Below are 68654 nucleotides of genomic sequence, written 5' to 3' on the forward strand. Positions count from 1 at the left end.
ATATAAGACTCTGTAGAGTCTGAAACATAAAGAAAAAACATAAATAGGCTGTCAAACATAAAATATGTTATATATGGTAATTTTATATTAACTTATAAGCCGGTCTATGTTACCCCGTCAGGGCTGACATTAGGTGGTCTAAGTTACCCCATTTGGGGGCGGCGCCCCCCATTTGCAAACTATGACACATTCCTAAAATTTGTCATTTGCATATGTAACTAGAAGAGTTCTACTACAACGTATCAAAACCTGGAGTTATTTAACCAAAAAATAAAAAAATTGGAGGGGGTACTCTGACAGGCTTTAAATAATATCTTTTTTTCATGGGTCACATTTCTAATTTTTTAACCTATTAGATATGCAAACTTTTCAAATCTTTCTATTGTGTTATGTAGCCTCAGTATTAGGCCTTTAATGCCCATTGACAAAATTTTTCTATGTCAAATAGTTTTTGAGTTGTGGGGGTTTTTGTTCAAAAAACGAAAAGTGGTCTAAGTTACCCCGCCGGTCTAAGTTACCCCATTTTACAGTACCGCGTTTACCCTAGTCATGTGAAAAAATGAAAGAAACTAATTTTTCTATATTAAAAATTTATCAGTAACTGACATTTAACAAGAATCAGAATGGTTTAATAACCTTTGTAAATATTATACATGCATGCAGAATCAATTGTGTGCAACAGTGGCGGGAATCTAATGATCGTTTGTTCTCATTACTCAATCGGTGAGGTAACTACACAACATTACTGCAGATAAAGCTCCCAAACTTCAAGACAATAATTGAGTGAAAACTTTACGTGATATATTGTGAGCCTTCTAAAGTTTTAATAATGAAATCACAAGGTTCACAGAATCTAAAGGTTTGAATGCTAAATTTTTGACTTTCGAGTACTCTATTGACTATCGAGTCTATTCTAGTAGGTCAACTGTGAAGTGTCATGTTGTTTGTTCTGCATTGCCTTTTCTTCGAAAAGTTTCTCCTCAATTCGAAAGCTGAGGTAACAAATAGGTGCCATAAATGTTTTTTTTACATTTAATGTGAAACTATTATGTTGGGAGTAAATAGTATTTCCTTCTGTAGATCCATTCCTCTTGCTCATCTGTGAGTGACGCGCGCAATTAACAATCTTGCATGGGACCTTCTCTGTGTTGCCCGACTTGATGTTCATACGATCATAGCTACCGTAACCAAAGCCAATTTCTGACGGCCTGCAAACCTGTTTCTAGTTGCCTGGAATGTTTTTTTCAAGGCAGAATGCTTTTTTTATGTGAACCACGAATTTTAGAATTCCAGCCTGCCCACAAGTTCAATTTTGAGTACTATAAGTAGACCAGGGGCCATATTAGCAAAACTTCGTAAGTACGCAAATTGACTTACAAGTGGCATTGCTATGAAAACGTAATACTAGCGATGGTATTATAAAAACATTTGCGCGGCAAAAAAATTTAGGCTTTTAGGTAAGACTTGCGTACGAAAATTTTGATAATGCCAAAATTAGGGTGTAAACTAAATATAGTGGCGTAAACGTCAACATTTTTCCTATCTATGTAGTATAATGGAAGTCAAAAAATACTACATTTACTAGCTTTGAAAAATTCCTGAAAAAATGGTAAAATACGCTATTTTGAAAAGTTACTTCTGCTAAGGTCTGTAGTAAAAGAATATTCCAGGTGTCGGCTTGAAAACTTTATTTGCAGAATTTACATACCTCAATCGAAAAAAATAGCAGCCATTTCCGCACGGCGGGGCTAATTGGGACACCACCCCGAGGCTATTTGGGACACCCCCAAAAACGCATTTACATTAGAACCTCAGTAAGCAAAGGCTCCAGTTAAGAAAAAAAATTGATTGAAAACAAAGAATATTGATTACATTTACCTCACTCAGTGAAAAAATTTCACTTATCAAAAAATTAGTGCATCATTGGTCATCACAAAATTGTGCATAGAATGTCATATATAGAATTGTGCACCAGGCATCATAGAATGAAAAGTAATTGACCTAAACTATGATTTATTTCTGCAAAACATATGGTTGTCACTAAAACATTCCTTTCTGTTTCAGCTATGTTTTTCATGATCTTTTTTTTTAGTAAGTTCACTTAACCCAATTAAAATGGTGTGAAATTACAAGCCTACTGTAAGCTTAAAGATACAGAAAAAATGCTATAAGGCTGCTGATATGAAGCTTGCAGTGGACAAGGTTGTTGTAAATGCTCAATGGCATGTTCATGGACACGGTAATATTGCATCAATAATACGGTAATATCGCATCAATAATACGGTAATCAATGTAATTTTACCTCTACATCATCTACAATGAAAGAGGAGGACTTCAGAGTACTGTTAGTAATAGATGAGTACACTCTGCATGCTTCAAATATTTTAAAATGAAGTTTTATTCCAAGTGTCCCAAGTAGCCCCATTTGACGGGGCTACTCAGGACACTTTTTTTCTTCTGGGACCTCACAAATAGCATATGGAATTCTTTTGAAGATGCCATTCGATAGCCCTCGCAAAGAGCTATAAAATGAGCCTAAACTTGTTTATGAAATGTTTCATGGTGAGAAGTTATAAACGACAAACTCTCAAAACCGTCCCGAGTAGCCCCGGTTGACGGTACTTAAAGAAGAAAGTTTATTTTCCTCAAGATTAGCATAACATACCATTTAATAAATAAATATAAAAAATATTTTTAAAAACCATGTTTTTCTGGTATTTACAAAACTAAAAATAGTGAAATAAAACAAATAAATAAACTTTAAAAAAACATTTTCTTAATGGACAAAAAAGAAAAACATTTTACTCTTGCATAACATTTATGTTATGTAAAATGTTATGTAATGTTAACATTTACTCTTACATAACATTTAAGTTAGGTAAAATGTTATGTAAGAGTAAATGTTTTTCTTTTTTTGTCTGTTAAGAAAACGTGTTTTTTCAAAGTTTTTTTTATTTGTTTTATTTCACTATTTTTAGTTTTGTAAAAACCAGAAAAACGTTGTTTTTAAAAATATTTTTATATATATTTATTTTTTACTTTTTAGTTAGCAATTTTAACAATTCAAATCAATTTCCAAGGTTGGCAAGTGTGGATGTTTGAGAATAAACTTGATTACAAACTGTGAATTTTTAGTGTTTTTTTCTTTTTATTTTTTTTCAAAAAAAAATTTTTAATTATTATTTCTGATGACCAAATCTTGAATTGTTAGGCAGCATAAACATGCATGCCAAATTTCAACTTACTAAGATGTTTAGAAGTACTTACTCTAAATTAGGGTTTGAATTTTTGATGTTATTTTTATGTGGGGCAAGGTATTTATTACGGGTCATACTTATATGTGCACACCTGAAATGTCGGAGTTACTATTCTATTACTAACAATAGCGGCTGCTTTTATGGGCTACGTTCTACGTGTGAATCAAATAAAGAAAAACTTGTAAAAATACTTATGTTTTGAAAACAATATCAGGAAGATGGTGTCCATTAGCTGCATCACACTGTTGGAGTCCTTTTCGGAAGTTTCCCACAGCACGTTCACACAAAAATCATCAGTCATCTAGATTATGAGGCTCCCTTTTATGCTTGTGCTGCTCAAACACAGCTCTCAAAACTGAACATCATTCAAAACAACTGCCTTAGGACTGCGTTGGGGTGCAGAAAAACCACTCCAATTCGATTTCTTGAAGTTGAAGCTAACATCCCTCCCCTCACAATTCATTGTAAAGAGCTTCTGTGTAAATACGACTCACAACACTACCAATGTGTTCCATAATTCATGATCTCTTCTGTGCCGAGCAACAGGACAGACACTCTCCTATATCTGTCTCACTTTTACCATCCTGTACCCAGGGTTGGTAATGATTAAATCAAAATGATTGAATCATGTGATTAAATCACTTGATTTTTTTTTATAAAAAATCATGATTTTTTGTATTTTTTCAATTTTTTTTATTTTTCCAGTTTTTTCAAATATTTAAATATATTGAGTGGCAGTCTTTAATTTATATTGAGGTATTGTTATTCATGGTTTAGTATAAATGTACTATGAATGACAAATTGGTACGTATATAAACTTGTTGCCTTTAGTGTGTATTAGGTTCCAATGAATTGAATGTTTTTGGTACAGAGGCATTGAGTGTGCAATACATTGTTTGTAGCTAGCAGCTTAGCTAATTCTTATAAGGCTATAAGTAGTCTTTAACTATTTGAATATTTGTTGTGTATTGATTACAATATACAATTTAAATGTGTTGGCTAGCTTATACAGGGTGGGGCAGAACTGATTGAACAGTTTTGAGGCAAAATAAGAGTAATAGAGGTACCGTCAACCGGGGCTACTCGGGACTGGCAGGGTAACTTGGGACAGTCCTTTGACACAGCGTAAAACTGTTTTAGTAGCAAAACTAATTGGAATATTGCAAAACTAAATATAGTGGCGTAAACTTCAACATTTTTCCTATCTATGTAGTATAATGGAAGTCAAAAAATACTACATTTACTAGCTTTGAAAAATTCCTGAAAAATGGTGAAATACGCTATTTTGAAAAGTTACTTCTGCTAAGGTCTGTAGTAAAAAAAAATATTCCAGGTGTCGGCTTGAAAACTTCATTTGCAGAATTTACATACCTCAATCGAAAAAAAAATGGCAGCCATTTCCGCATGGCGGGGCTACTTGGGACACCCCCCCGGGGCTATTTGGGACACCCCCAAAAACGCATTTACAGTAGAACCTCAGTAAGCAAAGGCTCCAGTTAAGAAAAAAAATTGATTAAAACACTTTGGGAACCACTGAGCTAGAGTATAGACCTGTATTTTGCATGTTTCAATTCAAGTTTAATTTAGCTAGTAAAAAAATGGCATCATTCATAAAAAAAAAGTGGTCTAAGTTACCCCATTTTACGGTATAATAAATTTGAAAATTGTTAATTTGTACCGGTAGTGACTGCTTTATCTAGAATTTTCATCTACAACTTTCTCATATATCATGCAACATTTTGAATAAAACCATTTTAGTAAATTTATCTTATAATTGTCTGTACTCTCTTGAAGTGTCTTCAGAAAGTTTAATTTCTGCATACGTCATTATTCACGGGTCACCGCGTATATAAGCTCTGTGAGCCGACTGTCAGTGAGTCTTAGGCAGTCATCGTAGAGCAGTACTTCTCAAACTTTTTCAGTCTGGTTCCCCCTTTGGCTCCTTAGTGAATTTCTAGCGCCCCCCACAGACACACCTCTTTCTTGAAATTTAGTATGCTGCAATTTTAAAAGATAAGGTTAAACACAAATGTGTATCTCACAAATAGAACCCCATTTAGTGAACCAATATGTTTTTTTTTTAACGGTTTCAGCACTAGAAACCTAGGACATCTTGAGCAAATTTACGGCCAGACTCATGGCCGGTCTCACGACCAATCTCCAAATTCAATTATCAAGTAATATCTCCCAAACTAATGAAAGCAGCTCTATGAAAATTGGAACACGTATTTATCAGAACCTAACGGTGATGTTTAGCTCCTAAATTTTTTTCAAATTCCCACCATTTGTGAGTTACGCATATGTTGTGAAACGCCGAAATTCGCAGTGATTAAAGAATTTCTTCCAAACTATTGAACAGATTAAGCAAAATTTTGAATATGCATTCCTAACTACCAAACGGTGATTTTTTTAGCTTATAAATTTTTTATTTTACCTTCGTTTGCAAGTTTTTTTTTCATTTCACAGTCATTCTTGATTTCACACTTCCTTATATTTGGTCCTTATTGCCCGGTAATTTGTCACTTAAATTCGCGGCAATCAAGAAATGTATTCTAAAGTACAGAATAGATTTCAACGAAACTTTGTATACCGTCAACCGGGGTAACTCGGGACTGGCGGGGTAATTCGGGACAGTCCTCCGACACGGCGTAAAACTGTTATAGTAGCAAAACTAATTGGAATATTGCAAAACTAAAAATAGTGAGTAATATATATCTCCAAAATTACTGCACAATTACGTAATATCTCCAAAATTACTGCACATACTGTGCATTGATCCTGTAACTTCTATCTAGTGTATCCCGTGAACCTATCTTCAATACTTACGCTTAGATACACGTCTGATAATAACACGTCTGTTATTATCCTTTCCTGGCCAATGAATATTTAATATGTTATTCGGACAATTTATTAATGAACCAAAACCCCTCGGGTTCTTCTTTAATCGATTACCAGATCCTCTAGATCTGACAGAGACAGAACCAGAGCTCTGACAGAGTTATTGCAACTTTGACAGTGGTATTTCTATGCCCACCCACAAAAGGGTTAAGGAGGCCCATTTGGTGCAGGAAAATTGCCCAAAATCCTAGCTCTTTGTGAGTGGTGCAGTGTCTGAAGTGTGCATTGATGCCATGTTTTTTTCAAACTTGAATGTTATTTTAATAAAAAAAATTTTCTCTTTGAAAAAAAAAACTATATAACACACAAGATGCGCTTGTGCACAGATATTACACTCTCTTGAAGTTCCTTACAGACAGTTAAAAAATTGTTTCTATGAGCACCTGCTCCTCAGCCCCATACTTGACGTGATGAGGAAGCTACCCACTAAGAAAAATAATTTTGGCATTTTTCTACTGAAAGCTGGTATTGTGGCTGAATTCTCTGCTTTTATTGGATGTTTTTATGTATATTATCGAATGAACACAAACCAAGGTAGGTAAAACTAACATGACCTAGGTATATAAAAATGTTTACTGTTAAGTGTAAATAGCCAATTTTTTCCTTCTAATTTGGATTTGCTCAAGTTCATTTGAATTTATTCGTTCCTTTTTTTCCTGTTGTGTGATAACAGTAGAAATATTTACCAATTTCCTTCTAATTTGGATTTGCTCAAGTTCATTTGAATTTATTCGTTCCTTTTTTTCCTGTTGTGTGATACTATTGTAAAAGAATCTTGTTCTTTCTTTTGCATACGGTACATTGATTATTTTATTTACCTTCATATATTGTAGCTTCAACTATCCTGATTTTTTCAAGCAGATTTAGCTTTGGTTCATTTGTGGTGTCAGTGACGATATGGTTGTTAAATCTCCACATATTCTATTCAAGCTGTAATATAAACTTATTTTTTTGGGCAATTTTTTCAGAGTTCCGGTATTACATGCACAAGAACTTCAACTCTGGTTTAGAAGGTGGGCAGCATCATGCTAAATATTTACAGCATTTTAAGATCATGCATTTTCTCAACTCATGATGATTGTACTGGTTTCATACTCAACTGATCCTGAATAAGTAGACATTTCTAATAATTTCTTGTTGTTAGCTTTGGTGTTGACTCTTGTAAGGATTTTACTCAAGCTATGATACTTGTTTGTACTAAAAAAGCTGTTCTTATTGCAGCGTATTATAAAGTTGGAGATTTTTTTGATTCAACCAACACCACACGTCAGCAAGACTTGACTGCTTTTGCTGCTTTGGAAGCTTCTTCAACATCTGAGCCTCAAAATTAAGTCAGGTTTGTCTTAAAAATGTATTAAGTGTAGTGCCAATATGGTGATACGAGTCAATGTAATATTCAATAATTGAAATAAATTCTATTATGGAACCTGAAGATATTTGTCTCTATACATATTTTAAAGTCACTGTATCCATAGATAAATGTAAAAAAGAAAACTCAGTACTCACTGCAGTGAGTGATGGAGAGCACATTTTCTCATCATTGAAAATGTGAAATGATGGACAGACAGACTATAGACATGACGATCACAATAGTGCCTTTTTTCCATAAATGAGAAAATGCGCTAAAAAATTTATTATTGCATTTGCATATGGTACTTTCATTATTATCATTAATTACAACAACTTTGTTCTTGTATTTAACGATTTATGCAAAATGACGAGATATTTGGTAAGGAATGAACATTTATGTTTTTACTAAATTGATGAATCAGCATGCCAAATTTGATAATTTTTCTTGATTTCCCTCAAGGGGACAAGTGAAGATATTGAACAACATGGCCATCCCAATCCAGTACAGAAAAGCCATTGTCCGCACTGGCGTCATTGGCTTTGGCACTTACCTGCTCTACAAGTTGATCATGCCTTCTGATGAGTATCTCAAGGTACTCTACTTATATAGTGTTTTTAATTATATAATTCATTTAAACCTCAATCCCTAGCCATGTATATACACAACAAGATGTATCTACTGCATTTGAATAACATTAAATAGTTACGTAATTCATTTATTACAGAAAATTAACAAATTACATTAATTTCTCTCAAGTTCATATAATTGATTTTGCACAATTCTGTAATAATAGCATCACAAATTGTGATGTCTTGCAGACGAATTTTTAGCAGCCATGTCCAGGCTGTGCTTGGGCCAGGTGTTATTGATGCGTTTTGCATGAATTACTGCTAGGAAGTCACAGTCATTGGCCTACATCACTCAGAAAAATCCATAGTAGTTCAAGACAAAATCTTAATTCTAACTATTGTATCATCCTCCCATTAATGGATGTTATTTGATTGACTCCATTAGTACCATAAAATAGATCTTTTAGACTAGGACCTTTTTGTGAGACAAAGTCATACAGTGAAGATATAAATATATATTGTATTCGTGTATTTAAGGCAAGAACTTGTAGAGTATAGGGTTTTCTTTTCTTAAATGTCAAAATGGTTCAAGTCACCCTATTTTAAGGTAGTTTGAAGCAATTGTAGCATGTATTTTTTTGTTTTATTTAAAAGTTAAGATGTTTTGCGCTTGAAGGAACACATTTAAATTATTTTGAACTGCAAATTTCTTATGTGATCTATTACTTAAAAAGCACTTATTTATAATATCCCTTCAATCTTAGTTTGCTTACAACAATAAAGATACAATAATTAATATTGACAGAATACTATTGACAAACTGGCATTGTTTTCAGAAATTCCACCAGGATGCAGATGAAAAGAATATCGGTTCTGGCCCCACCAGGTTAGGCCGCGTGGTGCAGCTCTCGCAGCAAGGTTATTCCTACGAAGCTATCACTAAAATTATCTCCGCGGAGCAGAAGGAGCGATATAAGGCGCTCTATGCCAAGGAAGCTGAAGAGAGAAAAAGAGCCTTGGAGAGAGAGAAGGTCAGTTCCTGTTGCCCTCCAGGCCTAGCCTTGTGGCCTTTGGCCAAATTTGTGAATAAATCTTCCTCACAAATCGATAAAATTCATTTTAATTTGTTCGCAATGTTTTCATCATTCTAAGTCGTACGTTTCATAGCANTTTGTTCGCAATGTTTTCATCATTCCAAGTCGTATGTTTCAAAGCAATTGTGAGAGGAGTTCCTATAAATTCTCTTCAATTTATATTCCAAAGAGTCTCATTGGAAAATCAATAGGTACTGAGCTTAACTTTCTGAATTTTTTTTTAACCCTCTACCGCCTGACTCGAGTAACCTGAGCAATATTGTCACAAGCCTACTTCCCAAAAAGGAAAGGTTCTAGTGAGCGCAAAATGACTTGCACTGATGGTTGCCGCCACGTACGACAACTTAAAAATGTTCTCTGTTGCGTACAAACGTCCTCAGGTTGCATTTTTTATATGTTACATTCTGGTTGTGCCATGCTCTCCGGCCTCATCTTGTGAGGGCACAAGCTTGGGTCGGGTGTTTGTCATTTACATATCGATATTTTGTCAATCATGCTTGTAAAATTTATCTTGCCCAAAAATTACATCAGTTCAAAATTTGTATTTGCTCTGAACTTTTTTGTAGAGATAATCAATTTCAATATAAGCAATCTTATTTACCCTCCTCAGCTATCGGTGGCGGCGGAGGCTAAGTCCTTACAAGGCGTTGTGCGCTCTACCGTGGACACCATCACACGCAGCGGCAGCTCTCCCACAAATTAAATTCTGACATTTCATTCTCTGAACCTTCGCTCATACTATGGATGGTTGTTAAGTTAGTAACTAAACTAACTCAACAACCATCCATTTAAAGAAAGTAGCCGTGCGCTTCTTTATAGCAAATCGCACGAGGCAGCAGTGTAAGAATTCAGTGTATTGCCGTGAGGCGGCGCTTGCAACTAGAGGGCTCACAGCTATCTCGGGTTATTACTGAGAACCATTTTTGATATTAAGAAAACAATTGACAGGCTCAGTCTGAAATCTGTGTGTGGCAATCACTTTAATAGGTTCTTCAATGACTTCAAAACTAAAGAATAATATTCACTTACTCACAGCTCAACAGCTGAAGAAAATTTCTACCCCTTGGTTTCTATTTCATATTAATTTTGCCATTGTTCCATTCGTTGTACTGTGGTTATTATTCTTTTTTTTTTTTGTTGAGATAGCTTCAACTAGATCTTCGATTTAAGCAGGTAGGTAGTCGACGACTGGTTTAGTCATGGTGTTGGGTAACGGGCATTGCTTGATTATTGTATTTTAGCGCATTTTCTCATTTATGGAAGAAGGCGCTTCTGTGCTCGTCATGTCCGTCCGTCCGTCTGTCTGTCCGACCGTGACTTCACGGACGGACGGACGAGAAAATGCGCTCTCTGTCACTCACTGCAGCGAGTACTGAGTTATATCATTTTTAATTCTCTGATGCATAAAAATCTGCCCCTCTGTTGACATGTTAATGACTCTAAGTTATCGGTCATGGATCTCGTTTTGTTGTTGGTACCGCCGACAAGCGAGGATCATTAGCGCGTTACGTGAGAGCTGCCTTAATTTTCTACTAGCTGCAGACCTTGTGCTATGGCGATGCACTACTTATTTTAAACGAAGATTTCATTTTTGAAAGCCTTCAGCTTCCTAATTGAGTGTGAAGAATTCCGCTAGAGCCATAAATAATATTCATACTCTGTTGCCGAAATATAAGTGTTGATCTTGGCTATGAAAACATTTTCATTGTAGAAATATATTTCCATGAGGATGTCTTTGAGTGATGAGCCGGTAACCTTCACGAAGGGAACTATGGGGAAGTCAAGACTCGCTCGTAGCCGCAAATCATAATGTTGCGAACACCTGAAATTTTATTAGGACCCATAACATACTAACGACTTTTCGAGAACCCTACGTAGCCTTATAACTCTGACTTGCGGACATGTGTTATAACCTGTTATTTAATTATAGTAGAAGTAAAGTGCACTGTTCTCGCTACCATTTTGTTGCGATGCAAATAAATTAGTGCAGCTGCGAACTTCCAGCAGATCTTCATTGTGTAAATAAACTACCTGTACTTCGCTCCCTCTCAAGATTGTAAAATAGAACTTCGTTCTTACGTAAAAGTTTTGTGATTTGTTCTATACCCGATGTTGCCCATGTTGATTATTCTCATTCAAAAGTACTGTGTTCGAACCATTTGACTACTAAACTTGAACGATCGTACGAATGAAAACAAATTTGCATGAAACGGCCATATTTATTTGATGTAGAATCTCAGTACAGGGAGTTTTGTTCACAAGGCTGTGAACAAAATCTGCGTTTCAGGAACTTCAAAGGTTACTAATGTTAGGAAATTTAGGTCCAGTGAAAAAAGAAAACTGGTTTACTGAGCAAAAACTGTATCTTAACGTATCATCATGGCTTACGTCTTACATGGTTCGTATGAAGACACACTGAAAAAAGATTCAAGTAGAAGTTTTAATGAATTAAAAAAGATCGGGATTATTTCGAAATACACGGTCCCACTACTCGGGTTCGTGAAGGAATGCAATTATAAATAGCTGCTAAATGCAGTAATGAAACGCCGCTAAGACAGATAATGCAGTTATGAGACGGAACTCAAAGCCAGGGCAGACCGAGTACTTACTGCAGGAACGAAGGAAATCCACCAATGTAGCCACAGCCGAGTTTGAAAACCACGAAACAAAGCTGCAAGTAGGTTTGGAAAATCATACCTAATTAAGAGTACTGCAGCAAAAGTATGTTCGTAAGCTGAAAATAGCGATGTATTCTTAAATTTGGCAGAATGAACTACAGAATATCAACAATATAAATCGTACAAGAGTTCAATCGTTTCTTATCATTCCAAGACGAACATCAAAACCCAAATTCATAATACGGCATGTAAATGAAGTTGAGAAATAAGTGCCTGGGGCAAGATAGAAGTAACGCTATTTTACCGTCATATCTTTACCAAAACAAATTCCTTCAACAGTTTGGAGGCAGTATTATGTTCGTGGCAATTTTAATGTACATTTCAAATCACATTATATTGATTAGATTTATGCTTACGTCGTCATATACGTTTTCATTGTTCAACAGTAATAAATTACAAAAATTAGTAATTTGAATTTCAACGTTAAACCTAATAAAGTCGAGAAAGCGCGATTTTAATCTATCTGTCATGACAGAATTTATTGAAGTGTCAGAAAGTTCACCTCATTGTATGTAATTTCGTTAAATTTTATTATATTTTAACAAACCCATAATTGGGTAGAAGTATTAAAAAAAATGTTTTCTCTAACACATTTCACGTACACCAACATCAATAATAATAACATTCAAACTATCCATATAATAAAGTTCCGACAGAATTGATGAACACCTTATCCAAACATACACGTGATATATAAATTTATTCAAATATCAGTGACGCATTTCCATTTATTTTTTTCTAGCGCATTTTTTGAACCATAGTAGAATTGTTGCTAAATCATCAAATTCAAATATTTCCGGTCGTTTCTGTACAATTGTTTTCAGTTCGATGAGTTGTTAACTTCATAAATAAAATTTTCATTATTTTGAGTCCATCATGTATAGTACTTATATCTCTTCAATACATAACAAACTAAGTCAACATTCTTATAAGTTATAATGAAATCATTTGGCCACCTTATACGTATTAAAATGTATACTATCAAACAACTTTTCGTTACAAACTTCAGAAACAAGACATTTGTCAATTTACAAAAGATGATGCGTATGTAATAATTTATATTTGTAAACAATCAAACACTAGTTTGCTGGAAGTCGTGTTATTTTCTCAATTCACTTGCACTTTGTTGAGGAAGAACAATCGAAATTATGGAGACCAAGATTTACTTTCTGGAGCGTGAACCGCACGTCGGAAACCTGAGTACATTCTCTTCACGAGTGCGGAACCTGTCATGTACTCAAAAAGTCAATTAAATTATTCAGTGTTTAGGGGATGTATAAATTCACATAGAAAAATACTGTCAAAATCTATACTCGCGTCAAAACTCCATACCTAGGTTCGGGCTACACTACATCAATCGTTCACTGCCTAGTGTATTGCAATATTTGGGCCGACCAAGTATTACAAATTTGTGAAAAAAAAATATTTCTTCACATTTCAAAGGTTAATGAATTCTTCGCTCCTACTACCAAGAAAATTCCTCGTAAAATCCACTCTTCTATCTGAAGACTACACGCTACCCTGACCACCACTCATCACTAAGCAAAGTGCACAGCCAGCATCCACCAAAAAATAATAAGTTTCTCAACTTTATCCGACAATATTCATGGATTAAAATTATTAAGGATTTTCTTTTATTCCAATAACTAATTTAAAAGAAAGTGACTTCCTCAAAATAGGTTGCTATAAGCGCATATCAGTTATTTCCAAGACACTTTACTATGGTGACTTGTACAATTTGAGTCAGTAAAATCAATACCAATTTCCGCTAAGATAAAAATATTTCAACGAATGAAAAGTTGAACACTCTAGCTCAGGTGCACTCAAATTCAATTTCATAACAATCCAGTTATTACAAAACTGTTAGGAACTGAACAATGTCTGCTCACCCAAATTTTTATACGTTTGTACCCTTCCACATTTGAAATTCTCGCAAGATTGTGGATGAAAACATTCAGTTGAGTGAGAATATTACAAGTATTCCTGCTTCAAACTATAAGTGAATTTGATGGAAAAAATACAGGCCTGGCCGAGTTGCAAGACCTAAACACAAGCGCATCACTAATCAATTCTTGCAACATTGCATGACTGAAAATATAAATTTACACGAATCTATCAACGTCTCCCTGAAAGTAATCTCATTATTTTTGCCACGCTTGAATTATGTCAGCCATGACTAGACAAAAGCACGTTGAACTCAAGGCCCATGCAAAAAACTATGTACATGAACATATTTTAAATTTATATCTAAACTATTGCAACTTGGTCGTGTTTATCAATAAGGAAAGCGCAAGCAGTCCACTATAGTTTTATTATAGGTACTTATCAGTCACGTCAATAGCATGAGAATAGCTTATATTGATATCTAATGTTTTCAAATAAGCTTTATTTGCATGAAATGCAGATGCCGGCGTAGTGTTGCTTCATATATAACCATGATCTCAATGGATAGTACCGCATTGAAATCAGGAATAAATGGTTATATATAACAAATTATAGTAGGCGTTTAAAAATTACTTTTTAAAGACAACACTTCAAAAGAGGCAGTGCCTCTGATGTTACACATGTATAATGAACTTTTTATTTTAATTTTAAGTATTTTGAAAAATTATTTAAATATCTTTTATATATGAAAAAATACATTTTAAAAATTATTTATTCTGTCAATTGATTCAAGCATTGTCTCCGACTTTGCGCAAGTGTGCAAAATTTCAGATTGACTGGACAGGTAGAAGTGTGTTAAATAGCGATTAAAAGATTTGTTGCAGACAAACAAACAAACAAACAAGCAAACAACATGAAGTGAAGTTAGAGAGAAGAGTTGTAAAATATAAAAAATAGCAGGTAAAGTCGGGTATGTGTCAAGTTATTGAACACACATGCCCTCTAATGAAATGAAATTCCATCAAAACCTAAGTATTTGTCTCACTTATTCGTCAATAACATTGACGAATTTGCAGCGCAAGATAATTCGATGAGTCGTAGGGAGGAATCGGTGCTGGCGTTTAAATGCAAAGTCATCACGAATATTATCAATATATTTTTTAATAATTACTCGTATCTTTTATAAGAATGTGGCATTCTTGTGCAACCTACTTTTATTTAGTATATGGAATGTCCTTTCAAAAGCTGCCAGCTACAAATCTACCTTCGAAGATATTGCGAACGTGATTTGCAGTTGAAATTTAATGAGGCAAAGATGTTTAAAGCCACGCAAGTTCAAAGCCGTGCACGTTGAAATTTGGCACATGGTGAAGATAATTCTTCAGTTGTATCAAAATATAACTGATTGTGAGTTTGCGTCGAAATTACAACCGTCGCTTCTCGAATTTAATTATTAACATTGCAGGTAAGAAAAGCATTGTATGAAATAGACTAGATAGTCAGTTTTACATGTTGGGTTCACTAGTTGTGTCAAACTGCTCATTAATTTGAATAGTGTTGGAATAGAAAAACATTGCTAAGCATACGTAGATGACTCCAGAAACATACGTAAACCAAGATAGACTTAGACTAACATCGATGAACAATAACTTACGGGGAGAGAACGTGCACGAAATATTTTCAATTAAAAACCAGCAATATTCAGTCCTCGTGTAATTGTTATTAAGGAAATGAAGGTACATACGACAAACCTAACATATACACTAGGTACTCAGTGGTTACTAAATACAGTGTACCTAAATTCAGCCTAAATATTGTAGGCATCACACATATCATATAAATTTAGCCAAATAACGACCATTGCAAACCTTGAAACGTCATGTTCCCTTTTACTGATAATTCTTTACTGGGTAAGTGATCAAATCCAATGCAATATTGAACTGGACAAAAAATTTAAAAACAAATTGGTTTTAACCGTGAGATTATTTCATACAAATACTGATTTAATGCATCCATTGACATCATTCGACCACGGTTTGGTTCGGCCATTGAAAAGATTTATCGTAGCCTTAAATACAAGATTTGTTCTAAATGTAAGAACCACGGATAAATGGACAATAATCGAGGCAATTTGGTGCAACCACTGTTTTGAAACATGCACCGAGGTATTTGTAATGATTTAATGTCCTAATTAAATTGCCCGGAAATGCCACGTGTGAGCGGTTTACGTTATAACACAGAGACACCGCTAAGTGCTAAGCCAGCTTAACATCGTATGGTAGAAACGTTACATTCTCTTCTTGTACAAAGACACGTTCGGTAGTGCACTTTCTATCCTATTAAAACTACTCACGACGACCGTCCTAAGCTATACTACAGGACGCAAACATTAATATGGCTTCATTATAACATGCAGGAAGTACTCTTCTTATACGATCTTCAAGACTTTAGCGACCACAAAACATACATACATCTTATATCCATCCAGTGAACAAATGGATTTTTTTTAAAAGAACAACAGCTTATGTAATTGACAGTAGAAATATTTACCAATTTCCTTCTAATTTGATATGGGAAGGCCAATTCTAAAATTTCATTGCTTACGCATTTTTCTTGAAGTTCAACAGAACAACAGCATTTTCCCAATCACAATTCGAGTTTTTCTCTACAAGAGAAAATTTAGTACCTGAAAAAGTACCAGCTTTACGCTAATGTTGCGAGAGGAACAAAACGTCAGGGGATCTTTAAAATATTCAATAGTTTAAAACGTTTAAAATATTCAATAGTTTAAAACGTTTAAAATATTCAATAGTTTAAAAAGTTTGAAATATTCAATAGTTTAAACGATTAAAGTACTCAATAGTTCACACGCGCATGAGAATGCGTCTGCTCTGACTATCGCCTCGCTTCGATTATTCTCGCGTAAATCAACCACTAAGCGAATGTCACTCTAGAGTCTCAGTTGAGCGAGTACTATAATTTTCTACATTTTCAAGTGGCAGAAAATGCTATCGAATATCCATAAAATATATGTACATGTATATTCAAATCGAGGGCTCGCGTTGTTATTTGATGTGGCAGAATGTGATGGGACTGTGATTTCAGTTATTTTACGTCGCAAAATACCGGTAAAACAAATATTGGCGGCGTTAGAAATATACATTAAACAATTAATAGAATTTTGCAAGTAATAGGGCTATTTCAAGCTCAGCCTCACGTTTTAATCCATACATAAAACTTCAAATTCTCCACCACATTACAAAATCTTATTTATTTTACATTTCACGTAATATTATTTTTACGGAAAATCGAGGTCATTTTATTGGAGCAATCCCATTCATTGCGATCTCACACCACTCAACCCCAACCGATCATATAATTTAAAGCTAAATATTTACACAAGAAAAATACGGATTAAGAGGATGACATAGCACAAAAAATACAAAGTATAGTCAATTATTACACTTATCATAAACATGTAGCGACTAAACATTGCAAGCATAGTCTTCCAGATCTTAATTGATCCACCTGATCCAAGTTCAGATACGAAAGGTTGCAAGGAATTTACACAGAAAATAAGACGCATTGCAAAAATCAAAACATGATCGTAAGTGAGCGAATTAAGGAGAATAAAAGATGTCACAGCACTAAACAGAGAGAAGTGCTCACCGAAACAGTTATCATGTTTTTGGTAACAACAATTTACTGAAGGAAGTCATCCGCTCGTTACAGGCGCATAATGAAATAATGTGCTTGGACAGAGAATGAGCGACACAGAGATCTTTTAGGTTAATCAATGCATTAATAGTTGACTCATAATAATAATATGCCCAATAAAAGGGCATATACCGTTGGAGAGAATGCTGTCCCTTTCAGTTGAATGAACTTGGCCTTAGACACAACACAGCGGATCTATGCATTGAGCACTAGTTTATATACTCCGGACGTCACCAATGTTGAAATATAAAGCAAATCTTACTCATCATATTGTTAAGTATCAATAAGGTTGATTAAAAACGACTCATCATTATCTTTACAGGAACATGCATCCTAGCTCTGCATACTGGATAATTTCACATGATTGGATAGAAAGACACTTATACCTTGGCGGCCATGTTCGATTTAATTTTGAAAAAGTATCGACCGCTTGCGTTCAAAAAGTGATGTGATAAATTAAATCACATTTCATTAAATGGATAATAAAGGAAGGAAACTTTAGGTATCAAATTTAGCTTAGATTAAGCAAAATAAAACATTCAAATTTAGATTTGTGATAAATTTGTTCAATATCCTTTTGTCTCAGCCTTGCCCATATGACAACATGTACATATTAGCAAGTATCATCACCTGAGTTATTAAATGACAGCTGAAACCAAATTAATAAATAAATGCCAGCAGTAATGAAATGTCTGTTCCTAAAGATTTACCTATCAATGCATCGAATGACAGCAATAATCAAATTACAAAATGAAAGCAGAAATACATTATTAAATGACAACAGTTATCAAATGGCTGTTCCTAAAAAATTACATATGAATGCATCAAATGACTGAAACAATCAAATTATTAAATGACTGAGAAATAAAATTAATAAATGGCAGCTGTAATCAAATGGCTGTTCCTAAAAATTAACAAATGAATGCATCAAATGACTGAAACAATCAAATTATTAAATGACAGAGTAATTAAATTTTTGAATGACAGCAGCAATTAAGTTATTAAATGACGGCAGTAATTAAATTATAAAATGACAGCAGTAATCAAATGGCTGTCCCTAAAGATTTGTTTATCAATACCCTGCAGGAGCCGCGAGATGGTGATCGCTCATGTTGCATGCGCAGGCGGTCATGTTAACAGGACTCGCAGACTATGATTAGACTGCAACGTTCGGAGGAATGCTATTTGACAGGGACGAGATATTCTGCTATATGGATATGAATAATTTCCGAGAAAACATTCCAATGAATTCTTTTCGTTTTCAAAACTCTTTCTCAGCAATTAACTTCTATCTCACGATTCATTAACTCATACTTAAGTAACAAATATGAAAGTTTTGTGAATGCGATACGAATTTTCAGAGCGTAGATAAAATGTTCTCTCTTTCTCAGTGAATGGCCTTATATTTTTGATTGTTGTATTTGTTTTTTGAACGACCAATTGATAATCTGTCCCGTAATCAATTTATTTCATACTATGAAGAAGGCTAGCTAAATAAGGTCATGAATTTTTACACTGAATAAAAGTTTAGTTATTATCAGTCCATGGTGCGTGTGTTACGTAGCACAAACGACTTTGGAAAATATTTATCAGATGTTTGTCTAATGGTTTATCATTCACAATATCCTTGAATGTTCGTCATTAAATTACTTCTTTTCATTAAAAACTATAAAACGCACAAACTTTGGTCTTCAATTCGCTTAAGAGCAACACGAATGACTTATTTAATCTCATATGATCGTACACCACAAAATAAAATATGATTTTACGTCAAAAACTCATAAGTTCAAAAAACTCAATTGTAAATTACTATTGACATCTCGAAGCTACGGAGGAAGACCGTTGCCACGAGCGGTGCCATCACCTTCGTAGCCCTCAGGCGGTCCCGTCAGGAAGTAAGTGACCATCTCTCCTTTGCCCTTCACGTTGACGGCGCCTCGACACGTCAGCGGCCAGCCACGGGCCTCCAAAATCTGGTAAACTTCTTGCGTTACCTGCAAGCAGCTCGAATTTAATATATAAAAAAATTTCATAAAGTAACACTGAGGTAGCCAATTTGCCTTTACCGTAACTGTGCCGAAAAATGCCCTAACTTTGAAAGGCGCGCGTAATTTGTCAAGACTTCTACCGTCATAGCTACAATGATTGTCTCATTTTAAAGGTGATAATACATAGCTAAAATTATTGTCTCATATTAAAGGTGATAATATATAGCTAAAATTATTGTCTCATATTAAAGGTGAAAACATTCCTTCACTGAGTGACCTGAATTTTATCGGTGTCACTGGTGGTATCCATCCTAGACGCGACGTTGACAGCGTTGCCCCAGATGTCGTACTGAGGTTTGCGCGCGCCGATCACCCCCGCCACTACAGGCCCGATGTTAATGCCTGAGAGTGAGCAACGATAAGGATTAATGATTGTAAGCCTCAACATGATAAACGTACCTAAATCTAAATTCTTATAATAAAACTTAATGAAACCTGAATTCTTGTTAAGGTTGCTAGTTTTGATGAAGTTTTTGAGTTTGACAATAATAGGAACTTTCTTGTCCTCAAACTAGAGGATTCAGTTCATAAGATGCAATTTACAGCTCAATCAAAGTATTCATATGTATATTATCTATATCTTAGCCAAATTTAAAATTCCTATTCATAGTATGAAATCGCTAATGAGATGTTCATCTATAGAGACTTCAATCAATTGAATTAATTATTTTATAATGTAAATTTCTACCTAGAAGTCTCTGGAAGCAGAAGTTTGGTTTCCGAATAAGAATTGAAGAAAAAGATTAAGAATTTCCAAAATGCATAATAATTGAAGATAATATAATAATAATTTGGAAAGAAATAATAATTAATAATAACACTTACCTATCCTAATCTTGAAGTTATTGAAGGAATGCTCGTTGACATACTCGAGCTGCACCCGCAACCGCAGGGCGAAGTGTGCCATGGCCGTGACGTGGGAGAAGTCCTTCAGATCACACGTCGTCTTCGTCAGACCTGCGAAGTGCGTGTACTGTCATAAGTAACAGCAGGTATATTAAAATAAAAAGAAGAATCCTTCAGATCACACGTCGTCTTCGTCAGACCTGCGAAGTGCGAGTACTGTCATAAGTAACAGCATGTATATTAAAATAAAAAGAAGAATCCTTCAGATCACACGTCGTCTTCGTCAGACCGGCGCATGTACTGTCATAAGTAACAGCAAGTAAATTAAAATAATAGAAGTTCTTCAGACTACACGTCCTTTTCGCCAGGTCTGTAGACACGGTAGGTAATCAGTGACGAGCACGTAAATTAAAATAATAGAAGAATTCCTCAAGGTTACATGTCGTCTACGTCACCGTTACACACATGGTAACGAGTAACGACTAAGTAGTTTATGATAATACAAGAAGTCTTTCAGATCACTCGTCGTCTTCGTCATGCCTACGCACGTTAATAAGTGACGATCGAGTATGTTAAATTAATTACGTTGATACTCGGAGTAAATGAGTTGGAGTGAATTCAATCTCGTAAATATTTCAGGCCTCCATGGAACTTATCTAGAACGGTATTAGAGAACACAGCCATCGTTGATTGTAACGGGAATAAGAGTTGATTAAAATTGCAAAAAAATTAAATGAACGAAAAATCTGATTAGAAAGAAATGAAAAATAATACTATAAATTTGATAACAACACAGTATTGATATTCTTCAGTCATATAGATAACAATAATACATTGTGTCACAGAAATCGCTCAGAATACCTCACACCTGATCAACAAACGTGGTTATTTATTTCGGAGCCGGTGGCCTTCACCTCACCATCGGTTATCATTTCTTTCGTCCCGATAGATTTGATCAAATCACCAAACGTCGTCATTTATTTCGGGTAGGTGAACCAAATTACCTGACCCGATGTTGCCATATAACTCACCCGAAGCTGCCATATAAGTAGCGCCGGTAGACTTGATTTTCTCGACGCATTTGAACTGCTCTTCGCCAAGCATCTCATCGAAGTCAGCGATGATCTCGTTGAGCAGCCGTAAACACTCGACTCCTTCGTTGTTGGCTTCCAACTCCACGTAGAACTCCGAGAAGTTCGGAATGGAGGCGAACATAATGCACACGCTCTCGCACTGCTCGTGGTACAGCTCCTGCAAGTGGAAACAGCTTTGAAAACTTTTGGTACTGATAGTGATTTTTGTATGAATGAAGCTATTAATGCAACGAATATGATAATTATGAAACTGAGCACAAATTGAACTATTTCACATCATGGGCTATTTCATTAGAGAGTATCTCACATCAGGGGTTTTATCATTAGAGTATCTCACATCAGGAGCCATATCATTAGAGTATCTCACATCAGGAGCCTTATCAATAGAGTATCTCACATCAGGAGCCTTATCATTAGAGTATCTCACATCAGGAGCCTTATCAAGGTTAAGGAAGTGTTCGGCTACGTGCTCAGGCAGGATGTTCGCTATGAGCTTCCTGTTGAAGGCTTGCAGATGCTCAACCTCCTCCTTCTCGCCTGCACAAGAAAACTTTCATAAGTTGACATATCAAATTAAAACTAAATACTTCGCAATAGTTCAAAAATAATAATATATATTATGAGACCAAATGCAGTCGTGCTCCTCCTGCTAATAGTTTACCGAATCATTGGTTGATGGTAAAAATTAATTTCTTCGTACTGTTGATGAAACATTTCTCATTAAATAAATGAACCACCATTAATGCAATCACGGCATACATTGTTTTTTAACGTGGATGAGTACAATGAATGAAAATGGCCACGATTCCATCAGTGGGAACGTGTATTCAACAATAACTCTTGATAATTGTAAGATAGTTGCAAACTATTGGGAAAATTTACTTCAACGAGCCAAATCTCGAAGAAATAACAACAAATATAACAACACCAAATAACAATTAACAGAATAACAAAACACAAAATTATACAAGATACGGATTGTGATTACTCGTGCCTCTGGGTAATCGAACCAGGCGGCTTTCAGGACCAAACTGACTCCGTTCAGAAAATAAATTGATAACTGTTAGGTTCACATCAGGGCTTAGTTATCATTTTCTTGAACATTAATTATATATCTATCACTGTTGTTTTGAGGATCAATATTATTTTGTACCCTTACCGTGATATTTCATAAAAACCTATATCTGTTTTAACATGGAAATCATTGATATGAATGAATATATTAACGAATCAATAATTATTATATGCAAAGTGGATTAATTTCATATTAAGCATGATAAAATTTGATAACTTTAGCGAGTGAAGATAGATACATGCACACATAACAATGTGTCTAAATTGACATTATAAACGCCTTGTATTACGGTTCTTTTTTTATTCATAAATAATTATAATATTATTGATTACCGTGGGCCTGGAGCTTCCAGATGAAGTCGAGTCTGGACGCCGTCTCGGTCTGTCGTGCGTGCATGAAGAGCGTCGCCGTGAAGCTCAGGAGCACCGCGACCGTGACCCACGGCAGCACGGCATCACTGCCACATAACAGTGGTGTCACTACGCGGGCAGTGATGACACCACCGCCTGCGTGGTGACACCATCTAAATCGCTTAAACCACCACCACCTAAATCGTTTAAAACTTAGTCGATATCTGCTAACGTTCACCGAATGTTGAAACGAGTTTTATTCGATCGAATTGTTTAGCTCCTGAATGTTGAATCAACGATGCTTCGTGTTATTGTTTGTGCTGAAATGTTCTATGTTTGTGCTGTTGTTATTTTTTTACTAAACGTCTAACATTCAAAACTTCAAATACTGAATCTGAAGATAATAACGTTATTGCAATAACACTGAGTTCAAGAAGAATTTTCAAGTTATATCCAACGCTCAAGAAACAAAATAATAAAGCTAGTGTAGCCGCCATATTCCATTTCTCTGGAATTTGCAGATGTAGAATTAGGCTACTAGACGTAGTTTATTTCTGATTCGTCAGAGCATTCAGTGTTTGACCCTAGATGAATGTATAGTACCCGAGGAACCAAGTTATTCGGTCAGTTAGATTTGTTGATTATTTGAATTATTGACTATACCGTTTCATATTTATTGATTTATCTTGATTCATACATTGTCATTTCTTGAAACATTCTTTGTATATTTGTCTTATGTATTTTATTGTAATTTTCTTTCTAGAAACCGTACATCATGAAATACTCGTTTTTTACCCTGCCATGATGGTCCGCCTTTGAATAGTTCAGCAAACGTTCCCAAAGGACTAGCCAACAAGAAAGTCCTTTACAGCTGGACTCATCGAAAAAATGAACAATCCCAGTACATTTAGTAGCAATTGAATTAAATACATTAACCAAATAAAAAATAAATGTAGAAATGATTGAATATTGAATATAATAGAAATTGGATAAAACAATTCTATAATTGTTTTATCCAATTTTTTTATAAACAATCGATTGAATTAAATACCTTAATCAAACAAAATACTAGAAAAGAAGTAAATGGAAGCTTTGTATAAACCTGATAAAATCGTGTCCGCAAAAGAGTGGCAAATGCGTCACTAGCAGCATGGTGAAGTATGTGCCACAGATAGTGAAGAGCAGCAGGAGCTTCAGCACTGGCACAAGAGTGCGAAAAACAGCACATGTCACCATCACCAACATCACGCTGTACGTGAAGTACTGAAACGAAGAACTTCAGTTACATTATGGTATGACTTCAGTTATAGTACGGTATCATTTCAGTTATATTATGATATAATTTGAGTTGTATTATGGTATAACTTGAGTTATGTTATGGTATAACTTGAGTTATATTATGGTATAATAAAACAGTTGTTTCGGCGCTAAAGAAAAATAGTCCCGTGAAATTATAGTATGCATCAAAGCTGAACTAAGACCACTACGAGCGAATACAATGCAATTTAATACTGAAGACATTACCGCTCAATGCACTTATGGGCGGGGCAACTAACTTATAAACGGCGTTAAAATGGAGAGGCAAGCCAGACGGCCAAATAGGTAATGAGGATGATTATTACTGGACTGGAAAATCATTTTATGATGCAAGCATATCCCTTGTATTATAGGATGTTGTAATTAAGAAAAAAGAATATAAAACTATTTCAAGAAAACATTGAGGTATGAATCGAATATCTAAGGGCTGCATGTGAGTTAATATGCAGGCTAAAATATTATAACGAATCAAAAGATGACAGAATGACAAGATGCGAAATAAGATGTGATTTTTGAATTGAAAATGAAAATTTTAGTATTTTAATATTGCGCGTAAAATTATAAGGTATTAGAACTCCCATGAGCCCTTAACTCAGCTAAACATACGTGCGTAAAATTGTATCCAGAAGAAACCAGGGCGTCGCGTTCGACGAGCGAAGCGTTCATGTCACCAACGTCTCGGTCAAGTCTTGTCAGGCTTGGTGCGCTCGTCGAGTCGTCGAACACGTATAACTCGGAGGCGTTGCTCGAGTTGAGCGCGAGTTGCTCAAACTGACACTCGCTGTAAACGCTCAAGTCGAACAGAAACTGCACGACGAGAACAATGATAGTCGATTTATTATTAATAAGAATAGAATCCACTTAATTTTACTCTAACAAGTCAATTGGGACCTGCACCAACTACATCGATGCTGAAATAATAAACGACGATAATAACTTTGTAAACGTAATAATTTCAAGTCATCACAGGCTAAACTGAAATAAAATATAGTTTCCAATCAAACGCAATAATTTCCTCCTATTTACTGAAGCAATGACCCTGTAATAATTTCTCCCCTTTCCACCAACGTTGCCATAATTTCTGGTTAATATTGCTAGGTATTTCTCATTCACGTGACAAGTTCTCCATAATTAGCCATCACATAGAGATCAATGATTCACGATAACACAGCCAATAATATAATATCTTCGCTGCAATATGACAGACCAGCGGCGCGACGGTACAGAGGAAGAGCAGCAGCACCACAAATGCTGCGAGGATCTGGCCCAGCGTCCTGTTGCTCGTCACGTCGACGCTCGCCCTGCGCAGCCAGCGCGGTGACTTCTGCGCGGAGTGAGGTGCGGTTACGTCGAAATAATGGCAGTACATGTAACGTAACCGTGATTGGTGCAGTACTATGATAAGTCGGTGTGGTTCCATGATGAGTTGGTGTGGCACCGTGATATGTCGTGGTGGTACCGCGATGTGTAGGTGTGGCACCGTCATGTGTTGGTAACTTGGTATATGATACTGTGATTGGTCGGTGATGTACCGTGATGCATTGGTGGTGGTGTGTCTTTGCATTGGTGTGTCTCCATTATGTGTTGGTGTGTCTCCGAGATGTAGTGATGTGTCATCGATATGAGTCGACGTCAGTAATCGTTCAAGCTGCTTTAATGCAACATAATTGGATATTTGAGGTGCTACTTTACTACACACAAGGTGAAAAGTGTCCCCAGCGCGTTTAGTTTTCTGTAAGGTTTGTTCTCTATGAATGCCAATTAGAAAGAGACAACTATAAATCAATAAATCCCGAACATCAAAAAATTAACGTGGATCTCAAAAGCACGGTAAATTATTCTCACCTGCGAATAGTGACGGTGTTAAAAAATGTCATTGCTTATAGTAATCACGCTCAAAATGGCAAGAATGGACCGATCAACTCCAGAAATAGAAAGAAGAGAAAGAGTAGCTAGGAACGAAGAATTATTCCACATATACAGAAAAAATTAAATCATTAACAAAGTTACGAGCTGACCTTCACGTCATCAGCCATAACGAGAGTCACGCACAGGCTCAGCAGCAGTAAACCGCCCGCCATGATGCCTGATGACTCACGCACCCCCCTACCGAAAAAATTTATAATTAACACTAGGTATTTCCCCCAGTATAATAAAAATCTGAAACAGAAATCATGGTCATACAACACCGTACAAATTTTTGGATGATGAAAGAAAATACACATTTTTGGCCGGGTAGTTTATCATTTAATAGGAAATTAATATATGTCAAAGTTTGTGCGTTTGAAAAGAGCAGACGCCGCATATATGGAGAGGCTTTTATAGTGCATATCCACGATACTTATCGTGTCGCGATATGACGTGCACATTAAAGTTTATTCTTAGTATTCCTATTCATAATATTCTTTAGCTTTATTCCTATAATTCTTAGATAGGCATTGTAAAACTAAAAGGAAAGGAGTGGACCAAAAATTAAAGTTAGATTTTGATATTGGTTTATCTAAATTATAGTTAAAGACGCCATATCGGCTCCGGAGATCTCATCGTCCCCATGCAACGCCGAGCAAACCTGCAGCTATCACTCGAACATTGCCAATAAACCACTGCGGCCTAACAAATATAAAACTGCAACAAAGTCACTTGACGAAAGTAGCGGCGCTGAGCCACCACTTACCCCGGCACGACGATGGCCTGCGCCAGGAAGACCGTGGCGAGGGCGATCCAAGCGAAGGTGAAGTACGCGGGCAACATGTCGTCCCGCTCCCTACAGTAAAGTTATTCGTTTGGGACACATCTTACCAGAATTATTCGTTAGGGACACACCTTGCCAGATTATTATTCTTTAGGGACACATTTTTCCAAAACCATTCATTGGGTTCATAACTTGCCAAAATAATTCATTTTATTAAAATCTCACTTTACATGATTGTCTACTTTTCTTCGTCGGAAGTTCTGGGCTGGGGTACACAGTTAGAAAAATTAATCCAAATTATTAAATTATTACATTCAGCTTGTTGTCTCCTAGAAATGAAATTAAATCATTTATTTATTCCACTTGCAATGTGAAAAAATTCAATTCACACATGCCATCAATCTCAGTTAGGCAGCATTATTGTTTTGTTGCTTAAAATATCGAGCTCGAAAAAAATATTGATGCAGAATTAAGTACAACAGAATAATCCGACAGACAGCTGTATTTCATTTGAAATTCTGCGGAAAAAATATTTGTAAATTACTTATTAAGTCGAATTTACTGCAATTTGTAAAGCCAATGACTAGGGCGTTTGCAAATTTTCAGAGTGCGTGGGTAGGTGAGTCCCACATTTGATTCATGCTGGTATCGACACACAGGGTGGCTACGGATGATTACAGACACATTACCGTTTTTCTCGGCATTTACTGCACGTCTGAAAAGTGTAGCTCATGTTTTTACTGCCTCTATGTTTATATTAAAACAAAGATAGTTTGACAACTAACACACTCGATATTAATAATTTTAAAGACCTGACCGAGCCGTTTCTCGTACGCACTCAATTACTCGAACACTGGAATTTATTGGTTCTTGACACCGGAATTTGTAGGTCAATTCCTGATTAAATCTGAGAACACTTTTTCTTACTCATTTCACTGTTAATTCCATCATTCGCAAGTCTCTTTTAGTGTGAATATTTATATTCCTCTACTTCTACTCGACCACCCCAAAAGCCGGGCCTCTTCTTCTTGATTGGTCTCCACCACACCCAGTAGGCCCCACCTTCTACTCTATAGTTCTCCACTAAACCCATTAGCCTCTACATTTTCCTTGATTAGTCTCCACCAAATCAAGTAGCCTCCACCTTTTCCTCGATAGGTCTCCGCCAAACCGAGTAGCCTCCACCTTCTTCTCAATTGGTCTCCACTAAACCCAGTATAGCTTCCACCTACCCTCGATTAATTGGACCCTACCAAACCCAGTAGCCTCCACCTCCTCTTCGATTGGACCCTACCATACCCAGTAGCCCTTACCTACTCCTCGATTAGACCCTACCATGCCCAGTAGCCCTCACCTACTCCTCGACTGGACCCTCCCAGACCCAGTAGCCCCTCACCTTCTCCTCGATCTGGCGCTGGGTGAAGGAGAGCAACAGGGGGCGGCAGTACTCGGAGCGATGCCGATGCGTCGAGCGCGACTCGATGGCCTGCGCGAGGTACTCGTTGACCTCCTCGCTGGTGCTCTTCGCCGCAGGGGCGTCGTGAATGCCCAGCCTAAATACCACATAAAAAAACAGACAAATTATACTATTAAAGACTTTGCATTTTTAGCGCATTTTCTCATTTATGGAAAAAAGGCGCTATTGTGCTCGCCATGTCCGTCCGTCCGTCTGTCCATCAGTCCGTGACTTCACGTTTCCGTCGACGAGAAAATGCGCTCTCTGTCACTCACTGCAGCGAGTACTGAGTTATATTTTTTCAGAACGGGCACAACATGAAAAGGTTAAAAAAGCCAAGTTTAAAAACGAGAAACTTTCTGTCGTAATGTGAAGATGATCCATTAACAAAGTTTCGCTATTTTCAACAAGCAATTAATCACATTCTCGATTTTTTTTGAGCAATAATTCATTTTGCTTTCGACCAGAACTGAGCTGCCACTTGAGGACTAATGGATCGCTGCTCAGGCAAGGCGCGTTCTTTTACGGCCGCAAAATCTTCGTCGGAAATATTCAATGAGAATTTTCTAGGTGCGTGAGGGGTATTTTCTAAGTATAAATAAATTTATACCTACTTAGAAAAATCTTCAGCCCCTTAACCTGCACAATCCAATTCAATTTCTGGATGCTTCCTCAGAGAATTTATTATGACTATTAAATCCAAGTAAAATATCTGCTAAACTAGGGTCACAATTTTGTTCGAAATTTCTCCTACCTGTAATAAAAATGGATAAAGTGCAAATCGAAATAATTAATTAATGCATAGATCCTTTTGAGACTCAAAACCCTAATGAAATATGTGATACAGGCGAGCAGCAGATCTTTTATCGCACGCAGCTTTGCTGCCTTATTCATCTTGTATTAAAACAAAATTATTGGGCGTTGTATAAACTAAAGGCCTAAAAAGGAAATATATTAACAACAAAGAATGTCGCCAGCCTATATATAGCAGCAACAGATGTACCAAGACAACGTTGCTATGCAACAAGAACAGACGCATCAAGTCGACGTAAAAAGGCAATAAAAAGAAGGAAAAGATGTACTAGGACAACTTTACAAATGAACAGAAGAATTAATATAAGTACAAATACGACGCAATCAGACAACAGAAGAAATAGATGCACCAAGACTTTGTAAGAAGGCAACAGACGGGACAGAAACAACAGACAGTACGTGTGACAGAACCAAAACGACGATAACAAATATCAGGTGGAACAGACATACTAAAATGACGCTAACTGGTAACAGGAGTAACAGCTCACTAACACAACGTAACTAGGCAACAATATAACAGACAAGGCATTAATGAGTGTCAGAGCGAGGCAGCAGGCCTGACAGAACGTGGCAGCAGGGCTGACAGAACATGGCAGCAGGGCTGACAGAACATGGCAGCAGGGCTGACAGAACGTGGCAGCAGGGCTGACAGAACGTGGCAGCAGGGCTGACAGAACATAGATGCAGGGCTTAAAGAATATGGCAGCAGGTCTGACATAACATGCCAGCAGGACTGACACGATCAGCTGCAGTCACCGAAGATGGGAATCGCAGTGCCAGAGACGCGCTCTGCTGTCATCGAAACTAAACGCCAATGATGCTCTACACCGAGCCAATTAGCATCTGTAACAGCCGTCGTGAGCGCCCTCTGACAACTGTGATAACTATCTGAAAATTGCGAACTCCATCCGGGAATTTATAGGCCAATTTAACAGGTGCAAACACCGAACAAAGCCTGCCATCACCATCTGACCAATGAAGCTCCGTCTGACAATTACAAAAACATCAAATATAAACTATTAAATTCAACTGATTTCATCGTCGGTACCATGCAATTCTAAATTGCATTCCCTTTAGAGATGATTGAAATATTCTATATTCCTATCAACCAACTAAAAGGTATTAGCAATCACGAAATATCTAACTCACAGTCACTGTAGTAAGAACGTGTCAACCGTCAGCGCAAATAATGGTAGCATTAATTGGCTACAGAGACGATGGAATTAATAATATAATGATGGTTATTATCATAAAGCACCAAATGGTCCTGCAGTCCTTACTGCAGGACTTGAAGACAGAAGCAAAATAACATCGACATTATAACCATTGAAATTTACGAAAACACAAGATAAAGAAAGCGTGGAATGGGCTACGAAAGTATATATAAGCACTTCAACAAATTAATAATAAAATTCTTCAGTGCTGGGATTTCCCGAGTCAAAATTTAGACGGGAACTGCCTGAGAATACCGATGAGCGTTTTTTATAGCTACGACGCCTGTCAATGACCTGTGTAATATCGTCTACGGTCAAAGGCAAATGCTCGTGCATGAGTTGCCACGATACTTTCATCTCTGACCTCAAATAGAAACGACCAATTTTATCAACTTATCAGTTGAAAAAACCGCCGGCCTCCCGGCCGTGGCCGTTACAAAGTCCGCTGACTGCATACCATGCTTGCGTGACGGTCACCTCCGTAGAACAACCTTTGGCGCGAATTTTAAGGTTCTTATATACGCTAGTGTCGCGCACAGTTAAGCCTATACCCTCGAAGTGACGCCACATTCTTCGACTGGAATGTCCCTCGCGCTGAGCTCGCCAACGTTCAATGTAAACTAACTCGTTCCCACGATCTCGAAACAACCGCGTCTTACATACATGCTATATCGCTTCGATCCGCATTCTTAGCATTCTGAACACCTACGCATAATACATGTTCAATATTACCCATGTCCAATATTACCTACTTTAATCATATGGAAGGTTAACGCCATCAGATGTGCACTCCATGTGTACATCATTGGAGTTTCAATGTAACCTTTTAGAATAAATGTTGCCTTGATTATGGAGGGATAACGCGATCAGATGTGCACTCCATGTTTGCATCATTGGAGTTTCAATGTAATTATTCCTGCTAAACAATACATTAAGTTGGCAGCGAAAGGTTTCAATGGCAGTTTGGTTATAAGGTTTGATGTAACATATCAAAGCACGAAAAATAATAATCCTGTTATACAATTTATTGAAGATAAGCAGCATGTCTATGACTTTAGTGAGAAATGAGAAAATGAGTGCGGGTAAGCGTAGGGAAGAGATTCAGGCCGATTTTACGCATGATTAGTTGATTGAATTAAAAAACGGTTGACAGTAATTTTTCTTTACAAGGATTCAGTCGAAGATTGGATCAGGATAAACATAACGTAAGCAACAGACAAATTGTTTCGGGGACAATTCCTACCGCTGTAATTTAAGCTCGATAAATAAATAGGTTTATTCATATATTTGAGCGCATACTTTTATATTACTGGATCAATGTCAACAGAAAATAACCTATGAATAATCATCAGTAACGAAACTCGAACTAAACAAAAACATGGATACTATTACATTTAAAATTATTTCCAAACAAGGTAATATAATGCATACTACTACATAATGTAACATAATATAGAATGACCTGGCAAACTATGTACCTTGATGCACCTCATACACTACAGCCGCAGCCTGTACGCCTTGCGTAGAAATGTTTATGTTAAATTGAACATGTTCCATGATACTATGATGACCGAAAACATTTATCATACGAGTTGATTTGGTTGACAACCAAATCTTTAAACTATAAAACGAATTTAATTCGACGAGGATGTTTTCTTCACCAGTCTACGGATTTCAGAACAAGGATTCAATTACTCGTTCTTTTTATATTGATCGAGTACACGAGGGAAGGGATTCTTTAGTAATTTTTTTTTACATTTTATCCATACGCAATGCATTTGAAGTCGAAAACTTATATATTGCAAGCTGGTTGATAAATTCGAGTTCAGCAGCCACAATAAAGTTCACAACTTAGATTTCACACATGGAATTGAAAAAAAACGTAACAGCGGATTCATTCGGAAATACGTAAATGATTTTTTATCATGCATAACTGTTTACACAGATGATTGAATGTTTTTAGAGATGTTAGAATGCTTACAGAAACATCATAATGCCACATCCGTGCGCATCACCTCAGTTCCTGCAGGTTATTGGTTTGGATGAAGCGAGGCAATCTTAGCAGAGTTTGTGCGCACCGAGCTTAATTGCTGTACAACTGAGAAGTTAACCTACAAATCAAACAGGGTTCAAGACCAGCAAGAAAATGTGATCACTTTGCAGGATGCAAAAAGGAAAAAATAGCATTCCCTAACTAGTGTGAACAAATTGATCTCATTATCGAAACCGAATGCAAACGGTGAACATAATTGAATGTATGATTAACAAATGTCCCAGATAGACTTCAAAAGATTTTCATTCAAATTGGGCAAAAATGGTGGTCATTAAGCAAATTTGTTTCAAACAAAAGATTTTATTAGAAAGATATTATAATCTGTTCATTCGTTGAGCAATAATTCTGATTTATTTCAATATATGACTCGCAAAAATGTTTCTCCAAGGTTAAAATTTTCAGAGAATTTAGTAATTTAAGTTAAAATTTGTTCGCTCAACCTTGGAAACGTTGAAATGAAATGGCCAAAGGCAGTCAAGCATCGAAGGATCTCAGTCGCAGAGAAATCAATAGTAGTTTGCATTGCAGTTCATCTGCCAGTCTTCATTGCATAGATGAATTCTACATCAGTTCCGACGTCTGCATTTCTGCGTCAGAAAGACTCGTCACGCACTCGAGGATGACAATTGGAAGCGGACGGTTGTGTGATTTTTTCACGAAGTCTTTGAAATACGAGCAAATAATTGAGTCAAAACATAAAAATTATAATTAATACAAATGGACAAAGAGCAGCATCCAACTCAAGCTCGATTTAATTTGGCTTCGAGAACAAGGTTAAAAGTCACCATGCAATCAAACCACTAATGAATCTTGACATTCAGGAATAAATATTACTTTTCTAGGTTTAATTTTATGACACACGTAATCCTATACATTTACTGTTTTTTTTTATCTGCAGTTTTTATTTTTGCGAGTCCCTGATGAACCGCGAGCCTTCCGATCAGAAAAAGCATTCATCTGCGTATGACCTAATCTAAATAACTAAAAACAATACTTACCAAAGGAAACCTTAATTTCAGTCCATGAAATAAATGTGTTTATAATCAGAAATATTATGGCATCGCAAGAACATAACGACTACACTGCATAAATCGTCAGTCTAGCGTCAGCCGCGAGCAGAACAATGAAGTTTTCGGCACAAACGGGCAAGCATACATTGCAAGCATCGCTGCCTCAACTGATGCATAATACAGGACCTGGAATCCTTGTACTGCATGCACCCAGAAAATTATTCTAATTCCCCTTGTAATGTCAGACGCTTTCTGCCACTCTGGGTCACAAGCCTTGTTGTTGTCATGTGAACAATTCGACGAAGATGCTTGAGGGAATCTGACAGTGAACGAGGTCGTAGCGTGCGATGTGATCGTTACTGATCACTAACGGCTATACGGAACACTGACATTATGAAGTATTATAATTTTATTAGGCAGTAAAAGGAACAAGAATTGCCCCCAAAGTAAAAAAAAAACCTTTAAAACAGAAATCAAAGAGTGCAGACGGACAAAACTCCAGAGCAGATTTAATTAGAACGAAAATTACAAATAGCTTAAATAAATTATCGTAAGATTAGAACAATACTTCACACACAAATAAATCGAGCAGACGTAAAATAACTATGAGTCAGCATTTGGAGGTGAAATAAATTATACATGAATAACATAACATTAATTAATTAATAACAAGCATATAAATTAATAACACATAAAACAAAGGTTGCAACGAGGAAGGATTAATGCACAGATATACGATAATTTTTTAAGCGTACGCCGTGCACTTGATTTCTTAATTCCAGAGAATTTTAAATGCTGTAAATTTCATTTTGACGTCTGATTAAAGAAATTAGCTTGCAAAATTATATATACATATAATTATAATGTACGTTAACATAGAGAAAAATATCATCTTCTCGGCAAAGTTCCTGTGGTCATCGAATTTCAAGTTTACCAACCATTTTAATTAGTTGCAGAGAGATCTCACTCGGATTGAATAAAAACGAGATTTGCACCGCCGACTTTTATCACGGCCAGTTTGTACAGACAGGTTGTGGCAATCGGCTAAATGTCTCAATATTGCCAGCTGCATAGTTTTTGTAAACACTAATCAATCCTTTCTGCCCTTATATGTAGCGCGCAGCTTTGATTAATTGTTCACTTCAAACATCATTTTGTGCGCTGTAACCGATAACCGTTTTATACATTTTGGCCAAGCGCGGCCATTCACAATCAATTGCAGCCAATCAACTTCAAATAAACGAATTTCAGTCAAATTTGGTCTCATTCCATCAATACTAAAATGTCATCTGTGTGCAGAGATACTAATGAATAATTAACTCAAACAATCCCACGCATGACAACTGAACTCAACAAATGAAGCCCATCAAGATGAGCAACCAATCATCGAAAACGTTGTATTTCCGACGTATCCCACGTATGTTATTACCAATCAATATCTATTATACAAAATTGGAACGGGTTATGCGACCTTCCATTTGAAGATGAGCGCTGCAATAAAGTCTAGGCAAATGTCATTGCAAATTATTCACTGGCTGGAAAAGAGAAAAGTATTCCAGTCAATGTTGTGAAATTATTCAAAAAATTTCCGTATATTTTGCTGAATATTTGCATTTTTTCAGGAAATTTTGAACGACGTTGTTTTCCATCTATTTCACTTGAAAGCAGCGAGTTTTCAAAGAATTAGAACAATTCAAATATAAGCCATAAATAACGATTAAATTTATTCATACTTGCTGATGATGATACGTTATCAAGTGCAGATTTCCTTTTGCAATTTCGCATTTCATAATTTGAGCCTAAATAAGACAAAATGCTGATTTAAGTAACATATTTACCATGACCAAGGCCGTGTAAATAATTATTCTGTACCAAGATAGATGAAGGCTCTCAAGCTTTGCTTTAATGAGTTTGGAGAATCAAAAGAATATTGCATATACGTTACAGTAGGTTACCATTCACAGCCTCATTTCTCCACGAAGAAAATGTTAAACTTGTTTGTTTATAATTGAAAAAACGAAATACTTTCATAATAAAATTAAATTTAGTATCTTTTAGCATTTTTTCAAGCTGAGGAAGAAACTTGTTTATAATTGGCATGATTAATGTACATATAATTTCTAACTTGTTATGGATGTTTGCGTTGCTCTTGGGCGGGTCGTGATGCTGAGGCTCCCTGCCAGCGCTGCCGTTCATGCTGTACTGGGACGCCTTCTGCGCGTGGTGCTGATGCAGAAAAATAATTAACAATCATGAACAAGCCATGAAATAAATTTATATTTAAAATATTGACATGATTAAAATAGTAGTTAAGAACCAATTTACACTCGGGCAGAGAAAACCATTAAATAAATTTATATTTGAATTATAAAACATGATTAAAAGAGTAATTAAGAACAAATTTACACACGGGCAGAGAAAAGTCGGAGAGTAGTGATGTTACAATAAAAATCAAAACATTAGTACTTAATAATTCTGGAGGGATTCACGTTCATGTTGGTAAGGAAATGCTTAAGAACACTTAATAAATCTTTACAATACTTAATCATACTTAACAATACTTTATGACACTTCATAAAACTTCACAATCCTTTACACTGATTTACAATGTTTTACAATACTTTACGACGAGTACTAGCACTGACAATAATATGTACCAAAAATTTATTTGGGGGTAAACCAGAAATAAAATAAAAGTTCTCGATGAACTCAAGCATAAATATTCACATGCTATGGAGGATGTATTGCAAAAAAAACTGACAAACGTCAATAATCTTATCCGTGAAAAAAATTTTCGTGCTCATTTCTACATTAATACTCCCTGAATTCCTCAACTCTGCGTAAAAAAGATCTACTTCGTCGGGAAAATGCAGCAAAACGGGTGCAAGTGCGTGCGAAAATCGATCTCGTGCGATGAATAATTTTTCAAAAAAATAATTTACGCAGCAATCGTTTTTAATGATTAATTTAATATTCACTTACAACAGCTATGCATATTATTCCCTCAATCTTGTCATAACCCTTCTTTAATATTCGTTCAATATAATCTTGTATTAACGTCAATCATTTGAGAGAATTACATAATTACTTGGCAACACTTGGAAAAGTAGATAAAATTTTTTGATCGAATATCGTGTGCGAATTTATTTTTGATGGTGGGTTGTTGAATGATTTCGTTCTGACGACATTCGACTAAATATCGATTTAGTTGAATGAAAAACTTAACAAACGTCAGATGATCGACGTTAATATTTATAAAAGGTCAAGGTCTCCAGTCTTAGAGATTTTAAGCAGCGACAAGAGAACGTCGGAGAGTTCACCGCAGTCACGCACGCTACGACGCCTCACGAATCGATCACATCACTTGTAAATATGGAGTTTATCCGGAGAAAATATCACACTAAATATTGAAATAAGGCAACAATTTCATGCAACACAATGTTAATATTGTTATAATATCGCAAAACTTTATTCGGTTCTTAGAGAAGAGAGATGTATTGATATGAGCCGAACTCCGACGTTATCGTTAATATAACAAACTAATGTAATTTTTCAGGTTTAATTGGGAACAAAAATCGCAGTAAATCTTCTTTTCATGACTGTACGAAGGCTTTCAAGTGAATTGATGAGAGAAAATAGTCCTATAATTGCATATTGAAGGAATTATTTTATTTTCTATTTTTAAAACATGTTAGAGTGTATGCTCATATCATGAGCTCGGTTCAACTGAAAAATGAAGTCTCTCAGCGATTAAAACTTTTTATCTAATTTTATGTCAAAATCATTGAGTTCACTCGAGTATGTTAAAAAACTATGATGAATATCTCGAATAGTTTAGTGGTGATGAAAAGCGATCAGTCGAGATCGATAGAATCTTGATGACCGAGAAAACTTCAAATCTCGGTCATGCATCAACATTTTTCCAGCTCACTTTTGCTCATCAAAGCAGAAATGTTTTTGAACATAGACTGGTGAAATTCTTGTTGATTGTTTTGATTTTCATCAAATTAATTCTGTTGATTGTATTTTCTAACAACCAATTCTCGAAAATAAAGATGATAGATTCTTTTATTCCTCACAAGAAAAAAGTGCCTAAATATTAACTCGTATAACAATTCTAGATCAAAACTTCCTTAGAGGAATCAATTGCGCGAATAATTTAAGGTTATATAATTACTGTGAATTCATTTCATTAACTTCGATATAACGTATTTCATTAAATATTTCTTATAAATTTCTTGTTTATTTACTAAAAGAAGCAGATTGCGAACGGGGCAGCTAGAGCTGGCGAGATCTTGCCCTGAAGGCCCAGTCATTACATGTTCATTGCTTATAGTTCATTCTTACATTGATGCCTGTGACATTTATTTGTTGTAACCACGCGAGTCTCGCCAGCGTGTATTTAATTTATTAAATTTATTGTGCAGATTTTATCAATTGTTGAATTTTTTTCCAATAGCTAGCACGATTAAATTGAATTGAGTGAAATTGATCGCAAAAAAAGTATGTATGCAAATGATCCTTCTAGATATTTCAAAATTCTTGTAGACATTACTTCGTAATACTCGTCGGAAGATAAAGCAAACGATAACATTTTTATTTGTCACTAAACAATTATGATAAAAATAATATTAGACGTGCAATAAACACCACTCACGTCACGTTACTCGTCGGAAGATGGAGCAAACCATAATATTAACATTTGTCACTAAACAATTATGATAAAAATAATATTAGACGTGCAATAAACATCACTCACATCACGGTACTCGTCGGATGGCACGATCAGGAAGGTCTCGATGTTGTGGGTCTTGAGGTAAGCGTTCCTGTCGCCGCCGTGGCCCGCCTCCACGCGGTAGTCTTCCCCCAGACTCTTCAGCGTCTCGCTCGTGATGTGGATGCGGCTATACAAACACACAACCGTGATCACAACAGTAATATTCATGAATACTTTAGGGAACTGTGATATCGAAGAAATCTACTATGGATACGCCTATACACACACACACACAGCCGTGATCACACCAGTAATATTCATGAATACTTTAGGAAACTGTGATAAAATTCGAAGAAATCTACTATGGATACGCCTATATACACACAAAATCGTGATCACACCAGTAATATTCATGGATACTTTAGGGAACTGTGATAAAATTCGAAGAAATCTACTATGGATGCGCCTATACACACACAACACCGTGATCACACCAGTAATATTCAAGAATACTTTAGTGAACTATGATTAAATTCGAAGAAGTCTACTATTGAGAAATATTTTCAGATTTTTTTTTTCATTTCGCATCTTGCTAGAGTACGGGGTTCTTTCAAAATGATCGTGAAGATACGTAGGGTCAAAATGTCTACACTAGGGAATAAGTGGCACACGATAAATCCTGCTAAAAGAGATTACCGTATGCAATGAGTGATTTTCATTGGAGATGTGGTGAATGTACTTGGCGCCTATTTTCCTTTTAAATTCTTAGTAAAGGCATATCACGATGAAGTTCTCACTCTCGACGTTGGAACATTCCCATTATTCTGAAGGATTTGTATTCATAATCGACGAGTGTGACGTTATCACTCACCTTGTCGGCCACCAGACTCCATCTGGTTCGCCAGCGTGACGTCATCACTCACCCTGGTAGGCCACCAGACTCCATCTGGTTGGCCAGCGTGACGTCATCACTCACCCTGGTAGGCCACCAGACTCCATCTGGTTGGCTAGCGTGGCACCACCACTCACCCTGGTAGGCCACCAGACTCCATCTGGTTGGCTAGCGTGACGTCGTTGCTCCAGACGTCGAACTGCCACTTACGTAGCCCCAGCACACCGGAGTGCACGCGGCCCGTGTGGATACCAACGCGCATGTTCACGTTGACGCCCGTGACCTCGCGCACCAGCCTAGCATAAGTAAATTTTTTATTTTAAACATAAATGCCAAGCTGTAAATGAGGTAATTTGTCAAGGGATACTTCGTCTATCAGGAAGATACAATAACAAACTTATGAAACAAAAGATAAAACAGATTCCTGGAGTTGAAATGTCTTAATTTAGCAACGGTTTTTGAGATAACTAATTAATGTTGACGAAGCGTATTAATTGCAGCATTTGAAGTGTGCAGTAGCGGCTTAAATGAACATGGGCATGATTTGTATAAAAATTTCTGACATTAATTATAAGCAGAGGTGAGGTGATAAGCAGATCAGCTTCAACTTCACGAGATGTAATAACTTGGATATTTATTTTGATATTGTGTAATACACACGGATTCTCCATTAATTTGGCAACGGTAGGACGAAAAGATAGGATGAACGAATTTATTCTATTGTATTCCTTCTGCACCTTCATTACAATAGGATTGCATGGTCTAGCCAAAATCATCATAACGTTTAAAAATAGGATTTGACAAGATGATTCACCAATAAAAATAATTTGGAGCTACGATAAATTATTTAAATAATCATAGCTAGAATGTTGCTCCCGCTGTATCACAAAATAATCATCCATTCGCAAATAAATCGTAGTCGTTCGATTGTTTCTGATATGATAGAGCTGTCCCAAAATCATCAAATATGTATTTACAGTTAATTTAAAAAAAATTACTGAACTGAAAATTACGACTAAACAATATTTCACAGAACCTTTTACATGGAATGATTACAGTATTAGGTACAGTTGTGACTTACTTGGAATGTTCTAGAAGCAAAAATTATCACAATGATCAGCAACACGATTTAACCGAAACTTATTAATAAAATAACCATGAAAAAGTTTTGTGCTAACGAGAACGATAGTTGATTGGATATTTCTGCATTTTCTCTTTCACAATATAGTCGGGAATTTTTGCCCATCACCACGTGGAGCTGAAGACCGACGCGCATTATATACAGAACGAGCTTCTCATTTTTAGCGCATTTTCTCATTTATGGAAAAAATGCACGATCGTGCTCGCCATGTCCGTCTGTCTGTCTGTCCGTCCGTCCGTCCGTGACCTCAAGTTTTCGTCGACGAGAAAATGCGCTCTCAGTCACTCACTGCAGTGAGTACTGAGTTATATTTTTTCCATCTTCGCCGTGCGTCAGGTCACCCGTGGCCCAACACCTAAACAAAGAATGGCTTCCATCCTACAAATCCTCGACAGAAAGATTTACAATTTTTCATATGTGGAGATGGCCCGGTAGTTCGTGCGCAGCTCTTACGAACAGCAGTAGGTGGCCAGATGCCAAAATAGTCAAGATTTTTTTAAATGCATGAAAAATTCAACAGGATATGGTGGATTGGTTTTGACGATGTTGATGAAAGTTGAGCGCCGAGGAAACGGTGTTCGCGACGATCGGACGCCATTGCCATCGCCGGATTTCAATAAGCTATGGCTTCTCAGGTCTTGCGTTGGTTTTTGATTTCTTCAGCTTTTCTGCTCTGGCATGCAATTGCCCTCTAAATTTGCCTGATCTCTACACTATGGAAAATTTTTTACGATAAGCAACTGAAAAGAAGAGAAATAACACCTCAGGCAAGAGGAATAATGATCACTAATTGTATCAAGAATGCGGGTAACAATTCCTCGGAGTTTGTGAAGAAGACTGCCCAAGTTTCAAGCTAGGTCGTATAGGGGGTCAACGTTGATGCTAACGGCAAATGTCACTGTACCGCAGTCAGTGGTAAGCGCCGTTGTATGCGCAGCGGCATCGATATGAGCTTAGTTAGTCGTAGGCTTGAGCCTTAGGATGCTCACTTTATTTTCCGATGTCGCTGAGAGCAGGGTTCAGTGGCTGTCAAGAGGTGGTGCTCCCAGCATGACCTTGGGTTGGTGTCCCTAAACTAACTCTGGGCTCCGGGAACGGCGGACCCCTTACATTGACATTATTTTGACGTAATTAATTTTACGCTTAATTTTTACTTTGTTATGAGCACCGACATCTAAAAAATTACACGACGCGCCCAAAATGATTCGAAGGACACAGTTACTATCAATAAGTTTGATATCTTATTTGAGAAATTGTTTCTTTCCCATTCGTTTTGAAACACAAACTCAACGCCGCAATTTTACGCTTGCGTTTTCATGTAACCTGCAACAGCAGCACGGCAGTACGTTGCAACGTTAGTTAATTAAACTTGGTCACATGTTGCTCCTCATTGGACTTCTTGTCACGAGAAATAATTTTAACTGGCTAAACGTTTCAATAATTGTAATAAGCATTTATTCAATATCTTCTTTATCCCATTTCGTATGAAATTAGATGTTCCATGTTATTGTGCCGTATTCTATTTGACCTCAAATCTTTCCAAGTGTTAAATTGTTTTCATATGTTTGTAAAAAATTCTCCTAATTAAAATTCTCCTATTAGAACAGATATGTTCAAAATAAAATTATGGATTCATACACTGAGAGCATCAAGTTCATATTATTTTTCACAAACCGTTCAATTATCATTATAGTCATAAATCCTATATTATATCTCTTCTTCCAATGACTATTAAAGGGGATTGACGAACGATCTCAGGTCTAATGTCAAAGATCATGGCAGGCTCTGTTGTAATATTTATCCACTGGAAGGTTCTGTCAAAGCCACCTCTCTCAACTGAAGGGTTAATGACTTGGTAATAAAGACTGTTTCATTAACATTAAAAACCAATTCTGAAAAGTAGAAGCTGTAAAAACAGATACGGTTGTAATTTTTAAAATATCACAATTAATATGCCTTTGTGTGCCAAATACGCCCAATGATAAAAAATGAATGAATGGATATGCAAAAATTATGCCCTTGTGGCAACATAAATTAATAATTTCCAAAGTTTTTAAATCCGGCAGTCCGCGCGAACATTCATCTATTAATGCAACCATCAATCAATCCAACCTCCTTTCAATCTACCCGCTGACATAAAACAAGACTCTCATGAAAGGATTTGATGCATTAACGGCTCGAGCCGAGTTCCTCTTCCAACTTTTGAACATCAAAGTTTGGATGCATCGCTGGTCTCGGAAGAACTTGAAAACAAGGAGCAAACCAGTGAGGTTTGCAAAAAATTCTGTCTTCAAGCAGGAAGAGAACTTGTCTTCTAATATTTAAAAAAACTTTTTAAAAACCACGTTTTTCTCGTGGACTAAAAAGTAGAAAATAAATTATGTCTCGCCCCAAAAAACGTGTGTCGGGCAGATTTTTGATTAAAGCGAAAAGAACACAGCACACGAATTTTGGAAATTTGAGGGTGAACGTACAGCCCGACCCACGTTTTTTGGGGCGAGTCATAATTTATTTTCTACTTTTTAGTCCACGAGAAAAACGTGGTTTTTAAAAAGTTTTTTTAAATATTTTATTTTCTCCTTTTTAGTCCGTTGCTACAAATGAAAAACGTTGTTGCGAGCCGATTTACTTGACTTGATGTACGTATCGATGATACGCAGCGTAAGCGCCTGCTCGTCTATAACGTCAGCGCCCGCACGTCATACTATATATACACTATTTATTTATACATTACTCAATTAAGCTAATTTAAGTCTCTAATTGCTAGTTTTTATGATTGTATATGAAATTGTTAGGCGAAAATAGCCTGCATGCCGAATTTCAGATCTCTAGAGCAATCAGAAGTGGTCTAATTTTCGTTGTCAATGTTAACAACAAACAAACAAACAAACGCGAAGCTAAGCTAAGAAAAACGTGTTAAATAATCAAAATACGCAAGATATACGTATAATATCATCTGATAAATCTCACCACGGATAGCACCACACTGAATCACGTATATAGCAATGAATAGCAACATTCACAATGGAAAACGGTCATCATAACGGACCACAACCATAATGTTTGACCTAGCAACGTTAATATCAAGTAAATAAAATGATGCTACTATAGCACAACATGTATGGCGACGACTCACGCTATGGCTTCGATCATATCGACTCCCATCTCGACACAACAATGCGCGTGATCAGGCCTAGGCTCTGGCAGGCCGGAGACGCAGTAGTAGCAGTCGCCCAGCAGCTTGATGCGCAGGCAGTGATGTTCGGTAGCGAGGCGGTCGAATCTGGGTCCAGGAATATACGAAGATATTAATGGAAGTTCAGAGTGGGTATCAGACATGTATGAAGTCGGTTGCTAGACGGTCAATACTGAGATAATGACTAAATTTCAAGGTCATAGAACGAGTGGCTGAATGAAATAAAAGAGAAAGTAATGTACATTTCGTCTAATCCGAGACATGCAGAGAACTGCATTAGAGAAAAATGTACGTCAGAAAGCAAGTTTTTGGCTCGTTTCTGGAGAAACAGCTCGGAAACTATACGAGTCAAATTGAACAAAGCGCTTGGCATATTGACATAATTTTCCAAACGAAAACCCCGTGTACTCGTACGTAGGATCTGAGGAGCTGAAATTTGTGCGGCACTAGACGAAAACACAACTAATCCGAGACATGCAGAGAACTGCATTAGAGAAAAATGTACGTCAGAAAGCAAGTTTTTGGCTCGTTTCTGGAGAAACAGCTCGGAAACTATAAGAGTCAAATTGAACAAAGAGATTGATAAACATTTTTCTGTTCACTCGGTGCCCTCTGCTTGTTAACTTGACTCACTGAAATGGCCTGTCTAACCTCTGAATTAATTTGCCATTTATAGGTTTCACTCACGTATGGTTTTTCTCTCAATTTAAGCAATGGTATTCAAATTAAATGTAATCCGTGAAACTGAATGAATCTTACTCTAATTAATGCCGTTTTCCTTATAGAATTACCTACGAATTCTATGAATGGCAAATTAATTCTGAGGGTAGACCAACCTTATCAAGAAGTCAAGTAAACAAGTAGAGCGCACCGAGTGAACAGAAAAATGTTTATGCCAGAAAATGAAAACCTTCTATGCAACTAATAAAAAAATAACCAAACTGACAGACTTTTCAAAGTGTTTACGACGCTGTTGATTAAACTGACTTGTTCTGGGTAGGAGAAATGCAAGTCAGGGATTTTTGAAAATGTTTAAAAAATTTTTTATCTATAAAAGTTACCAGCATAATTTTTTGCTCTCCGGATATTACCAGAAAATTTTTGAAAAAATCATACTCGGCATTCGTGGGGTTTTCAACATTAGGGCAATTAAACATTTCAAAATGAGGACAAATAACATTTCAACATGACGAAACCTCGAATCAGAATTTCATTGGCTTTTTTTGGACGCGATTAAGTTTCATGAATATTGGCATGAAAGAAAATATATCAATGGTCTAGAAGTGTTCGTTGAATTTATTTTCATTCTAAACAATTTTATGTTGAAAAAGCAAATTCAGGGTTAAATTCAGCTCAAGTATTTGACTTCTATATTCCCAATATATGATTTCTAAGATTAACGGACGCTCCTACAGAAGTAAATTCAACAACACATCAAAAATAAATACTTATATTGTGATTAACTTATGACCAAAACATCATACGAGTCTGTTGTTGGATAGCAATACCAGTCTGTTGTTGTTGTTGTCATGAATAGCCAAGTTTTCGCTGGATGTCAGAAGCATTAGCGGAGACCAGTAAGTTTGTCACAAAGTCTGAAGCTTTCATTTGTCACAAAGCAGAAAGTCGAATGTTTAAAAATAGATACAGGAAGGCTATTTTTAAGAAGAGGGTAAGTCGAGAGTCCAAGGCAAAACACAAAAGTGGTAATTGCATTGGTAGAAAATGAGAACAGTACATCAAATAGAGAGCCTAATAAAAATGATAAATTCATTAAAGAATGAAGCCGAGAGTAACAGACGAATTAGAAATTCTTTAACCAAAAGAAGGAAGCATTTTTTTCAGATAAATCTTTAACTTTATTTAGAGTACTGCTTTTAAACCTTCCTATTCCTTCAATAAAGAAGAAAAATTTCTCATGAAGTGGTTCGAATAAATATACCCGTAGAAAAAGAGAAGATAGAAAGTATTTTTAGTCATTCTGCATATTCTGTCGCAGTTAGCAGACATTTCTGTTTATTCTGCATATTCTGTTTAGTCATTCTGCATATATTAGACGGTCGCAGTTAGCAGACATTTCTGTTTATTCTGCATATTCTGTTTAGTCATTCTGCATATATTAGACGGTCGCAGTCAGCAGGTTACCTGGCGAAGAGTTCGTTGAGCAGCCGCACCAGCTCTTCCGCCGTGCACTGGTCGCTCAGCGTCGTGAACCCGCAGATGTCCGCGAACAAGATGCTGGCGACAGCAAATATAAGCTCGTAAGTGTCCACTCACCCAAATGCTTATATTAATTTAACGCAATTTTTATAATACAGGAATTGATATATTCATGCAAATATATAAATTAGAAAATCACAAAAAGTGAGCATGTTAATTTACAGTTTTTGGTTCCTAAAAAATGTATGGAAATGTATAGGTATCAGCTAGAGAATTTGGAATATGCAATTACTGGATATAATGAGAACAGGGAAGTACTCAAAATTGTACGACTAAATTGACAAGCGAAATCAGATGGGGAAAACGCTGGTGGTATATTTTTGGTGATAAAATATAGCATTCAATTTATTCCATAAAACGTAATAGCGGCAAAAATGTAACAAACAAAGATACAATCATATGAACCTGAATTTTTCACTAATCAGATGAGAATTCGAAAGGAAAGAAAGATGAGGAATCCTCCTGTGTTGAACGAAAGTAACAAAATTGGTTTATTTATCCATGTAATGCTGAAGCGTTAAGTTCAGTATAAAATGATGAAGATCTCGATATCAATATTGCCCACAGTGCTTTCAGCAATATTGGAAATAAACGAAGAAATATTTAGAAACGGCGCAGCCCTCGAAGCGAGTAACAAACCTCGCTTCGCTTCGAGGGTACCTCGCAAACCTCGAGTAACAAACCAAATATGATAGAAATTCAAAGCACGACGTTCCACCGGTGGTAGAAAAGCGCTAATAAATAAGACAAAAACGATAAGTCTTTTTATCGGTCCAGTAAAATCGACCAAAAGACGGTCCGAGCCTAAATTTCTATATTTCCTGCACCAATAAATACACATTGAAAAATAACACCGAAGAATTTTCCTGCCGTGTCGCCACTGCAGACGAGGGAGTCACTTCGTCCATTTCATCCTCAGGTTACGAAAAATAATCGGGATCCCCCTCGGCGACAGGCAAATAAATTTCCCTGGGAAGACATTTTGCTTCAGAAAACGAGGGTAAGAGCCACCTGCCTCAGGCTAGGCAGGGTGGAATCCTCGGTATGCATTTCGCTGCCAATAATCAGTGGCTGAAATCTAGGAAGGATAACATTGGCGTTTGGAATTTCTTGAAATTACTAGTTGATCGAAAATATAGCAATTCAAGCAGTCTGAAATAGCAACGTTCACGGAGATCGGAATAAGCGAGATAAATCTAAATATAAAGGGTCGTATAATATCGAATTTTGTGTGCTGTCATTCGAGTTCAATTAAAAAATTAGTCTCAAGAAAGAAAACATTTACTTGCATTGATAAAACTTCAAAAAAATTTGTTTCACTGGCATTTGTAAGAAAAATTTAGGAAGAAAATAATTTAAAGCTGAAACTTTTTACATTATTGACTTTATCTGTGAAATTTGACTCAAATGAACTCATCCTGCCGGTTATTCAATTGGTGCTCCAGCGCCGCATTATATTGCCTTATTAAATTTTTAATTTTATAGAGAAATATCTATGCATACGCTGCAAAAACTTCAAGGATCTCTAAGTAATTTTTGCCTTCCCCGAAACAAATAATTAAACAAACAAAAAGTATCACAAAGTTGGCATATATTTTGCTTACAGAGCGCAGAAAAAAAAAGTTTAACCTAAAGGACATTTTTTGAGGTTCTCTACTGCTTGAGGCAAGCAATTTTCATTGAACTTGTGAAATTCGTGATACGTAGCAAGGGCTAAAATAGAAAACAATAAATAGATATAATAAATTCGGATGTGCAGCTCTGAAAACTAATGTGGGTATATATTATTGACAGAGAAAAAATTATAATACCTAATTTCGTCCTGAACAAAAAATAATTTTTCGAGCCCATCAAGAACTGTTAAATTGCGCTCTTCGTCACAAACGAAGAATGTTTTGGAGAAGTTATGCAAGTGTACAGGCAGTGCTTTATGCAATTCAAAAGTTATGTTTATATTTATTTATATATATTTATTTAAATTTATATGACACTAAAAAGCATATACTGAAGATTTTCTAGAAAATATAGAATTCCAGTCGCAGGCAGAAAGGCGTTTCATCAGTGTCTGAAATAGAGTTCAATTTTTCATATGGCCACTGCATTTTCACGCTGCCTCCTTCATGGATTAAATGTAGATAATCTAAAATAGTTTCAGAGTATACGTCTGCCAGGCTTCGGTTATTAATTCAAATTGAATTTAACGGCAAATATAGATAATTGGACAACGTTGGCAGATGATCTGCTGTTTTAATTGCAAAAAAAAGGGTCGGAAGCATTATTTTAGAGCTATCGATTATCGAGTAAAAAATCTAGTATATAATAACTAAGCAAAGGAAAATTTCTGGGATCGCCAGGCTGTACTGATGCAGGCTATACTGATTCAAAAAATTTTCGTTGAAAAATTCATAAGCAAATTGATAATGAAGGCTTTCTTCACATAGCAACATAAATATATGATGAAAAGGAATGTAAGTATTCAAAATATTAGGAAGGTCCCCGTTTTAAACTCAATGCGTAGTGAGCCTATTAAATAGCAACTAGATATTGTTTTACTCCTTACCTTCAAAAAATCCACCTCCAGTCAATCCACCTCCAGTCAATCCACCTCCAGTCAATCCACCTCCAGTCTATCCACCTCCAGTTAATCCACCTCCAGTCAATCCACCTCCAGTCAATCCACCTCCAGTCAATCAACCTCCAGTCTATCCACCTCCAGTCTATCCACCTCCAGTCTATCCACCTCCAGTCAATCCACCTCCAGTCTATCCGCTTTCAGTCCGACACCCATCATTTCGATCAGAGAGAATAATTTTTAAAGGAACCGCAGCTAACTAAAGTTTCGTCCGGCTCCTTCTTTTCCGTTTAAGCTTAAATATGCCGCTCACCTGACGTTGTCGTGCTGCTTGATGTAGATCTTATGGAACATCGTGTCTTTGGGGATCCCGGCGATGTCGTTCATCATCTCCTTGGCGACGTGGCTAGGCAGCACGCTCAGCAGCAGCCGTTCCTGTTGTGCCATCGAGGCATCAATTGTTTAAAAAGAATTCAAAGGTATACCTATGTTTAATATAAATAATTTGATTAATTGAAGCAAATGTAATACATGGTGTATATGCAAGAATCTCACTCTTGCTGTGAGTTAAATTACTACTTACTAGGCAGAGCATTCACTTCGATTACAAACTGCATTGAGGCATTTGATCAAGCTTTGCAACACACGGTGTCGGAATTCCACATAAAGAAAATGCAATCAAGCAATCGCTGATCCAAACAGTCACCCTTTATTATTCTGCGTGTTTAAAAATCCACGATCTTTAGATTGGCTACAACTTTTCTACGACCCACCTTCAATTTAACCCCATTTCTCAAGATAATTTAGGAACCAAGCGCGCACTGCATCCAAGGCAAAGTCGTAATCTTGTTCGCAGCTCGTTTTGCGCTGACACACGAGCAGTTCAAGGCAAACGGCTCCAATTTCACTGAAAATCGTCGGAATTTACGCACTTCGGCCACTGCAATCTTCGGCGAAAGCAAGTCAACAACAGCTCTTTAGTTGACAAAGTGTTCTAACAGAGTCCAATACATGAAACTGCGTTCGTTTCGCTTTATGAACCGCACATCGATCATTGTTGAAAATCCTGATTTTATGTGTAATTTAATGGCTGCATCTACTAAAGCACAAGGACTTATGTCGTTAACCTGAAAGTATCCAACAACTGCAAGGGCAGTTTTAGTTGTATAAACCGCATGTTTTTAGTTATTAAAATTTTACGTTTTTGGCCGACGAACATGAAACTCTGAAAACTACGGGTTTATCGGAGCTTGGCATGACAAATTCGTCAGCAGTTAAAATTATTGTTCTTCAGTAAATGCATCTTACAAGTTTCTATAATTGAAATTGCACAATTTCTATTGTTAAACCTCGCTGTTTTTTTTGTAGTTAATAAAATTATAATAATATAATATAGTGTTTTTAATAATAGGATTGCAATCACCAATCACCTTTAGTCATTAAACTGTAGGTTTCACCATAGGAACTGCATGTTTTGAAATACTCACACTGCTTGGTTGTCATTACAACGCGAGGTCTTCATTATTGAAACGACTGGTTTTACTACACTGAAACTACTCGAGTAAATTCAAGTTCATTCGAGTCTGTTCCAGTTAACGATAGAAGTTTGACTAAAACAGAGAACAACGTGAGTGATTTCAGCTCAGTTACAGTGCGAGTTCAGATGGTCGCAATATGTTAATGGAGTTATCGATTGCATGAGTAGAAAGATCAGAAACCTAGTTGGGTGCAGAAATGAGTGAAAGTTCAAAGATCTGAAACGGCTGAAAATTATCACAAGAACATTGCAAATAGTTCAACCATGAGATAGAACCGCCCAGCAAAGAGGTTGCATCTTTGTTCTTGCTCCCAATTTGAAACGACATCAATCATAAAACAGCATATTTTCGGAAAGGTTTCGGAACTTTACGGCGGAAAATATAAGGTCTCAGAAACCTTCGGTGAATAGATCGTGGCAATCTGATATCATGGACTGGGTTTATCTGAAATTTAAAAACTTGACGTTTTAATATACCTAATAATTTCAGAACCAATTTTCTCCCATTTTCCTCACATGTCCATGCTGTAGCTCGCACGCATTTGAAGATACACTCTTTAGTCCCTCCGAATTTGTTCTTCCTTCAGAAGCTTTTTAGAAATGTCAATATTTTCATTCAAAATTCCACCACACTGTCAAACTTTAGCATTCTTTACCCAAAAACTTTTCCTTGTTCCTGAAATCACTCCAACATTCTCGCTCTTCCTGCTATTTCTTTTGTTCTACTGAAGCACAAACGCTCCATGTCCGTATGATTGTGAAAAGCATCCATAACAATATTTTTAAATACCATTGCACGTGAATATCACGTGTTTAATATATTGAAGTAAAATTAATATTATTGTACTTGATGTTGATTATTCACGTTCAATGGCATTCGATCCTCGACGCTCAGGCTCAAGTCATGATAACAGTACTCCAAATGAACCTGCTGGGTTTATTGGGAAGAATTAAATCTTAAATGAAGAAAGTAATATAAACATAATATATTTAGCATGAAAAAGTTATAGAATTTGAAGTCAAATTTATAGGAGCGCGTCTACATCATGTTCGTAAAAATATTTTCAAAAATTGTTCAGTGAGAGACATATCCTACGTAACATTTGATTGCGTTTGCACTAGGAAGTTAACTGTGGCAGGCTGGCTAACTGATGATCTAAAATACAACATTTTAGTCAGTTTTTTACTCAAACAAACTTAAAAAATGAATTTAACCGCGCGTGAGATTGAGAAAACCATCCCATATATCAATCGGCTGAGATTGCGCTTTTGATTGTGCAGTTTAAATTTTGTTGGCTGGGTAGGTGGAGGTAAGGCTACTGATTGATTGTGGATGTAATTGTTACAGATGAATTGACCGCAGCAGGTTAAGACACTGCACCTGATACTGCAAGACACTGCACCTGATACTGCAAGACACTGCACCTGATACTGCAAGACACTGCACCTGATACTGCAAGACACTGCATCTGNACCATATTGTTTGACCTAGCAACGTTAATATCAAGTAAATAAAATGATGCTACTATAGCACAACATGTATGGCGACGACTCACGCTATGGCTTCGATCATATCGACTCCCATCTCGACACAACAATGCGCGTGATCAGGCCTAGGCTCTGGCAGGCCGGAGACGCAGTAGTAGCAGTCGCCCAGCAGCTTGATGCGCAGGCAGTGATGTTCGGTAGCGAGGCGGTCGAATCTGGGTCCAGGAATATACGAAGATATTAATGGAAGTTCAGAGTGGGTATCAGACATGTATAAAATCGATTGCTGAACGGTAATAACTGAGGTAACGACAGATTTTCAATAGGTCATAGAACGAGTGGCTGAATGAAATAAAAGAGAAAGTAATGTACATTTCGTCTAATCCGAGACATGCAGAGAACTGCATTAGAGAAAAATGTACGTCAGAAAGCAAGTTTTTGGCTCGTTTCTGGAGAAACAGCTCGGAAACTATACGAGTCAAATTGAACAAAGCGATTGACATTTTGGCGTAATTTTCAAAATTAAAACCCCGTGTACTCGTACGTAGGATCTGAGGAGCTGAAATTTGTGCGGCACTAGACGAAAACACAGAAAGTTTTCCTATAGAATGGGAAAACGAGACATGCAGTTGCTGAGAACCTCTTGCTTGATTAGTTGCTGAGAAACTCTTCATTTTCTGGCACAAACGTTTCTCGGTTCACTCAGTGCGCTCTTTATGTTTACTTGACTTCTTTATATATATGACCTGTTTACCGACAAAATAATTTGCCACTTATAGAATTCGTAGGTAAAATGGGAGTACGTCTAATCGACGTACGGTTTTTCTCTCAATTTGAGCTATGATATTTTAATTTTATGCACTCCGTGAAACTGAATTAATCTTACTCTAACTAATACAATTTTCCTATAGAATTACCTACGAATTCTATGAATGGCAAATTAATTCTGAGGGTAGACAGGCTAGGTATATCAAGAAGTCAAGTTAACAAGCAGAGCGCACCGAGTGAACAGAAAAATGTTTATGCCAGAAAATGAAAACCTTCTATGCAACTAATAAAAAAATAACCAAACTGACAGACTTTTCAAACTGGTGTAGATGCAGTGTCGTGTCTCAAGGAAGGCCTTGCGTCGCGACGTCTCGTTGGGGTAGTGGCTGAACACTCCAGCGACGTTCACCAGCAGCAGCACCACCAAGTTCGCCCCAAGCTGAGAAAAAATACAAGAAACCGAGAATTACTTCTCATGAAAAAATTAAATTCTTTAAATCTATGGAGTCGTAACGTTTCAAATTTGCATTTCTTTGCTTTAGTTTTTCTGGTTTTTGACAGACCTGACCGTTTAGTTGAATAAATAATTTATTAAGAGAAATAATAATAAAATAATAATAATAATAACGTTACTATTTTATCCATGCCATTGCCATCCAACTGATTCAAAAAGTACTTAAGATGATAGCATTGCTTCCTGATCTAAGCAACCATAGTTAACATGAAGATTGCTAGACGTTAAAAACAACAACATTTATGAATTCATTGACAATACAATGAAACAGCCTGTTAAGACGTTATTCTATAAAATATAAATCATGAATAAAGTCGACGGGATAGGATGGCTATTTCATTCTCTTAGAATCAGTTTAATGTGCGATGAGGGTTATCATACAGGGGCATGCCATATAAACGCTCGTGTTATGATCGTCACATTTACAATAAGTTTATCATATGTAATAATATAACAATGAGACTAATATTTTTACAAAGAACATAATTATTTCCTATCCTGGGAAATTCATTATAATCACATCTCTTGTAGGCAAAATTATATCATCAATGCTGCTATAAATAACAGCGCTATAGCGACCCGCATGGCAAAATTTTAGCAATCGCATAATTTCAACAATTTGATTCATGGTCTAGCACTGATCTCAAGTTTTTTGTTCATGAGCAAAGATCGCCTTAAGTTCGCCCGAAGAATAAGAGAATTGCTTGCCACAGAACGCACCCAATGCAATTGGTTTTATCTTGATTGTTATATTTTGATTGATTTTTCGTTCGTGTGCTTCAAATCTGCTCATGCTAATTTTATGGTGTGTTTCCTAGCTTCTAAGTGTCATAAAGGAATAACTGCTCTCGCTTTTTTTTAAATTTTTGCCCTAATGATCCTTATCTTCGGTCGTTATTGTTAATATTAATTATTAAACTTGGCATCCTAGACTAAATCAAGTGTTTGTATGGCGTTTATGCCGAGGAGACTCTGATGCTTATAGAAGTACATAATAATAAAGTTAAATCCACCTACAGTGTAGGTAATCTTACCCACGCTGCCTGAATGTCGTTTAGACACATTTTTGACCCACTAATGCTGGACACATGTCTTGCCCCACTAATACTGGACACATGTCTTGTCCCACTAATGCTGGACACATGTCTTGTCCCACTAATGCTGGACACATGTCTTGTCCCACTAATGCTGGACACATGTCTTGCCCCACTAATGCTGGACACAGGTCTTGTCTCACTAATACTGGACACATGTCTTAAAAATTAAATTCTTTAAATCTATGGAGTCGTAACGTTTCAAATTTGCATTTCTTTGCTTTAGTTTTTCTGGTTTTTGACAGACCTGACCGTTTATTTGAATAAATAATGTAATAAATAAATGATAAAAATAAAATAATAATAACACGTTGTTTTATTCATTCCATTGCCATCCAACTAAATCAAAAAGTACTAACGATGATGGCCGTTGCTTTCGGATCTAAGCAACTAAGTTAACATGATGATTGCTAGAAGCTAAATACAACATTTTGGATTCACATGTCTTGCCCCACTAATACTTTCATTTATTTAATTCCATTTGCTCTCTCAATAAAAATCTGTCATTATAGGCCATGTTGGGGATCAGTTGGCAGGAATGGTGCAGTATATTTCACCGCAAAGCTTCAATAAAACAACTCAATGAACTGCATAGAACTCACGAGAGCGGAGCGTGCTGTGTAAGAGTGACGACTGCAAAAACATTTCCTACCATTTCTTCGTAAATTATAAAATGATAAAAATTAAAGTTTCGATGCTCAACCTCAAATTTATTTAATTAATATCTTTAGTGAGACAACTGCTATTTAACATTTTGTTACCTAAAGGTAGATGTAGTCAGCACAGTGACCTTTATATTTGAATTGCATAGACGAAAGCAAATACGTCGGCAAATAGGGATATTCAGTTCACAGGAAGCTACTTAAAGCAGAAAAATTTTCTCGCTACAGAAAATATTAATCTCTGCAGAAAATGCTGTAAAGTCGTCGTGTTACTCAAGACTGAGCAACAGTTTTTATCTAGTAGTCAAACTGTAATTCAATATCGGTGCAATATTACAGCGGTAAAAAATACTTCTCAGAGCAAGAAGCGTGCCATTGCGGCAACAATTAAAGCTCAAAGCAGAGCATTGAGTGCGATATCTTGCAGTCATCAATTATAGCACAAACTTATGGCAAGTACTGGTTTAGGTATATTTTGTTTGTAAGCATTCTTAACAGTAGGCCATTTGTGATGCCTTGTTTCAAAATGTATGTAAAACAAATACTGAAAACATCACAAATGTCAATAGGACCTCAATGGTATAATTGTTCGTTACATCAATTAAATTAAATTACAGAATAAATCTTTACTATAATAAATTATTGCATAATATCAATTAGTGAACAATAAATAAATCAAGTATTGAAAAATCGACGAAAATATACGATTCTTGAATCTCTTTCTTATTAATCGAAATAGAGAATAATTTCTCATTTTAACCTTAGTCAAAACAAATATTTTCTCTTCCGAAATAAATAATATCCACCCATGGACTGAACCGAAAACTCGTTTGTAAAATTCCGAGTTTAATTTGACCAGGCAATCGAGTGTTCGACGTTGATCATGCCGCATTCTTACAGGCCGAAAGATATGATAAACTCCACACGTGTGGTTAAGTTCAATAAAATTAATAATTATCATGAATTCAACGAATATTTTTAAAAACTGCGTATATACGGCAGCGCACGAGGCCAGTCTAATAGAGTCATCAATAAATACATAAATATAATTCATAAAAACACTCGAACATTTGAGCATTTATTTTCGAAACACTCGAAGACCAGGCTACCATGCTGTTTAGGATTCGCTTTTGGCTATGAAGAATAATGCTCAATATGCAATAATGCTTTGTCTGAAGTTATGTGATCTGGGCAACTTGAATACTATTTGTATGCAAGTTGTAGGTTTTCAGGCTATTTAGGTCGCTGCGTAAATAATGTCTGAGATGTTTCACATTTCTTTATTCATATTAAAAGATCCCGACGCAAGAGCATCTGGCGAGAAAGTCAAGACTTCCTCTTGGAAGTGAATGACGTCATCGCATAATATAAAATTATCCAAGAAAGGAGAGTTACACGATAATGATTCAAGAATCGCCTTAGTAGTATCTATTGTCTCGAGAAAAGTAATTACAAATTTTTATTCTTTACGTGAAAATAAAGGAAAAGACCCGAGTAAGGAATTTAAACGAGAGACTTCTAAGTAGTTAATTTGCATATAGCAGTTAGCCGTCTCTGTGGTCTCGTGGAATAACTTTAAAAGGCTGAACGAGTCTCTACGGATACACTAACGTAATGAAAGAGTTATAATCAATGAATAATTTTACAGGCTACCGTTTTCTAGGGATCGGATTATTCTACGTGATTAAAAGTAAAGGGATCGCATACAAGAAAATGTTTCAGTTCTCTTTAGGACGACTTTTGATAAGATGAAGGATTTTCAGCTCTCATAGCCGACTTATTGCAGTGAATATGCAGGAAACGCAATCAAGAAGACAATAAATACAATTTCAGTTAATAGAAAAATTAATTTCAGTAAATTTAACCAAAAACGTTACATTTTTCGTCCCTGCCATTCTTCATTCATGGTAAAATGCCAAGCATTAATATTAACCCTAAATTCAAAAGCAGATGCAAAGAGTAACATCTTTCCATAATTTCTTTCTGAATGTTTTTCTGTGCTTATTTGGTTATTTGTTCATAAAATCCATCGAATTGTAATTCCTATACAGAGTTTTCCCTTTTTCTCGAACACAGTTCAATATTCACAATATTGAATGCACAATAACACAATTCACAAGATATTAATGAATTTATATCACTTGTTTGCTTAAATCGCAAATTAACTAAGAATTTAAAAGCAAAGAGAAGTCCACAAAAATTCATATCTTTATAGAAAACGTTTCGGAGACGTTATTGTGTTAAATATCGTCGAGAAAAACCTCGTCAAAATTCCTGCATTAGCCTGAGTCGGTCTTTGGCTGGCTGTATGGCAGTCATTCATGATTTACGACTTGAATTTAATGAAGTGTCACGGGAGTCATTCACGCTCCACGGGGCATAAAACAACATAATAAACTTAATGTACTCGCATGAACATAAAATTAATATAAAAACTCCTGGCCTTGGTAAAATAAATTATGTTATGTATAAATTATGTTATGTTATTATGTTATGTTCGATAAATTATGTTACAAAGAATATCTCAACAGTTCGCTGCAGCGCGAGGTGCCCTAGGCTATTCCGTATAACAATATTGAAAATATATATTTCAGAAGAATTTTATATTTAAGTTTTGTAGGGCACATGATGGTAGTGAAATGATCGAACCTGTTATATAGAGAAACTTTGACTTTAGTAAAAAATATCTTATACCTTTTTCTCTTTCAAGTTACTAAAAAAACACATTAAGCGCAAAAGAAACTCCGTTAACAGCCAGCGACATCAAGCGCCCTGCAGGCAGCAGGCAATGGCCGATCAAGACCCAGCGTCTACCGCGGCGTCGATAACTTATCGTGACTTCCGTACAGCCGTGTTGTGGAAAACGTCTCAGGCTGGCGATTCTTATACAGGCGCACCAATTGTTAATAAATAACTTTGATACCAGAAATTTGACCGTGAAATGGAGAGGAGAGCTTTAACATTCAGGGTTCACATAATAAATGTTTGAAGAAAATGCGAGAAGCGCAAGTCATTGAATTACACATTACAACGAATAGGCAACAGCACTAATTGATATTATTAGAAAAAATTTAATGTTGAAATCAAACTAAATCATTTGAATTCAAGTAGGACTAGTAAATAAGCTTTTGATCACCTCCTCAACTCACTGACTACTAATATGTACGTACCAGTCAATCAGCACATTATAAAAATCATTTTGCACCACAGTCCACACCATTTATTCTTTACTAATCAGACGGCACCTCAACTGCTCCAGCCTGTCTGCTCCAGCCTGTCTGCCCCAGCCTGTCTGCCCCAGCCTGTCTTCCCCAGCCTGTCTGCCCCAGCCTGTCTGCCCCAGCCTGTTTGCCCCAGCCTGTCTGCCCCAGCCTGTCTGCCCCAGCCTGTCTGCCCCAGCCTGTCTTAGTCCTTTTTCAAACAGTCCTTTTTCAAGCAGTCCTTTTTCAAACAGTCCTTTTTCAAAGTCCTTTTTCAAACAGTCCTTTTTCAAGCAGTCCTTTTTCAAACAGTCCTTTTTCAAAGTCCTTTTTCAAACAGTCCATTTTCAAACAATCCTTTTTCAAACAGTCCTTTTCTATTTGCTATTAGTCCTTATCTACTATTCTGTTTCTATAAGTCCATTTGAATTAGTCCTTTTCAAAAAAGTCTCACTCGATTAGCCATTTCAAATTAAATCATTCTACATTACTTGCTCGAGTTTTCCTGCACATTAGTAATTTGCTAATTTCATGATATCCCCAGACAAGTGAAAAGATCGATTGTATACACAACGCGCGCTTACATCGCCAAGCATTGAAGTCAATAAATGATTTGAATTTTAGTTGTGAACAAACCTTGAAAGATAAATGCATTCAAGCTTTGCGCTTTTAGCGAGCTGAATAAGTCATGCAGCAGCATGAATAATTAATGGAGATCACACGCTGCGCTGGCTCAATGTTCTGCATTGTTTTGAGTATAACAAGTTTCAAATTTTATTTACTGTTTTGTCAATGCAAGTTTCTAAACGTACTTATTGTATAACGCGTTTCAAACACCCTTGAACTTTGTTCCGCAATTTTACGATGGCAAATTTCTGCAAAATAATTCGAAAACTGAGACCGGAATACATTTATGCTTCGGAAATCTATTTATGTATTGGCCCAACGCTACATAACTTGGAACTGTATTGGCTCTATCTTATTTTCTTGCGTTGTGGTCGCTGACTTGAACAAAATCTTCTTATAATTTGACAAAAAAATTAAACCCTGAGGGAAAATATATTTTACTGTAAAGCCTGCATTTTAAAGAAATAAGTTGAGTTTATAAGTTAATAATAATAATAATAAGTTGAGTCATCCCCCAAGAGGATATTGCAATCGCATATAAACGAACTTTTCGATTCAGCCCGTTCCTGGAACCAACACAGAAATAATTTATTCTTTGCATAGATATTTTGCAGGACCTTAACTTCAAAATTCAATTTCCTAAGAGATCTCATAAAAATCTATCAATGCGACTGCTCATCACTTTTTGATAGTTAGAACTTGTATATAAATTTATCGGGAAGGAAATTTACTAATGCATATAATAATAACCTTCATGTTAATAGTAAAAATAGTGTCACTGATACAAGTAAAGATAAATAATCAAGAATAACTTGATTAGAGACAAATTCCATCATTCTTTTTAACAGGAGCTGCAATTTAATCCATATCACCATGACATATACGGTACAAAGAGTCCATGTCAAGTGTATCAGGGGTCCCCATCTGGCCATAACCAATATTGATGAAATTCTACATATGATTTTTTATATATTTTTAGAGACCTTTGCAAAAATTTTTGCTCAGAGTATAACAAAAACTATTGAAATTATAGACCTTCACAGGGGGATGGCGAAAACGTCCTCTATCGCGCCGTGTGAAATCACTAATTAAAATCACCAAATCACCAACGACTTGAACTGAGGTGTCTGTAGAACTCGAGGAGGTGCTCTTCGAGAAAATTTTCTAAAATCAAAACTCTAAATAGTTCATTGTTAAAATTTTTAGAGCAAAATATAATCGGACTTGCTCGAAAGTCATAGAAGCAGAATAAATGCATAAATTTAATGCCCATTAAATCACCAGAAATTTATGAATCTCCTTGATACCTACACAGTGTACAGTCCATTGCCAACATAGGTAATATTGTATACACAAAATATTGTCAGACAATTCAGTTTTATTTGGCAGTAAAAATCCTCTAGACTCGCTCATCAAAGCCTTAATTGGAGCCATTCTTCAACAATGTTTGAACACCAAAACGAAAAATCCTATTTTGTCAGAAAAAGCCTATTTTGTACCACAGAATCCATAAGAAAGCGACAACTTTACTGTAACATTTAACTGTAAAAATGAGTTATTATTTGGAAACATGAAAAATTGATTCGAAATATAATGTTCGCGGCTCACCATGCAACGGCCTTGGAACTTTTGCCAGTTCAATAAAGGAAAAGCCTAAAAATAATGTAGAAGAGATTCGTCAATGCAAGCCAGGCAACCAGCCACATTAAATTGCTAACTCGTCTGATAGGTGCATGTTATATAAATAAATATTTTTTGATAATTTTTTTACTCGTAACTTGTATAGAAATAGATTTAGCACTTTAATCGGAAAATTTAGTAAAACGTAAGCTTTCCACAATTTCGTTGTTGCGGGTAAGCGAGCAACAGTTAATAAATATACTTAGCGGCCTATCATAAACTCGTTTTCCCGTGCCAGGAGTCCATGCTACTCTCCGTAGCAATAAAATAAAAGAAAATAAGCAACTTCCTCTGAAGTTGTTCTGTTGGATCTCTTGCGACACGACTAAATTAACACTCGTCCGAAATAATTGCATTGATTTTTGAGAGATAATCCGTTTTGTCTATAATTACGAAAATATTACTTTCACATGCTTTCCGTATAACAATTTTATCGTTGTCTCTGAGTTGTTTAGCTGCTTGATGTGGAACCGGAGTTAAGACTGCTCAGGTCGATGAGCCTCGTTTTTTGGTAGCATCAGATCGCAATTGATCTTTCAAATTTGGGCTGATATAAATTATTTTACCGTCCATAAGCTTGAGTATGGTTTCGTACAATAACTCAAGCTAAATTTGTTTCTACGTCATGCGGAATTTGGATGCCACATGACAATTCAGTCCAAGGTTTAGGAGTTCGGCTTTCTCCTTGCTCAGAGTTAGACAGGATAGGTTGCTGAAGCCATTGTAAGAATGCGGAAGGCAGATTTCTCCTCTATAGAGGTTATTTAGCTTCCGAAGAGTGCGGAGTTTCACTGTTGTCGTAGGTATCACGGAGCTTGCTCAATAATTCATCGGTAATCTTGATACGAATTAAGTTGAGGACTTAGAATGTAGACGATAAATATTTTCAGAAATTTCAAGCTAAAGATTTTCGAGCTCGCAGTTAATAATTTTAATTTACCGTATAATTTCTGTATCTCACCTAACCTTGTTTCATCTCACCTTGCCTAACCTTGTTTTCTATATCTCACTTTGTTTCATCCTTGCTTCCGGGTCGTGAGAGCGAAAATTGGTGTAATCCGACAGAAGCTTTTTTTATGCAAGGTTGATTGAAGACCAGAGCATGCTTTTTATTGACAATCTTCTTATTTGTTGTTCAACGAGTCTAACAAAATTTTATGTTGGCGCAGGGAGATCACAAAACAGGTTACCAAACGACATTTTAATGGAATGCAAAGTTTGGCATATACAACATTCATTATCAAGCAGGTGAAGGGTTTAGCAACATTTGAGGCCTGCACCAGCATAGTTAAGCGCTGTCCTGACGCTTCGAGACTGGCAATAGCTGAGGCCCTCATTATTTAGAGCGAGTCTCCAGCTAGTAACTTGCAAACTACAGGATTCGTCCGGACGCCTAAATTATTTTTTGAGTAATTTTAGGTTTAGGTTGCAAAATGTATCCACAATACCCCTGATTTGTACTACTAGCTGTCATTTATACTGGAACGTCGCTAATAAACTAAAACTACTTCCTGAAACATGCCTTTCGATCTACCAACGTCATTTGAAGAATTTTTCTCCACTCTGATAATCTAAATCAACGAATGCTCTGGTCATCAATCGCACGTGTTTTAATAAACAAGCAAATTCTGCCATCTAATACTAATTCCTTTATGACTATTTTTAACAGTGAAGCAATGATATGTCCAACTGGAAAAGAAAATTTTGAAAAGCAACCCATGGGGATACTCAAAATAAGCAGAAAAATTCTCAAAATCCATTTTATGTGTACATTTTTTTAAAGGGTGGTTTTTACTACCAACCTTTTTTCTCAAGTGCCTTTCATATTTTATGTCATGATCTGAGTCTATTTATAGGAGTTAAAAATCTATCAACTATTTGCAAAAGTATACGGACTTAGCTGCCTCGTTTAAGCACTTTACAAGCTTTTACATAAAACTAACTTTTGAAGTGGGCTTCATCTCAGGCTACTGCATTACATATGAGAACTTTATGTTGGAGAGCTGAGTCGCCAAGCTAATTGTAATTCTTGCGGATGCTATTCGTTTTTGGCATATGTTGACTGATTTACATTTAGATAGAAGAAATAAAAAGTCTGATCGTTTATCAAAATACATCAAATGAGAATTGATATTATACAAGAAAATATCCTGCCTTTAAGGTAATAGGAAAATTTATGGGTTGGGTATAATGATAGTAAAAATTTGGGTGAACTTCGTAACAAAAATGATGCCCCGCAAAAGTTGTAAAAAGAAGAATAACATTTATATTTTTTTGTTTGTTTGGTTCCCCAAGCGAACTTTCACAGAAGCATGTGCTAATCTCACTACAATGGCTGTAGCAATGTAGAATATGCTTCCAAAAAGAATTGCTCATATATCCAAGGCTGTTGAGCATATATGTGCTGTGAGCATATCATTTTAAACAAATTTATCATTCTTCCAAGTAATAACCCATTCTTACGAGTAGCGAGTGTCCCAGTCAAATATTTTCTATTTATAATGAATAATGTTTCATCGTTTCATCAAATGGGTATATTTCTACTTCTTCAATTTGGTTTTCAAACATTGTTGAAAAATTGTTCCGAGACTTCAATGATCAAATTTAGTTAGCTAGTTAATTATTTTAGTTGCCACACGTTTACAAATGCTTCAGCTAATTAGCTTTCCCGCGCCGAAAGTCAAGATGAACATCACCAACGAGGTGGAAGGTCTCAGTTATCGAAAGTTTCATAAATCAAAAATCGTTAATCACTCACAAGGGAAGAAGATCTCAATTGTCAAGCCCGCTGAAGCTGGCGCGACAGCAGCAGCGTTAGCATTTCAATGAGACGAAGTGACAATTAAGGAGGAACAAGTGACATGGAGGGACAAGTGACATGGAGGGACAAGTAACGAGGAGGGACAAGTGACGAGAAAGGACAAGTGACGAGAAAGGACAAGTGACGAGAAAGGACAAGTGACAAGGAGGGACAAGTGACGAGAAAGGACAAGTGACAAGGAGGGACAAGTGACGAGAAAGGACAAGTGACGAGAAAGGACAAGTGACGAGAAAGGACAAGTGACGAGAAAGGACAANTAACTTAACCCCACAACTGAGACCTACAGTCAGACACCGCGAGCTCAGCGGTGGGGCGCTCAGGAACAATCCCCCTAGGAACGCGAAATCCCATAGGACTTCTGACGAGCACAGACACCCGTCAGAAGTCCCTCTATCCTCCCGAAAGGGGGAGTAAATTTAGATATTTTTTATTGAAAAACCGAAATGAATAAGTTGCCAATATTTTGTTTATACTATGTTACCTACGTGGGTTAATTTACTGAACCAGCATCAAGGAGATCTAAAAATTTTCCGCTGATTATCAGCGCCCTGCGAATATTTATGCACTATTCTGTTTTTATTTATTTATTTCTTAATTTCAGGGCAAGTTTAACCTCATTTTAAACGAAAATAGTATAAAAAATAAACTATTGAGACAATTTCTTCAAGAACAACTTCTTAAGTTTTCCAGACATCTCTGTTCATATCGTTGGTTGGCATAGATACGCTGCAGCAGGGACCTGAAGTGGGAAATTTTACGCCGCGCCATCGAGGAAATTTTCGCCTTCCCCCTCTAAGGGCATATAATTTCACTGGTTTTTCTAAGTTTGAGCTGGAATTCTGGCAAAGTTCATATTACTTTCAAATTCGGTGTTTGTCATGTGAGGCTGATGTGCAAAATTGGTACAATTGAAATGGATCACAACTGGAACAAGAACATGGATCACTTGATGAAGATTAACTCACAAGAATACATTTGAGTTACACTAAAATACTAATGAATAAATTATTAATAACCATGCGATATCAGAAATTACCGATGGGTATTATTTTGAAACTATCAATAATTGAGCTCACGAAGAAATGACAGAATAAAAGTCCAGAGGAAATTTTCGCGATTGGTGATCGTATAATATCGTCTGCGATTAATGGCCGATCCGCGCCGCAATAATGAAGCGACCAGAAAATATTTTCCTAATTAATTAATGCGTCGCAGTTGCTCGGTCGGGATGCCGAGGACGGATTGATGTGCCTCAACCCAAGATGACGTCAGTCAACTTGAAAAATCTAAGCTTCTAAGGCGAAATCTAATCGAAAAGCTTGCATGATAGGAAGCAAATTATGGCCGCGAGCAATGCTCTAAATTTTGCGCTAAACGAAGTGCATAAACAGCGTAAGCAAAATTTTAACAAACAATCCCATTATTTTGAATGAAATCAGTCAAAATTTTTTTTTTACTTATCAAAAATTCAAGTAAAGGATTCAAGTTTGCCCCACGTGACTTTTGTTTACCAAGCTTACTCCCCCAAGTTTACCAAGTTCACTCCCCCAAGTTTACCAAGTTTACTCCCCCAAGTTTACCAAGTTTACTCCTCCAAGTTTACCACGTTCACTCCCCCAAGTTTACCAAGCTTACTCCCCCAAGTTTACCATGTTCATTCCCGCAATTTTACCACGTTTACTCTCCTCCAAGTTTACCACGTTTACTCCCCCAAGTTTACCAAGTTTACTCCCCCAAGTTTACCAAGTTTACTCCTCCAAGATTACCAAGTTTACTCCCCCAAGTTTACCAAGTTTACTCCAGGTTTACTAAGTTTACTCCCCCAAGTTTACCAAGTTCACTCCCTCAAGTTTACCAAGTTTACTCCCCCAAGATTACCAAGTTCATTCCTCCAAGTTTACCAAGTTCACTCCTCCAAGTTTACCAAGTTTACTCCCCCAAGATTACCAAGTTTACTCCCCCAAGTTTACCAAGTTTACTCCCCCAAGATTTCCAAGTTTTCTCCCCCAAGTTTACCATTAACAAATTTACTCCGCCAAGTTTTACAAATTTACTCCGCCAAGTTTTACAAATTTACTTTGCCAAGTTTACCAAATTTACTGCGCCAAGTTTTACAAATTCACTCCGCCAAGTTTAACAAATTTACTGCGCCAAGTTTTAAGAATTTACTCTGCCAAGTTTACCAAATTTACTCACCCAAGTTTACCAAATTTACTCACCCAAGTTTACCAAATGACTGTCACGAGCTGCGCAGCACTTGGAAGCGTTGCCGCTGCCTCAAGAAGCTACGGCCCCACTCGGAAGGGCAGTAATTAATTAAACTAAGGTTTCATTCCTAAGTACATTTCCTCAAGTTATAAAAGGAAGTTTGCCTAATTATTACCTACTTATAGGTAAGAGTGGCCAGTCCCCTTCTCTCTTGAATAAAACTGCGTAAAAAGTTTCTATCGCAATTACCTGCTGACAATATGCTCCTTGTTTCATGATATTATAAATAAGTTTAAATAAGAATGTACGTGGGATTATGTTATTCTTGACAAATGAAGCAAACAATAGGGATTAAAATGAATTATAATTAATTTCCATGCGTAAACAAATTCAGATTAATATACAATAATTATAATTTGTGTGCCTATAATCGATTTTTATAAACAAAACAAATACGAAAGGTATCCCAGCTTCACACCGCCTACCGTCACCTAGTAAAATTTTTCTGTCAGTTTTCAATGAAAAACTTTCCAATGACACTTTTCAAAGAAAAAAACATCGCAATAAAAAAACGTTGAACTTAGGCAAAATAAATCATTGTGAAATGAAGATAAAATTTTACTTACTACTCAGTACCAAACCTTAAAAAAATGTGGCTTTCGCGATGTATAATTTATAACAGGATATTATGAATAGGAAGAAATGCATCTCCGTTTTTCCCCCGATAAAGAGTAATAATTTAATTCATTTAATATTGTCGCTAAATAATATTCTCGCTAAGTAATTTGTTCAATATTTACACTCTGGTGAACTTAGACATCCATTATAGTTCATCAGGTCTCGGTTGCTGTCTTCGATCAATACTCCACTGATTTTTGAAACAATTTAAAATTACATATAATGCACTTCTAATTTTAATGCACTTCCAGCAAGACGGGTAACTCAAAGCAGCACTAGTGCGAGCAAATTGACTAAGCGTTGCGACAGTTAACCAGATACCCCGGGAGTAGCCGTGGCCTTCCTAAGGGATTACGAGTCTGGCCAATAAGATTTTGTCTATAGGCTTGAATGCTTAAGCTGCGAGGCTCGACAACCGAAGGACGCTTGACAACAACCCTAATATCTCGTTGATGTGTTCGATATCAGAAAGTTTACTTTCCTGAACGACAACTTTGGGAAATAATCAATTGATAACTTTATTTTGAATGGTTGAGTACGCTCATCACAAAAATACAAGCGTTCATGTTTTTCTTTTACAACGAACATAACAGCTAGGCAAGCAACGATTATGATCGCCTCGAAGATTTATGAACATACCACGTAAGAATATGCCACCAGATATCTTTAACTCCGCTTTAACACTAGATGTATTGGTTATTCTCGATACTCGCAATTTTCATTACGAAATTTGTAAATAGAAACATAGAGACACATATGAATGGCAGACGTCTAAAACTCAATTCCGCGTTCAAAAAAAATATTAATTTAGATATAGGATGTCGACAATCCCATAATTTTGATTGTCGTTAAAAATTACCGCTAAATAATAAAGTGATATCATTGTGTTCTAAACATACAAAGCAATTTTAGAGGAGATGCATGGTTCTATATACCCAGAATATCAGGCAAGAAGTAACACTTCTTAGAGCAAATTATTCAATTTTTGCAATTTTCAGCTAAAGTAGGGTTGTTTGCTGAAATTTTGTTAGACGCTGCTCCTATTTGAGTACGAGGAATTTTATAGTAGGTCTCAATGAAAGGAAAAAATCAATGTAGAGTGCAGGGAATAGTATTTCACAAGCGAATTTTGATACGTAAGCTTCTACCACATAAAGTGGAGTTAGTTCAGTGGCAATAACTGAGTTTATGCAGATCTCGTGCGCCCTATAAAGTAGAGCGGGCGCAATAATGGGTTGATATTTGATGAACTTATGCCTCTAAGCCCATGGCTCAAGCTCGAAGTGATATATGATGCAATCGTAAGACATTACGTTATCGTTGCTGGTCTTGGTGTAGAATGTGCATGCATTCGTTACCTACGTAAATTTCTCGGTATTTCTTGACAAAGTACATTCATGAATTCATAAACAATAATTCGGCATGCCATGACGTAAAAAAACATTCGTAGCCAACATATATACGTTTGCATGACCTGACGCAAAAAAATACAGTCATCACCGAAATATCTTAGTATGTATTGACATAGAAAATACATACATTACCAACATATATACGTATATATCTCTTAACAACTCGATGTAGAAAATACATTCGTTACCAACATAAATATGATAAAAATCTCTGCATGTCTCAACGTAGAAAACGAGTTCAATACCGACATGAATATCACGACGTGGAAATACTAATCTTGACACGGAAAGTACATTGAAAACCGACATTACTGTCTCTGCACGACTTCATGTAGAAGTATACATTCACTTCCGGCCAAGTATTGTAGCGGTTCCTTTCATGATTTTGAATTAATGTAATAAAATATTTAGAAATTTAGAATCAGATTCAAATTGTAAAATTATGATTCGTTTAGATATGAACGTCACCACAATGAATAAAACAATAGGTAACTTTATTTTCTTTATATGATTTTTGTATTATTTGATTCATTTCACCAGAACCTCTTGTTAGAGTAAGTACGTAGGTGTAGCAACTGTCATCGCATACTAATTACTTTGTTTAATAGCTGAATTGATTTATAATGTTTATAATCGTTTTTTATGTATTTATATTTGTGTAACTCGTATAACGATCTGTTATTCATACAGGGTTCTATACTGATATCGTAAAAAGCGTCTTTATTTCCCTCAAACCGTACGTGAGACGCTTTAGTATCTCTCAATGAATTGGCGTAGAAAATACATTCATGGCCGAGATAACAATATATGCATGTAATGACGTAGCGAATACATTCATTACCGACATAAATACCTCAGCATGTAATGACGAAAAAATTTGTTCAGTTACACTGATATCGGCACAGTTGTTGCTGTAGGCAGGAGATGCGTTTGCAAGCTACCTAAGGCAATTAATACAAATGCGGCGCATCATTTTATTGATTGCAGCGCCATCCAAGTGATAGATAATGAAGTAGAACCTTAGGCAGTGCAGTTTATATCAGAAATAGTTCAGGTTTGTTTTTAAAATGTCTGAAATATTAGAAAACTGATATTAGATGACTGAGAGAAAAGTATACTTTGACGTTGATCTAATAGATAGAACTAAAAAAAGGATAAAAAATACCCAAATGAAAATTAAGAGTCGTGCATCTATGATTATAGATGGCAACGGTAGATTATAGGTGGCGTAACAGGCATGGCCACATCAGCCAAAAATCGACAGTAAAACACAAATAAATCGAGAGGGTGGCGAGTAGGGATGGCGGTCAAAGGCAAGGGAAAAATTGTGACACAATGTGGTGAAGGTCTCTCACTCCTAACATTTCAAAATAGTCGAGTGATATCAATTACTTATTTCACGCAAGAATATTCGTGGCGAAAATGTTTCGAATCGAACCTATGTCAAAATTTGTGCAAGGTTCATTCACATTATGAAACTTCAATATTTACCAAGCATTTTGCCGCAGCAATTACTCCGAGCTGAACCATCGTTATGAATAAACGAAGTTTTTTTCAGCGGCTGTTTATTCAAATATAGCAGAATGTTCGAATTAAAAGGCTAATGGAATTAACAAGGAATTTAAAAGCAAAGAAAACGCCAAGAAAATTCACCATATCGATATTGAAAACGTTTCGGAGTCTAGCTCCATCATCAGTTCGACTAAACTAAAAATGAATAAAATCACTTTAAAAGTCAAAATTCAAAGACAGACATAAAACCTAAACAAGACCTAACATTATATCGAAATAAACAGGACTAGTTATGAACA

The 68654-nt window shown here is 36.3% G+C and overlaps 3 protein-coding genes across 3 annotated transcripts in view; 1 reads left to right on the forward strand and 2 right to left on the reverse strand.

The window, feature by feature from the left end:
• The first annotated feature begins 6483 nt into the window (after positions 1-6483).
• Positions 6484-10425, forward strand: LOC108682586. The gene is made up of 6 exons (XM_018171780.1): positions 6484-6689; positions 7124-7168; positions 7377-7491; positions 7966-8098; positions 8912-9106; positions 9780-10425. Exons 4-6 carry the CDS (start codon positions 7991-7993, stop codon positions 9870-9872), a joined length of 396 nt encoding a protein of 131 aa, XP_018027269.1. The 5' UTR covers positions 6484-6689; positions 7124-7168; positions 7377-7491; positions 7966-7990; the 3' UTR covers positions 9873-10425.
• An 8015-nt stretch (positions 10426-18440) lies between these two features.
• Positions 18441-48601, reverse strand: LOC108682584 (adenylate cyclase type 5). Its single transcript, XM_047884094.1, has 18 exons — positions 48468-48601; positions 45508-45600; positions 43303-43449; positions 39163-39321; positions 38176-38320; positions 35542-35642; positions 28267-28423; positions 26853-26950; positions 26197-26284; positions 25386-25502; positions 24785-24985; positions 23964-24124; positions 22844-22968; positions 21864-21973; positions 21374-21593; positions 20322-20453; positions 19714-19838; positions 18441-19442 (listed from the first exon to the last, which is right to left on the reverse strand). Exons 1-18 carry the CDS (start codon positions 48599-48601, stop codon positions 19275-19277), a joined length of 2481 nt encoding a protein of 826 aa, XP_047740050.1. The 3' UTR covers positions 18441-19274.
• A 2642-nt stretch (positions 48602-51243) lies between these two features.
• LOC108682585 (adenylate cyclase type 6) overlaps positions 51244-68654 on the reverse strand; it is an 89100-nt gene continuing 71689 nt past the window's right edge. Inside the window, exons 3-4 of the mRNA XM_018171779.2 lie at positions 52256-52386; positions 51244-51394 (exon numbers count right to left, since the gene is read on the reverse strand). Coding sequence (XP_018027268.1) covers positions 51244-51394; positions 52256-52386 — 282 coding nt within the window. The remainder of the gene's footprint in view (positions 51395-52255; positions 52387-68654) is intronic.

Source organism: Hyalella azteca, unplaced genomic scaffold (genome assembly GCF_000764305.2).
Source record: "Hyalella azteca isolate HAZT.00-mixed unplaced genomic scaffold, Hazt_2.0.2 contig14624, whole genome shotgun sequence".
NCBI lineage: Eukaryota > Metazoa > Arthropoda > Malacostraca > Amphipoda > Hyalellidae > Hyalella > Hyalella azteca.

Coding starts and splice junctions, on each gene's coding strand:
- LOC108682586 (XM_018171780.1), top strand. CDS start 7,991: ATGGCCATCCCAATCCAGTACAGAAAAGCCATTGTCCGCACTGGCGTC. Junction 8,099..8,911: donor CTTCTGATGAGTATCTCAAG/GTACTCTACTTA, acceptor CATTGTTTTCAG/AAATTCCACCAGGATGCAGA. Junction 9,107..9,779: donor GAGCCTTGGAGAGAGAGAAG/GTCAGTTCCTGT, acceptor TACCCTCCTCAG/CTATCGGTGGCGGCGGAGGC.
- LOC108682584 (XM_047884094.1), bottom strand. CDS start 48,601: ATGGCACAACAGGAACGGCTGCTGCTGAGCGTGCTGCCTAGCCACGTC. Junction 26,285..26,852: donor CAGGCCATCGTCGTGCCGGG/GTAAGTGGTGGC, acceptor TTTTTTCGGTAG/GGGGGTGCGTGAGTCATCAG. Junction 25,503..26,196: donor TTATGGCTGATGACGTGAAG/GTCAGCTCGTAA, acceptor CACTCCGCGCAG/AAGTCACCGCGCTGGCTGCG.